Below are 72089 nucleotides of genomic sequence, written 5' to 3'. Positions count from 1 at the left end.
GCAAAACTGAATACGTGCGCAGCAGAGTTTGAAAGACATTAATTGGTACATTTTTGTTGGTTTATAGTGATTTGGGACTTCTTGGAGAAATTGTGGTGCATGAAAAATTCATATTTATAATTGCATCATGAGTTGGACACTGAAGGAAACAATCGTTTAATTCATCATATACGTACACATAATCCATAGTTTCTTGCGTCGTTTATGTTCCAGCTATTTTATATGTTCATGATCATGAAGTCATCATATGGATTTTTTTTTTTAAATTGAAAAGCGATTTACTTTTGGACATGCTTCATTTGCTCTGCTCTTTTTTTTTTTTTTTTTTGGGACACATTGAAGATGACGCTAGAACCTTGTTCAGATATCTTTTATTCGTATCGACCCATATTTGGATGCTTGAGTAGAATTTAGAGCATCCAAAAGCTTGGAGATCCAACTATAACAAGAAAGGTAGTTTGATATGACATTGTTTTGTTTCTTTGCGACCTTGTTTTCTTTTTTGTGATTGGAATTTGCCATAAGGAATGGAAAATATCTTAATTTGAGTTGCTATCTGTTTTTTTTTTCCAACTCTTTTTCCTTCTTTTTCTATATACCCTCTTGTCACGTCTTCTTCTAGTTCAGTGTCTTATATAACTCTTGGTCACGCTGTTTAATTTTCCTATCTTTTTTACTTCAATCCATGTTTTTTACAAGGCCAAAGTTGGAAAAAAAATTTTAATTTTAAATCATATTTAATAAGTTAACTATTTTTTCTTAATCTCGATGAAATAATTGAAAGTGACTTATAATAAGAATTTGAGAGACTATACAGGACAAAGAATATACTCTTTTAGTTCTATTTTTAAGTTACTTCCAACATGTTTTATACAGAATAAAAAAACCTTAAATTTTATTTACTCTGACTCAAAATTTAATAATTTTTCAATTATATATATAAAAACAAAGTTAACATAATAATAAATAAAGATTAAAATTTGCATTCATATAAAAATTTCTCTCTTTGTCCTATAAATAAGACTACAAAAATAATTCTTTTTACCAGTTTATCCTATAAATAAAACCAAAAAAAATATTTGACGTCTATGGCCACTTGGACTTTTTGTTTATTTTCTCACACAAGGCCGTGCCGTTGAATACAAGATCGATGTTGAATTTGATGGACAAATTAAACTATTCAAATTTTTGGAATCTAGGAATCATGTGGGAAGAAATAGTAACCTAATTAATGTCACAGTTACATGAACCACAAACTTAGACGCATGAGCAAATTAAATATTGACGAAAACAAAATATGATAGCCTGTTCTGATTGCTGCAGGATAATATATAGCTTGTTGACGAAATTTAAAATTGTCTTAACTGAAAGTATACGCACAATATATTAACAAATAAATGATACCATTTTTTTTAATAATAAAAGTTCATGACAATCAATGTGAGGGACAAAGTCAATGGTTTTAATATATTTCATCGCAATTTTGAAAAATTGTGGTGAAGTAAGATAACCTAATTAGAGTGTTTGAAAGTACACGCAACAATAATTAATGGGGTTAAGATGTAATTTTAATAATAAAATTTACACTAAAGGGCACTTGGCACCATAAAGTTTACTTTGGTACAAAAATATACATGAAGTTGTCAAAATAGGCATTTGGCACCAATCATGAACGTTCGTTAGTTTATCATTAGAGAGGCTGCGAACACTAAGAAAAAAGGTTTTCACGGCGGTTTTTGAAGGCGAAGTTGATAAAGGCGACGTTGAAAGGTAAAGAAAACACGGTGGTTTGAAACCGCCGTGAAAAGTTGATTTCCACGGCGGTTTTCTATTTAACCGCCGTGGAAACTCCATTTTCCATGCGGTTTTATATTGACCGCCGTGGAAAATCCATTTTCCACGGCGGTTTTTTTATAAACCGCCGTGGAATATACTTTTAACGGCGGTTATATATATAACCGCGTTAAAAAAAAATACATTTTTTTTAAAAATTCTGCTTGATTTTCATTTTTACCACCCTGCAGTTTACAGTTCCAAATAAATGTAGGCAGTGCAGATCACGCAGAACAAGATCAATTAGCTAGTTAATATATATACAGCATTGAAATTTCTTTTACACAATTCGAAATAGGAAACCGGCCAATATAATAGAACTAAGTGGTTAATTAAGACCAAGGAACACGTATTGGCTAGGTCCAACAATTCTGAAATAGAAGTAACTACTTCTCTGTACAATGGAAATCATGAACATGTACATATAAGAGGGAACCGAGAGAAAACATCTAACAATGAATTTTTGAGAAATAACCTATCTATTTGAAAGCTAAATTTCAATAGTTTCTACCAATGTTGTTGACAAAGTGTCCCTCATCAAGTTGATGTCATCCATGAGATATGGCGCAGTATTTTGAAATATCTGTTAATAAAAATAACATAGTAAACTTAGTCAAAAATGTGAAATGAATTGAAGAACGTCATGCAACGTAACTCATCTTTACCTCGTCTAATTTCTCAGTCGTTCCTGTCTCAATTATGTCATTCATGTAGCGGATGACATAATATCCACACTCAACATGTCCTTGTTGACAACGGTACTAAAAAAATAAGATATAAAATTGAATATTAGACATTATTGATTATAAACATTAACTTTAATTCATCCAAAAATGTTTAAAAGTTAGTTCAAAACAACATATACCTTTGGAAGAATCCATGTTGGTGCTTGTCTATTTTGTTTAATCGCCACAACATTAAAAGTATGAAAAGCCCTATCAACATTATAAGAGAAAATGATATTAGAGCATGCTTGTATAAACTTCACAAGTAATAAATATATAAATAAAAACTAACGTGTCGATGACATCTTTGGTTTCTTCGGATGGACTTCCACAGAGTGAATCGAACCAGTAAACTTTGTTGTCAAAAGGGGCACAAACAATTAGAGTCCAATGATAACTGCAAAAGGCAAACCATGTTAATTATAACCCGACACATACAACTTGTATATCTCAAATACAATAATACACTTACCCTTCCACGTAAGGTGCAAAATATATTAGCTTTCTGGTCTGAGTCATTGTGGTCATAATGTAGATTGACCTTGCTTCCACAGTATTAAATTCTTTCTGCACCCTTTGAGGACACATAAAGCCATATGTTCCTTCAAGTCCTCCGTTTCGACAGATTTGATTAAAGTGCCTGTTGTTCAAGTAAAAAAATTAGGACATGCATGAAGTATAATATGTAATAAGAAAATGATATATTAACTTACAAAATAGCGAGCTGCATGAAGGCTATATCAAGCTCCTCAAAGTTGAGGAAAATGAACGAGGTCCCTCTTGTCAATGGTGAAGTCGTATGTTATATCTGAACCCACAACCCCCAACGGCATCTTGAAAGTCACAGGCTTATCCATGTTTGGCACCATGGAATGAAGAACCTCCAAACTGGATACATAAGCGCAACATCACCAGGAAGAGGCAAGAGTACAGGATCAGATGATGCGCTCGTTGTGGCCTTCTTGGCTGCCGCCTTCTTCACCATTGGCTTTGCAATAAGTCTCTTTGGCCACAAAATGAAATGTCCTTTAGCTTGGGCCAAGAGTCGAACCTCATCAGTAGGATTGGGCACTGGTGTACCCCCTGACCACGAACAATCCTCTCCACTGTCACCCTTGCTTGATTGCTCGGAATTTTGTTGCCGTGAATCGTTGTGCCCATGAATGCTCGACCACTAGCAACATGAACAGGTGAATTTTCATAATCCACATAGAGAGAACACGGCATCCCATTGTCTTCGACAGGGTCAGGCTAGGGTCAGGGTCAGACACTGTCAGTGGCTGTGTCTGATTATTACTGCCCTTTCCGCTTTTTATCACAGGTGAACCCTGAAACATAATATGAAATTAGTTAAGAAACATTAAATAAGTTTAAATGGATCAAATGAATCTTTAGAAGATTTAAAAAGATGTGTGATTATTACCTGGGAAGGTTCAGATACTCGGGGCATCTGGAATCCGCTCGTACCCATCATCATCAGAGTCTGTTGAAACTTGGCATCGAATTCGTCACGTATCTTTTGCATCTCTGCCATGTGTTGTTGACTTAGTTCAGCTCGAACTCTCTCTGTTTCTTCCTGTAGTCGTTGGTTGAGCTCCTCTTTAGATACCATGTTAGCGGAGGATGATCTAGTGCTTCTTCGTGAAGCAGAGCCAAAAAATTCTTTAATACCAATCCCTTTAGGGGTCCCTCGGACTCTTCCGGGATGGTCAGCCTTTCCAATAGCAGTGGCCAAGATATCCATCCGTCCTTGAGGGATGAATGTACCTTGAGATAATTGCTCCTCAAGTGTATCCTATATCATTAAAGCAACAAATTCAATTTAAGATAATTGAAAAAAACAATTAATGAAGCATAATTCTTAAATATTACTTACAATCTCTCAGCAACAGCAGCAGACTGTGGAGTAATGTATTGACCCTTTTTAATCCTCGCCGCCTTCCATTTTTCTTGGCGAGAAGGACGCTCAATAGGTGGCATGTAGCCAGTAGGATCTGAAGCAGCAGCCATCTGTGCATTCTTCAGCGTTCCTCCATCATACTTCTTTCCAACCCACCATACCCTGCACGAGACATGGTATGTGGGTATACATTCTGCTCAGATATTTGTTTGTTCTTCTAACTCAATGCCTATGACAATGAAACCAAATCGACAAAATTAGTTTAGTTAATAAAATATGACCTGATTAAAAATTAAGTTTGAAGAAACCAAACCTGGAATGCAGGGTCTTCACGTTGCTTCACAAAACTCTCTCATGCCTCTTCACTAATAAATGAATATCATTCCTTAGGATGCTCACCCTTTCTTTTTACACGAATATAATGTTTTGTAAGCGTGGCCTTAAAATCCCTCCACTGTTCATCAAGTTGCTTCAACAGATGGTCTCTCATTTGCTTAGTGGCAGGAATATCAAATGTCAGCTGTAATACAATAATAGCATAGAGTTATAAAGTAAATAAGCAACTATAATTGAAACAAGTAGAGAAAACAATGCACAATATACCAATATATCCTCCCAAAGGTTTTTCTTCAAATCTTTGTCCACCTTCTTCCAGCTAGGAATGTCAATGCTAATCTTATTGCGTGCGAGATAACCCACGTAACTAGTAAATTGAGCCCTAGCCTTTCCTATAGGCTTCAGATCATCATCAAACTCCACTGTAATCCTCATAGGCTGTGTGCTCTCATCACGTAAAGCTAAATGCCTCATATGGGTTGGCCCTCTACCCTTTCTCCGGCTAGTAAAAGAGCTGTCGTCACCAGAACCCTGTTGACCGGATCTGTCCATTTCCTGTTTAAAGAACAACAAATTAATAAATCTAAGAATAAGAAATATCAAGTTAATATAAAACATTATATTATTAAGTATATTTAGCAAAAAAAAAATCAAATAATTCATTTAAGGCTTACAATGATTATCCTCCCAAATTCCTTCACAATGATCATCTCTAACAGCATAGTCATCATCTACCAAATCTAATTCAACTGCTTTAGGTCGAGTAGCTGTGAAAGGCGGGGTTTCATCAAGATTAAGCTCTAAGTCACCATTATCTCCACCAACTCCTTGCCTTTTACCTTGAAGCACGATAGACAATTTCTTTTTTGCTAGATCGGAACGAAGAACACTTGTTTTGCTTGACTTGCCAAAATAAATGGCTCGTCTCCATATCCAAACCTCTCAAGATAGACCGAAACAAATCCAAATTCTTCATCCACTTGCACAGCATTACTATTAACCCACTTACATTTGAAGACGGGAACTTTAAACTTGGTATAACTAACCTCCCATATCTCTTCTATTATTCCATAATAGGACATTGCCGCCAACATTGGGTTTCTGTCTTTAGAACTAGCAAAATGCATGGCTTCCGCTACTACATCATCACCCACTATTCTGCATAGTACTCTTATCGTCTTGGGTTTTTGTGTAAAAAGAATAACCATTTATATCATATCCATCCCAACACAAAACCTCAAAAGAAGGCCCTGCAGCTAGCCTCTGTATTGTCTCAGAAGGATTGCCTTCTTTTAACACTTCTCGCTTGAACCACTCTGCAAATGACTTATTATGTTCATTAGCTAGTTGCATATCACTCTTTCTTGGATTCAAGTTCCTCAGCATATTCTTGTGAGCATTTAAGTAAGGTAAAACTTCATCCGTGTTGTTTAAAATGTATAGATGTGCCTGCATTACAACTTCTCTTGACATAGACCTCATTATGACACCCCGTGTTCCCTTGCTTCTTCTCCCCTGATCATGTCGAGATTGAGGAAGACCAACTGCCTTTACCCTATCAAGATATGCGTTACAAAACTCAACTGCCTCCTCAGCTACATATCTCTCAACAATTGATGCCTCAGGCCAATAAGGATTCTTAGAGTACCCTTTTAGGATTTTCATGTATCACTCAAAAGGGTACATCCATCTTAAACACACAGGGCCACAAAGTCTTATCTTTCGCACAAGATGAGCTATCAAGTGGACCATAATATCAAAAAATGATGGAGGAAAATGCATTTCCAATTGAGAGAGGATCACATAACCTTCATTTTCTAATTCATCCAACTCAGCAGGATCAATGACTTTGCTGCAAATGGCACTAAAAAACATACAAAGTCTTGTAATAGTATTTCTCACATCGGTTTTCATAGTGCCTCGAATAACAAGTGGAAGTAATTGTTGCATCAACACATGACAATCATGAGACTTCATTCCCGTTATCTTTAAATCTTGCATTGAAACTAGTTTGCTTAAATTAGAAGAATAACCTTATGGCACCTTAATACTATTGACAAAACCACAGAAACTTCTTTTCTCTTCTTTTGATAATGTGTGCGCAGCTAGATGTAAATAAACCCTCTTACCATCTCTTTCTTGTGGGTGAAGGACATTTCTTATTCCAATTTTGACTAAGTCTCGTCTTGTATTGATTCCATCTTTAGTCTTTTCACTTATATGCAAAAGTGTACCAACAAGGCTCTCACATACATTCTTCTCCACATGCATCACATCTAGACTATGCCTCACATCAAGACTTTGCCAATATGGAAGATAAAAAAAGACAGATCTTTTTGTTCATATATTTCTCTCACTGGCAGTCTTCTTCTTCTTTTTCTTACCGAAGACCACATTAATTCCCTCCACCCGCTGATAAAGTTCTTCTCCAGTTAATGGTCTTGGAGCCATTTCATATTCTTGTGAGCCATTAAATGCCTTTTTCAATCTACGGTAAGGGTGATACCGACTAAGAAACCTTCTGTGACCAAGGTATACTGTCTTCCTGCCATGTTTAAGTTGCATATAGTGGGTGCCTTCTTCGCATATCGGGCATGCTTTATGCCCCTTAACATTGTATTCTGACAAATTTCCATATGCTGGAAAGTCATTTATCGTGGTGAAGATCATGACACGTAAATTGAAGGTCTCTTGTTTATATGCATCAAACACATCAACACCTTCCTCCCATAATTTCTTCAGATCCTCAATCAAAGGTGCCAAATACACATCGATATCGTTTCCCGGTTGTTTTGGCCCCGAGATCATCAAAGATAGCATGATATACTTTCTTTTCATACATAATCAAGGAGGCAAGTTGTAAATTACGAGGAGCACTGGCCAAGCACTGTGTGTGCTACTAAGATTACCATATGGGTTAATTCCATCCGTACAAAGCCCTAGCCGAAGGTTTCTTGGCTCGCCACCAAATTGAGGAAATTTTTGATCTATTGTTTTCCATTGAGGAGAATCTACTGGGTGATGAAGCTTTCAATCACATATTTTCTCATCGAAATGCCATCTCAAGTTCTTTGCATCTGTGGCATTAACAAATAGACGCTTAAATCGTGGTATTATTAGAAGATACCACAGAACCTTTAAGGAGAACCTTTGGTCATCTCATTATAATCACCATCATCTTTCTTCATTTTGTATCTTGAAGTCCTACATTTAGGGCACTTATTCAACCCTTCATAATCATTTCTGAATAATATGCAGTCATTAGGACACGCATGTATCTTCTCATATTCCAAACCCATCGGACACAATCTTTTTTGCCTCATACATTCGTTTCGAAAGTGAATTCCCTTTGGGAAGAATATCACTCAGCAATTTAAGCAATTCCGTAAAACTAGCATCGGTCCAACCATTTCTTGCCTTCAAATTCATCAGTTTCAATACGGTTGTCAATCTTGTGTAATCATCTTTGCACCTCGGGTATAAAGGTGTCTCTGCATCACTACATAAAGTTTCAAAGGTGGAAGAGAACTGTGTAGAGGATTCAGACCTTATATCACGAAACATATCCGAAATTCTATCACCAAAGTCTTCATTCACAACCTTCTCATTTGCAGACAGTGTAGTCTTTCTAATTTCTCCATGCCATATCCAATTTGTATATCTCAAATATATCCCATCACAAATAAGATGCTCTTTTATCTCAGAAATACTCCGTCGACTATTGTTTAAACATTTGACACAAGGATAATAGTACAATCCATCTCTTTTACTAGGGGCATTTCTCTGAGCAAACACAAGAAACTTTTCAACCCCATCCTCATATTCCTTGCTAATTCTCTTAGCTTTCATCCAACTACGATTCATTATTCTACAGACTATTTAAACAACACTTTACTATCAATCAAAATTCATAACGAAGAAAAAAAACACAAAATAACAAACAGATTATTTATTACTAAATTCTTATATTTATTACAAAAAATTACCAAAAATTCGAAATAAATATAAAAAAATTTAAAAACTTTACAACTAATCAACTCCAAACATTTAAACATGTTTCTAATACAGTATATAAGAAGGAATTAAGGTTTTCTCACATCCAATGCCCACCAATCAACGGTTCAACCACATAAAAAATGCAAAATGAACAATACAAGCCAACCACAATGTAAAACTAACAAACTCATTTCATATATAACAGATTTTCATGGCCAAAACATTCAACAAACCAAGAAAAATTGAAAAGAATGAAAGAAGAGGATACTCACAGAGCAGAGAAGCTTCAAACGCGAAGTGAGGACGGCGGCGGACGGCGGCGGCAATGCACCACAAGCTCAATGCAGGAGTTTCAACGGTGGGATAGTGGGGGGTATGACCGGTTTTCAGTGGTGGGATAGAGGGGACCGTGGCTGAGCAAGAACGACGCGAAATGAGAGGCGTTCGAACCATGGCGGACGGCGGCAAGGCACCACAAGCTCAATGGAGGAGTTTAAACGGTGGGATAGTGGCGGGAATGGCTGGTAATGGTAGTTTTTTGGTGGTGGGGTAGAGGGGGACCACGGCGCACTGAAGAAATAAGAAAGAAAGTGACCAAAGTTGAAGCGGAGAAAGGTAAAGAGAACACACTTTCCACGGCGGTTTTTAAGAAAATCGCCGTGGAAAATGTAGGCCCTCTTCAACTTATTTACAAAAATGCTACCGTGTTTTTTTCCACGTCGTTTTTCTTCTTAACTGCCGTTATTTTGCGACGTTAAAAGTCTTTTTTCTAGTAGTGGAAGTCAGTTTTTGTGTATTTTTAACAACAAAGTTTACATCAAAGGATACTAGGTGCCATGAAGTTTACTTTGATGCAAAAGTATACACAAGCTTTTTGAAAGAAAAAATAACAAAATTATTCAAAATATAGCATATACCATATGATCTCTTTAAAATATCTATATGCATAATTAGATTATATATTAGTTTATAAGCCAAGGAAATTAATTTGGAGAAAAAAGGATAAATATAATACTATAAAGTAAGTTATTTAATTCCTTTAATCTCCTTAAATTAGTGTTGTCACATCCTGAATTTTGGGCCTAGAAGTACTGAAATTAGCCTGAATTAGGCAGGCTACCAGACTTTTTTTGGCAGAGGTCCCAGAGATTCCCTAAAAGGACAGAGGGATTCCTAGGGACTAAATCGCAAAGATAAAGTTTTCTAAACTGAGAAAAGAGGAAATTAGAGACTTAGAGGAAGTCTCGGGGCCAGGAATAAGAAATAGAGATAATGTAGGCCAAAGGTTATGTTGGAGGCCTCAAGGAGATGAATTTTGAGGTTAAGCCAAACCAGAGGCAAAATCATAATTTTGTAAAGTTTTGGGCTAGTAGAGGTAAAAATAGAAATTATGCCTGAAAATTCCAAAAAAATCCCAGAAAATGGGAAATGGTATGTTAAGGCCTGAACACTTTATAAAAATTTAGAAAAATGGGAATAAGGTTCAGAAGCCTGTATGAGGCTTAAAATGATGAAAATGCCCTTAGAAGGAATTTCTGAATTCCTGGAGTTTTGACTGATTTTGAATATTATTAAAAATAAATTATTTAAAATATAAGGAGGCCTCAAATAATTGGAAGAAAATGGGAGAAAATACTTGAGGAATTATCACAAGTTTTAAAAATAATTCCGTCCCCAGAAAGCAAAGAGGTTGGTTTTAATGGAATTTAAAGCCTATTTATATAATATCCAGAAAAATTCAAAGTCAAAGGTCTAGAGGTTGACTTTGGACTTAAGAAAAATTAAAGGAATTTCCCGTGATGAATAAATAGTATTGGTACCCAGAGATAGATTCTCAGAGTTATTGACCGGTAGAAAGAATTCGGTCAAGTTTACTCCAAAATAAATATTATTATTAATTATTTTAATGGAAGAACAAGGGAAGAGCATCACTCTCTCTTTGGGCATGTTATATAATGTCATGTGAATTTATTTGAGGAGAGAAAATAGTGCCATAACATGTCCTAGTGGTCCCGGGTAAATCAAGACCTGAAAAAGTACCCTATACAATGCAAAATAGCAAGATAGGTGGAGGAATACCTAAGGGTTATATTTTGCACGAATTTTATATTAATTTCCTCCCTATTTTAATTTCTTAATTATGAAGGAATATGGAGGAGACAAGTGTATGGTTAGATGGAAAAAGAAGGTATTACATGTATGGCTGGATGCAAGACGCGTGTACGATTGGATTAAAAGCATGTGGATTGATGATGTAAGCATGATGTTATGGGACACTTGTCACCACCAAATTAAAAGAGAAAATAGACGGTCCAGATCAAGCCACACATTTTTAATATCAGCGGCTCAGATTTAGTCTTGTTTTCTATAAATACCCCATTCCCACCCCTCATTTTCGTGCAAGCCATGAACCTATGGGGAAACTCTTGCAAAATGGTTTCTAGAGAGAGAAATAAGAGGGAGAAAGAAAGGCTAAGTGGTCCCATGCAAGATCAAACTCTAAAATAAGGTATGTTCATGGTTTTTGATGTAGTTTTCACTACCCTTGTTGTTGTTGAGTTTGGTTATGGATTTTAATGATTTTTGGGAGCTTGAAACCCTAAGGGGCATGCTGCATGAAATTGTTAAGTATAGGGAAAGATGAAATTGATGTTAGAATAATGTTCAAAGGTTTGAAAAGAACACGAATCAAGTAATTTTATGCTGAAATTGGTTGGATTTCATGATTGTATAACTTGAGGAAATTTTCGGCCAGACTTGGTTCTTATGCCTAGTTTGTGATTTTGATGATTTTTATGCTTCTAATATATTTAAAATGAAAAATTGTGTAGGGATAAGATGAAAGAATGAAGTTGGAAGCATTGGAATCAAAACTAAAAATTAAGTGGCAGATTTTGATTTTGGCCTAAAACCAGGGGAAGAAATTGGATTTTGATGAATCTAAGCTCATATTTGGATTTTCTGGGAAAATTGTATAGGATTGGCCTAAGGAAATAATTTTTACAAAGCTAGAACACTACATTATAAATTAAGAAAAAAGGGATTAAGTTTAAGGACACAAGTCTTCCATATTGTGTAATTCTTGGTCCTAATGAGTAATGTGACTCTTGTGGCTGTGATTAGGACCTTGAGGCATCCAAGAGAAGGTTTAGATGTTGTTGAGTAGGCAACGTTAATGGTTGGAAGCAAAAAGGAGTAAGAAGAAAGCTTAAGGACACAAGATAGCAAACTTTACCCTACTCTTATGTGCTTGGTATTTGCTTGCATGTATGACATGTTCTGTGTTTATATGGTTTTATGAACTCATGCATTGTGATTGTGGATATGTTTAAAATCTTTCATAGGCCTATGTGTTTTATGGTTAATGCATGATGATTTCTAAACATGTCACTATGTTATAGAAATGTTAAGTTGCAAGCATGTTATGAATGCTAAGCTTGTCATGTATGTTTGGGTGGTTATTGTTTGTTAATGAGATTTTCCCGAATCTCACCCTCCCTTAACCAACCATAGTAGGTCAAATGATAAAAAAAAAGGCATACATGAAGAAGGGCAAGAAGACGGAAGCAAAAAAAAGTAGAGAATTTACATGCGATTCAATACAATAATTAACATTGCTAATTATGTAATTAATTGTGGATATGTCAAGCATGAAATGTGATGTAATGTTTGATGTATAATGTAATAGCATGCAACTCAAAGTATATGAATGAATAAGAATTCATAAAGCTATTTGTTGCATGTTCGAATGAAGGGAGAATTAGAGTAAGAATTGTTTGATGGATAAAACGTAAGTCCTAGAACAGTCAATTTATAACTTCAGTTTGACCTATCAAATGAATGAGTTAGGACATGAAATTTGACATGATTAAAGTACACATTATAACCTTTAAAACAAGTAGTGGATCACTTAAAACGGATGTGTGTGCTAAGAGTTATCCCCTCCCAAAGTGAAACCTGTATTCTAGAAAATACTCAGTGAACAGTACCCGAAAGCTCTCTATGACCTTAGGTCGCAACCTGGGAAGTTGAGCTCACGACCTAGGCTGAAAGTTTGGAGAAAAGCTTCAATTTTGCCACAAATTTTCAATCTACAGGCTTGTTTTGTGAATCGCTTGAACCATAATGTTTCTAAACGTGTACTTTAAGGAGTTAAAAGTAGGATAGTTCAAGTCTATTGCGTCCTATATTAAGGACCAGAAGTAGTATTTAGGTACAAGCAATGAACATCATATTCTAGAAGAAAAAGACATCGTTTTGCATAAATACATATAAAAAGTTTGGAGGTTGAGAAAATGACATGACAGAGAGAGTTTGCATGTTGACTATGATGAGAGTAAATAAAAAATATATGGATTGCACTATATCTCATGCCTTTCTTTCTTTAGAAATGTAATGTGCAGAAAATTGCAACATAATACTTTAAAAATATGGGGAAATAAGTAAAATGGGAGAACGTGAATTTCTTTTTAAATTTTACCCCTCAAAGCCTCCTCTTCTCGCTTTTACTAACGCTTTACTTTCACCTAGCATTTTTTCTTTCTTTCTCTGGCTCTTTAAGGCTTCATAATCTCCCTTCGTCTTCTCATTTCTCCTCATGAACATTTGAAGCTGCTTGAAATCTGGAAGTTGTGCGTTGCGATGTGGTTCAACCATGGAAGCAGTCGAAGCTTTCTTCTTTTCCATATACTTTTTATTGCTCTGTTATTTTTTCTATTGGTGAAAAGCTCTGTTATTTTAACTTGCCGAGTTATTCGATTTTGACTCGAGTCATACTATTACGGTATACGAAGTAAATATATGGAGGAGTTTTATCTCGATTTGCGAAAAATGCTTTTTAAAAGTACTTTTCAAGGAAGCCAAACACCCCCTAGATCACATTAGGTCATACTGAATTAGTTTTGCAATGGCTTATAATCTCAATCGGACCAACCAAGTGGCTGGATCGCAATTTTCCAAGCTAACCTATTTTGTCCAATCTGAGTTTAAGAACATTGTTTATTATTAACATATGCAACGGATAGTCGGATACTCAAGTTTATTAATAAATCTAAGATATTAACTTATAAATTTAAGAAAAAATGACAGTAAAAGAAGCCTGCATATGTATTCTCCCAATTTAAGAATCTAAGGGTTGCAAATGATAGAGAGGGAAGTAAACCTAAATTAAACTTTTAAACTTTAAGTGAAATGACAAAAATACGTTTTTATTTTTTTTATTTTAAAAACTTAAGCCCCTCACCAGAGGCCACCATCATCTGCTGGCCCCCACTATGGTGGCTGCCACTAGGATTTTTTTCCCCCCTTGCAGCAACTTTTTTCTTGTCATGGGAAATTATTTTAAAAAGGTGATAAGGGTGGAATTTGATCCCACCACCTCATGGTCATTTGGTCCAAGCAAAGCATAGGTGACCATTGGGCTACTAATGACAATTTAGAATTACAAGGCCAAAAAAATAAGTTAACTCCTTTATTTTGGCTCCAACAACAATTTATTTGGAAATGACAAGTCTTAACTTAAGATTGACAAGGCGTTTTTTCCTAATACATAACATGAAATAACATCTGAATTAATTAAAAATGATAATAATTTATTTAGGAATGACAAATCTTGATTTGGAAATGACAAGCCTAAACTTGGAATTAACAATATCATTTTAACTGATTCATATATTATTTCCTGTTATGTATCAAGAAAAAAACACACGTCTTGTTAATATCAAATTTAAATTTGTCATTTTCAAATCAAGACTTGTCATTTCTAAATAAATTATTGTCATTTTTAAGTAATTCATATGTTATTTTACGTTATGTATCAGGAAAAAATATCTTCTCAATCTCAAGTTAAAACTTGTCATTTCTAGATAAATTGTTGTCATGAGTTAGAGTTAGAGTAAAAGAGTTAACTTATTTTTTTTTTTAACCTCATAATGTTAGGATGTCATTGGTGGCCTAATGGTTACTTATCTTTTGGTTGGTCCAAATGACTATGGGTGGTGGGATCAAATCCCACTCCACATTTTTTTAAAATAAATTTCCCATGACAAAAAAAAAAAACCTGCTGGCAATCATCACGCTGGGGTGGTGTTGGCGGTCGCCGACGATAACCTCCAACGAGGGGTTGAAGTTTTTAAAATAAAATAAAAAGTATTTTTGTTATTTCACTTAAATTTCAAAATTTTAATTTAGATTTACTTCCCTCTCTGTTATATGCAAATCTTAGGTTCCTGAATTGGGAATATACATATCCATGCTTTTTTTGTTATCATTATCCATAAATTTAAAAGTTTGACTTATAACTACAAGAGTAATATTTTAAAGGGAATTGATAGAAATTATTTTCCTCGTCGTTGGTCAATCAATCGTAGGTCAACGCTGGTCAGCGACGAATCAACAGTCATGGGCTGCTACTCAACATTGGCTTCAATATTTGATACAAGAAATTGGATGCGGTGGAGGAAACTAAATATAAGAAATTGCATATCAATTTTATATATAAAATTATAAATATACACACGTCTATGAATATCATGTTCTTTAATTCTCCTCCTAATTTGGAAATGGAAAGTAGCGGAGGGAATCAAAGTCTTTTTATGGCTTATTATGGAGCATAGACAGAATCCTCTCCCACAAGAGGCCATGCAAATAATGGGATAACTCTGATTCTCGGTGCCCCATGGATTTGCATGAGGAATGGGGCCCAAAGCCCGGATAAATTTGGTAAACGGAGAATTTCACTTAAGTCCCATTGATGGGACTCTACTAAAAATAAACCTCAAAACATTTCGAAATATTTTTCTAATCCTATTTATAAGATAGAAAGAGAAGAATTTTTTTCTCATATTTACAAGTCACTTCATTAAATTTTCAATATAAATGTACTATTTTGTCCTTCATATATTATAGTATAGGTAGTTATCTCCTTTGAAAAGTATATATATTAAATATGGGTAAAGTTGAGAAATTGTTATATCAACCTATAATAATAAATCAAAGTCAATGATGAGCCAGCTCATTTTCAGTTCCATATCGGCTCCTCACTGAAAATACTGTTCTATGAATAGTAACAGCTTATGGACAGTGCCGGCTCGCATATGGCTCCGTCATTATTTTTTTTTCTTAGGAGATTATTCTCACCTGTCATATTTTTCACCTGCTACACCTACTCCCCGTTCAAATTCAAAATTGAAGCTCTATTAATTGTTTCCTTTTCCCCTCATTTCTATCTTCTCTTCACCAATGCTGGTGAGGGACGGGGGGAGAAAATCTTCCAGAAGCTTGATTCAGTTCCTCCTTTGCTCAAGTCGTTGCTCCTCTTGTGAAGGGAGAATTTTTCTTTTTCATATATGATGCTCTGCTCTCACCCTTTGTATTCATAATCTCTCCTTGTCTCATCTATTTTTCTCTTTCTTTTTCATTTCTTCTTCTTCACAGGCTTCTTCGTTGGCCGAGAGATCAACCAGAGGTGCCTTCAACTTCATCTCCATTTTGGCAGATTGATTTCTGACTACAACTTCACTACTTTGGCTTTAAAGGTGCGATTTCTCCATGGTCTTTTCTTATCACGAGCATTTCTTCCCTCCCATTTCTTTCGTGCTTATTCTACTTCATTCTTCTTCATCCTATATTTCCCACCATTTTATCTATTTATGCTTCATGATTCTCATCGGGTATGATTTTTGGAACCCTCAAGCCATTGATTTTAACAAAAAAATTTTAAGGAAGGAAAAGAAAAAAGCAACAATACTTAAATGATTCTTTAAAATGCTTTGTGCGATGCACATATTGTGTGAAGGAAGTTTGAAAAGTGTAAGTAAATAAATTGGAATGACAAGCAATTATTTGCATTAACTGTTGCAAATTTTTCATTTTATTCATCATTCTCCATAACTGCCACTCATAAAATAATGTTCATAGAACAGTATTTTGGGTGAGGAGCCAATGCGGATCTGAAAATGAGCTCCTGGTCAGGGATCTACATTAATTATGGTATTGAGTGTTGTTTTGTTGTTTTACCTCTCAAAATTTAAGTTTTAATTATATCAGAACCTTTCTTCATGTGGAATTAAACGTTGTCAACAAAATAGCAAAAAAGAGGACCATAATCGTGGAGGTACATTGGATTTGACAGCCATTTTCATTCACACGCATGGAGGTACATCATTCATTGGGGAATGAGAGTGGCTGAGCATTGCTAATAGGATGGTAGTTGAATTAGCCTTTTCTCCAAGAACTTTAGAGAGGGAGAATCTTTTATATGCTATTATGATAAGCTTTCTGGTCATTTCTCTTCATGTTTTGAGGGGACAGCTGTTTTGTTTCTTGATTATCTAATACATATATTTATGATATTATCCAGTTCCTTATTTCACGTTTATATATTTGCAGCAAGACTGGAGATTTACAATTGATATGCAGTTACATCAACGATCACTAAAATTTAATAGCAGAAGGATCCTCAATTTTGGGTGAGATCTTGGCTTGCCAACACATTCCAACCCTATCAAAGCTATAGTGGTCCATAAATTTAGAATTGTGATCGTTATGTTTCAAATGATGTGGAGGCATTAGTAGGTTTAGATATTAGTCCGTAAATTCAATAAAATGTGGTTAGCATTTTCCTTCTTTTTTTTTCCCTAATCGAATTTTCAGGGGTTTCATATGTATACTTTTTTTAATGTGTTTGTGAGACAGGTTTTGATCAATAGAAATGTGTAAAGAATTCTCTCATTCCAATTTATTTTGGTCAAGCAATTTTTGCTATCAAATGTGATAACCACATTTTATATATATTATACTTTGCGTCCCAGTGCATGATATTCTCTCTGCATTCTACATTTTCTCAATGACATGATTGTCATTGTTTCAATGTCTTGCTTAGTTTTTCAATAAACTTATCTAAGTTCAGTGAAAGGTGTCAAGTTAATTTTTTTTCTTGTTTCAAACTATGATTTCTTTGAACATGCACACAGATGTGGATGTAAAGTTGATAGGAAAGTAGTTTTTTGGTGTAAAGTTTATTTTAGTTGTGCCAATACGATACCATTAAATTTTTTGTGCTTAGACTAACCATTAAATTTTTTCAGCCATCCAATGGAAGTTTAAATCACAAAATAACTATTGTAATTATAACTTAGTTTCGAGAAGGTTGATGGACAACATATGGACCCTGCTCATTAAAATTTAGTACGCGTTTTTGGGATCATGAAGGTGTAGGAAGCGTGTGGGAAAGACATATGTCATAGCAGTCAGCAATCCTTATCTGAAGCATTATTTATTTAAGTCAGTATTCAGCCCCTTTTTTCACGTTATTGAAAGTGTCAAATTGTGTGTCAGAATTTTAGAAAATAAGTTGACCTTACTTGCTATGTGAAATGAAGGAAGGTAGGTTGCTTGTGTTCTTTATATTTGTTTAAGTTGCAGTAAAAGGTAGAAAAAGCTGATTGTGGTTGCAGGATAAGTTATGATTGTAGTTGCGGAATAAGTTATGTTTTAGAAGCACGAGTGTGAAGTTATTATAGCCATAAAAAATTAGATGTGAAACATGAGTGTCTGTCATAGGATTTGAAGCGCATTTTGTTGCCCACACGCATTTACCAAATTACTCTATATTTGAAGATATTATGTTTATTGAATTATAGATAATAGTAACCGACTGACTTTCTGAATGTTTAGCTTATGTTATATATAGATGTAATTGAAGCATAATTAGCCATATACTCTTTTGGTCTTTTTAATTAAATACAGTTATGAACAAATTATTCAGTGCTGTCCAACAGTAATCACAGATGTATTAGTTTAATTTATTCATATTGAAGTTGTTTTGTCATTATCTATATTTGCGTAGTACCATGGTAGTGATCACATCCACTACATTACCGTATGAGTATTTCATGATTTTTGGATCATGGAGCTTTGAAGTGATATATCACAGCAGAATATGAACACTATAGTTTTAATAAAATTAGGCGACTCAAGGTCTGATAAGATTATTTTATTAAATATTATATACCATAGCTGAATACATGGGATTATATTAAGGAAACCATTACTAACTTATATTTATTAATGTTACATCATTAATCTTATTAACTGCAGATATATTGTGTAGAATGTGGGATATAGACTTCATGCAATAACTGATTTATTTATCTTAATTTTATTTAATACCAGATTTAATGGTCATGAAAGTTGGTATGCAATAGTTGTTATATTCTTTTGTTGAAAAAGACATGCAAAGTATGGTTGTGCGGGTAAGGAACAAAGAAGGACTAACCACTGTAAATTACCAACAAACATAAAAGACTCTTGATGTTTTAGTAAACCCGTGTCTATGTGCCAGTCCTACTGATTTTATCATTGTACTGGGCAGTGTGAAGGCATGGTCATCATTATGGTTCATAGTCTGCGAACGGATGCGTGTTTTCAGGCAAGTTACCAGGTGTTGTGGAGCAATGATAAAAAACTTAGCTTAAAGATATCATTCCAGAGCTCAATGTTGCTTTCATCTGTGCATCTTGAGCCGTGTGAAGATGTGAGACCATACTGAAGTACCAGCAAAATGTTCAGCCTTTTCTTAGGTAGACTTAGGATTTAGTAGTTGGTGACTGTTCAAATCAATTGTATGGGTAGTAGGCTCGGTAGGAAGTTTGAGTAGTCACATTATAGTTCTAGAGATTTTGACACTTTTCATAATTGGCCGTCGTGTTAGCTATCAGAGATAGAAGATCTAGATCCACCAGAAAAATGATGGAATACACTAATACGTGGAGCATATCAGATCGAGATATGAAACCTCGAATTGATATGTTTAATTCTATGAAAATGTTATGTGAATTAAGCAGCAGCTGAGACATCAATTTGATAGTGTTACAGAAATTGTATGTAAGAATAAGTTAAGGTAGCTGGTGTGTGATATATACTTAGAGGCGGAGAAACTTGCTTAAGTTACTTAGTCACAACTTGATGTCTTCAAAATTTCACTGCATACATAAAAGTTGAGAATTTTTTTTAATTAATAATTGACTTGCATGCATCATGGAAAGTCGAGAAGAATATTAACCTTGCATGATATTCTTTTCGTCGACTTAATTTAGTCAGTTGGAATTATTGTTGATGCATCTCCGTAAACAAATAACATTCTGCAGAAGTTATATTTTTTATGCATTTTAGGACTTATAGATACCAACGTCGTGGAAGTGGTATTGTTCAGTGTTTTCTTATAATTTCCTTCCTATGTTTTTTTTCCCTTTCCAAGTCAGGTGCGCTTTGAATTTTCAAATTGATTGTCTCCCACGTAAAGTTGGCTCATGTAAATTTTTTATTAACCCCAGCTTGGAAAGGAGGAGATTAGCATAGCTGATAACTCCCCTACTTTTGTTTTTTCCTTTCAATTTTCATTTTGATTTATTTTTTTTAAAGTTTATTAGTTAATTCCATAGGCTCAATTTTCGTTCTGATCTTAAATATCATCTGTTTGATTCTTTTTTTATTTCAAACTATAATTGTTATGCAATTCATGATCATATTATAATCATTGTGAAACTATAACAATATCCAATCAAACAAAATGCAAATTAAATATATTATGATACATTCTTTTTTTTTAATGTTTTGTGCTCATTGCAATGAGGTAAACCATCCAAATATTAAGATGTTTAAACTCCTCCTAAATGTCAATATCAAATTACTTGCATTACTTTTTGGCTAATTAAAGAGGTGTACAAATAAAAAGCTAAAATAATGGAATGACATTTTTCTAGGAAGATCTTGATATAGTGCGTGCAGTTTTCTGCAAGTAAATAGGCATGCTGTGATTGATAATTTTGTACTCGAACTGACTCCTATTTAGGCAATTGGTAATCATTTGATGGTTAGTGATGTCACGTTAATGTTTTCGTATACTATTTGGACATGAATTTGCAGTATTATATTTAAAGCATATGGGTTAATATATATCTCTTTGATGTGTTAGAGTGAGTTCATCTGCGCATCGCGTGGGTAGATTGCTAGTTTTAATAAAAAGTTAATGTATTTTAAGATTTTTTGTGTGTGTAAAATATACTGAAAATGTCTTATAAATAGGACTGGAGGAGTATCATTGGTTTCTTTTAGGTGTACAATGAAATTAAATTATAAAGCAAAAGGACCATGTTGCCCTTACAAGTGGGGTTACCAATTTTAATAACAAAGAATGGAAAAATAACAACTCAATGCATGAAAATTTACAACATAATTTATAAGTATTCAAGTAAGTTATATGTGGGTATGCAAATTTTAACAATAAAAACTAGAAAAGTAACAGCTCTACATATGAATATTTACAAATAAAAAAAATTACACATGAACATTTACAAAAAATAATAAAAACATAACAACCTAACTAATAAGCTTTTAGTTAAAATGGTAAGTGATCTCACTCTGTAAGTGAGAGAATACTAGTTCAAATCTTGAAAAGCATACTTATTGGGAAGGTTTTAACTTTAACACTCTTAACATGATAGAGATTAGTTTCAAGTCCAAAATAATTTAAAGATACTCTAAGTTTAAAAAAACAAAAGAACTGTAACAACTCAAACATGAAAATTTACAATAAAAAATAATAAAATAATAACTGCACATATAGGAATTTACACCTCCTCTCATAGAGAAGGCTGTGAGTTGTATACCTCAAGATAAAATGGAATGGGTGTGTGCGCGAGGGTGGGGTGTATAGCCTTCTCCCCTGCAGGGGGAGGGGGTTTAAATTAAAATAAATAGAAATGAACTAATTGATTTACTTATGAAATACTGAAAGCTCCTCATTTGAATATTTATTTGTAAAGTAGATAAATTTCAGCTAGGTCCATATGTTAGAGCTTATGTAGACCTGAATAAAAGTCCAAAAGGCAAGGAACGGGAAGGAAATTTTTCGTCACGAAAAGCCCAACATACCAAAACTCTCCTTAATATTCCATCAAATTTCCAAAAACGCCCTTCACATTTTGTATGGATTGCACGCGCATCTGGGGTCCCAAATAAGACGACATGCCAAAGCAGATTGCGTGGAGAGGATGTATTTCTCCTAACAACACGATTTATATTTATATTTTGTTACAAAAGTTATACTACCTCCTCTTCTTAATATAAGAGCTAGTTGACTAATTTGAATAAATTAATAAAATTTTTTAAGTTAGTTATTTGTAATAAATATATATTGTCTTTTCTAAAATACCATTGCTAATCATGTATCTATTACCTAGAACTATCATTTGATAAAATTTTTAATATGTATAACTACTATAAATACTATTTTAAAACAAATAAATAAATACGACAAATAAAGTGAATTGTGATTTTATATTTAGGACTAAATTAAAAATTAATCTAACTTTTATATCAAGAGAGCATGATTGAACACGGCATCTTACTCATATTCATATGTGAGTTTTCATACAATATCAGGCGAAAAATATGTGGAGGTGAGGGCTTTTGAAGGAGAGCACGATGTCTCTCTTGTTGTCGCCTGTTGTGGTTGTCATCCATCTTCGCCTCTCGTTTTCCATTTCCACTGCCTCATTTGTCCTTCATCTTTCCACAGTTTTCCCACCACCATGGCCTCGTTTTACCTGTTTTCACCGCCTTCCACCATCAATTTTCCTTCTCCACTGACTTCCTTCGCCTCTGACTTTCACCTTCGTTTCTCCACCGCCTTTAGTTCTTTGTTCTCCCTAGATCTCTCTCTCTCTCTCTCTCTCTCTCTCTGTGTTTCCATTGTCAGCTTTTTCTTTTCCAACTCCGACTTATTTTCTCGTTTCCACCGGGCAAATTCCCTCAAGAAAAGTAATATGAATACATGAAAATTAAATTCACCTACCTAACACTCGAAAATGACTAGGAAGAAAGTGAGGCATAAACTAGCATTTTGAAAATGTTATGACTTTACTCATACCATTTTGTGACATAAATGATATTAATAGAATTGAAAATGACAAATATTAAATTGACAATGACAAGTATTAAACTGAAAATGACAAATTTCATAATTTTTTTTAGTTTTCTGTTATTTTAATTAGTTAGTTGATTAACAAGTGTTAAACTACTAATAACAAGTGTTGAATTAGAAATGACCAGTTTCATATTGTTATATTTGTAATTTCACAACATGTTTAAAATGTCATGACAAGTGTTAAATTGGTAATGATAAGTATTGAGTTGGAAACGACAAGTTTCTTTTTTTTTGGGTAACGATAAGTATTGAACTGGAAATGACAAGTTTCGTAACTTTTTTTTTTAGTTTTATGTTATTTCAGTTAGTGAGTTGATTAACAAGTGTTAAACTAGCAATAATAAGTGTTGAATTGGAAATGACATGTTTTTTTTTTTTTGTCACCGAAAGGTATATGTGTAATTTCACAACATGTTTAAAATGTCAGTTTATACCTCACTTCTTTCCCTATCATTTTTAATGTTAGTTGCCTGAATTAAAATTTCATATATTCAGGCTTTTTTTTGGGGATTTTCCCTTTCCATTGTTCCTATGGCTCCTTTCCATTGTTCCTGTTTCCATTGATGATTGATATTTGTTCAACTCCATTCTTGTTCCTCTAGTTTGGAGTTTCTGGTTTTAGAGCGTTTGATTAGGAGTAAGAAGCCAACCTTCGCTTCCTATCCCATCTAAACCCTTTGCTTCTGTAATTTGATGGCTTTCTGGTTGATTTGAGCTTACTTTTTAATGCGTTTACTTTATTTTATATTTGTTTTCTCTCTAGTTTTGTTAACAAGTACTCTTTTAGATAGGGTTAATTTCTACAACCAACTCTGACTATGTCTTTGCTAATCATGTGAATGTTGCAAATTTCTTATTAATAGCATGCTTCTTGAAGTGCATCTCGAGGAAATTTTCAACATCCTATGTGGTATGGATATCTTGAGGCTCTAGTCTCATGGTGGTGTTAATTCAAGGTTTCAAGTTCTTATCTCTGTTGCTGACTTCTGTCTAGGCCAGTTGGTCGACTCATATTCCCTCATTTTGTTTGAAGCACCTTTGGCTTGAGCTGGTTCTTTGGTTTGCTTCACTCTGCAGCTTGCGGCTGCCTCTATCATCAGGATAATGACAGTTTCTACTTGACTCCTAAGGGAACTTGTTCTGAGAAGTTGGGTTCGGTTCATTGGTCGAGAGCGAGAAGTAAAGCAGCTTCTCATCCTTGCATGTTGAAGTTCATCTTGTTTGAGTCTGCGTTCAAGTGGGCATAACGATAAGCTTAAGCTTTGTGGTTCGTTTTTCTTGTTTTTACTGTTGTTTGGGCTAGTTTTTCTTTTTGCTTTTCTGTTTTTTCTAGTTCTAAGCTGGGCCTGTCAATTTGATGCATTTAGACTTTGCTCAAGTTGTCTAATTTTAACCGACCGACCTTGTTAATCGGGTACCCGTTTTGCTTTTTATATCAAAAATAAAAAGGCGTGTTTTCATGCCACTTCATGCCAGAGCCTTAGCAGGACCCACAATTGGGATGATTCAAATCAGCAATCTATTATCAATTTACAGGTAAAACATTTTGAACCAATTACTAAATGACACACACTAATTGATAAAACATTTTGAGCCAATTACTAAATGACACACACTATGGGCCCCACAAATAACAGATTCAGAAATACTCCCACGCGCCACCCACTACATAAATCCATAGAATCAAGAAAAGAACATCATGCAAACCTAGGTGGAAAAGTGTGCCCAGCCATAGTGCATAATCATTATGCCGGGTCTCAGGATGGTTTTGGAGCACCAACTTGCGTCTTATTCAATTGAAAAATAATGATTATTAGATACTAATATTTTTTTTTTTTGGACTCAAATTATTAGATACTAATATGAATATAATAATATGATTATTAGATACTAATATGAGAAGTACACTCCCTCTAATTCATAACAAAAGAGGTTGGTTAAATTTTCTCACAAACCAATAAATGACTAAGTTATTAAATGTATCCTAAAATAATAAAATTTTTCTATTTTATTCTTAAAGTTAATAAAGTATTGCTCAAATATATGTTTATTATCTCTCTCCTCTCTCTGACTCCTACATTTAAAACTCTCTCCTAATTAATGGAGACAAAAGTGAAAAATTGTCATTAATTATCCTAGCAACTTCTACTTGTAATCATAATTTTCTTCCAAAAGACTTCCTACATTATGAATTAGGAGTGTGTGTACTTCTCATAATGCAACCAAATTAGGGAGGCGAGAACGCCCAAGGACAAGGGCGGTATCCGGTAGGGGCGGCATTGTTGTGAAAAGTCATCACAAAAGATTTATATTTCTAAATACAAATTAATTAAAAATAGTATAAACATAACAAATATTATAAATCCTTTTCTGTCACAAAAACGAATTCCTTTCCTGAAGGCTGTAGTCTTCACCAAATTGATACCCAGTTTAATTACAAGTCCAATCTGACTATATCCCTGCATTGATTCACAACATACTACTACAAAAAGTACATTACATTCCCTTGTGTGTAAATATGCATGCAAATAACAAGCATAGCATAAAGATACGTGAAATATTCAGTAACGCATTTGACAGACAAAAACTCTAGTATGAGCAGATTGTTACATTTTGTTGGAGCCTCAAGATACCATAAGGTAAAAAGACCAAAGAGGTGCGTTCTTCTCAAGCCCCTTAAATGGGTTTGCTGCTTTGCAGACAATCCCAACTGACCCCTTCAGAAACGTTTAATCTTGAATCCATATCATCCATATTACTCTGCATGGTGTGATCCATAGCCGAAATTTGGGAAGAAAGTGCATGATTGCAAATCTTCCTAACCAAATTTAAAGCAAATAAAACTGGGAATAGAGATATTCACGGATTTTATAGTAGTCCTCACACAGTGGACCTTCAATAACAATTTGCTGAGTACCAGAAGCACCACCCTGGAGGGGTAAAAAGAAAAGGAGATGATCAGATTAGATCTTGACCGAAATAGAACAAATGTTCAAAATAGAACTTGTGTTCAGAACCACTTGCCTTCTGAGTTGCATCACCAACCTTGCGTAGAGTTACATATTCACCACATCGCAAAGCCCCACCAGCAAATTCCACCTGCAACGACATGTCATGATACATAGTTTTACTTCATTCAACTTTTTTATACAAACGAAACATAGCTTTGTAAAGTGGATATTCGGCCTTTCACTGTTATCAGAACCCTTGATAATAGCATTTTCATCTCCTTTAACACGCCAAACATGATTAGAGTCCATGAAAGCTACATCATCTATTTCTAAACCGAGTACGTTTGCTGATAGATAATTGTCATAGGAAATATTCCACAAGTCAAAGAGCAGCCTATACAAGAAAAAAATGGAAAACTTCAACTGCGGAATTACCTGAACACCCTTAGTGGAGAGGAACTGCTTGAAATCTGCCAATTTTAAATCACCAACAAGAACAGACTTATGTGGAGGAGCTGCAGCAGAAAGTGGTAGCAGTGATAGCATGTCATTTTCTGTCTTCCCAACTTCAGCATCAACCCAAGCTATTTCGTAATCTCCTAGCTGTAACCAAGTTCATAATGAATGCAATTAATGAAACGCAAGCAAATGAAATGGTATAGACAAATCCAATATTCACCTTTTTGAACAGTACGTTACTCATCAGCTTCTCAGATAGTTGAACCTATACCAGGAAAAACAGAACATGTTTAATATTTGACGTATTGGAAGATGGTTGAAAAATTGGTCCAAAATTTGACAACCTTACCTTGTAAGCACATAAATCAGATGTGACGTCAATCATCTCTTCAATTTGCGGTGCATATACGTGAGGGCAAACAAACTTCAGGCAGTGTTGCTTCAGATGCTCTGTGGCTTCAGCTGATCCATGCACCAAAACCTACATACAGAAAATAAATACACATAATAAATTAGAGTTATCCAAAATTTTGTTTGCTTACGAATGATCGATTCTAACTCTTATGTCTTCATGTATAAATATAAAATAAATAAATAAATAAAGCAAATGACAATAAAAAAAAAAATGTTGGGATCTTTTATTTCCATATTTGCTAAGTTCATCTTCCTTGCAAGTGCTAATAATTTCAGGTCAGAAGGAATCAAGGTTCAGACTTCAGACTAACCCTGGATCACATTGTAATATTTGTGAATTAATTATAGATTCTGGGACTGGCATTAGCAAGTCATAAAACTACGATGGTTAAATCTTTTAATAGAGATTGGTTTTGTTTATCCAAACTCTTGGACAAGACAGTTGGAAGCTACTTATTTCTCTCCTAAAGATTCTCACATATGGCTCATTCGTTTCAGGGCCTTGGCAAGACCATTATAAAGCTTTGGAAATTCTCTTGTAAAATTATATCTCATTTTTCCTTATGCCTGCCTTAAACCAAGACACTCAGTAATTGTTCTGATCTAGGAAGTTAAGGTCTGCGAAACTGCTCTGGAAATGTCTGATTATGGCTGGGGAACTGAAAGAAAAAGAAAGAAATGGTTGGAATTTCCTAGAACATGAAGCCAAATCTTTAATTCATGTCCTAATCAAGCGAAGGGAGAGTCCCCATATTGCTAAATAGAAATTCTTATATCATAATCAGTACAACACATATCACTACAATACATAAGCGTCATAAACATAACTGTGCATTACTGCTTAAGTGAACTCATCCAATCCTCAGCCACGTGAAGTATGAAGGGGCTGGGGGTGTGAGAGAGAGGGGGAATAGGCTAATGATGGGGGGAACATATGGTGCAGACGTGCAGTCCATACGAGTGAGAAGGATCATCATGCTGACGACATACCACATAGATCATCATGCTGACAACATACCACAGAAAGAACCAACACACTAAGAGCGTGTTTGGAGCAGCGTTTAAGCCTCTCAAACGTGCCTTGGAAAATGTACAACAAGCTTATTTTGTCATTTGCAAGTGAAGTAATGTTTGGATTCAAGATGAAAGTAAATGGAATTCTAGGAAAAAGCCACATTGAAGCACAAGTTAAAAATTAACGTAGAGAGAGAAAACAATGAAGATGGAAAAGAAAGATAAAGGTATTTAATTAGGTCCTATCTTGACCCAATAATTTCATGTTTTTTCCTAAAAAGAAAAAAAAATAACTAATAAAATTTAATTATTTTAATTCATTACTTTTTTAAAAAAATTTATCAAATTGCATACATGTGATATACTACCTTCACCCCTTAATATAAAACCTCAATAGGCTAATTTGAATAGAGTACGGAAGCTAAGTAAATTACTTAATTATACTATATGTTACATGATCTCTTTAAAATATTTATAAGTATCATTAGATTACATATTAGTTTACAAGTCATTTTCAAACTCATTCCATTTTCGGTCATTTTACATTTAAACTTACTTTTTCATTATCCATCCAAACAAGTTTCAATTTATCAAACTGATTTTTATAAAAGTCAATCCAAACATAAATCACATTATGACTGACATTTTCCTAACTTGTGTTTACAAAAGTCAGATGAAATGAAAGTCACTTTTCCCACCACCAATTCAAACACACCCTAAATGATTAAGCACACAAAATAATCAAGATTACCCTTTCTGTCCAACATCATCTTTCCAATTCTCTCCTCTTGAGTCTCTTCTCTCAGCAGTAAGAAAAGGTGGAGGATTAGTAGGGATTCTATCAGCATTACAACAGCCTTTATTTGCTCTCTGCAAGATTATCTCCAATTTCCTCAAACTAAGGCTACAAACCTCATTGAAGTTTATACCATCTTGAGAATTCCCTTCGTATAAAATTAATCCTAGAATTTATTGTAACAATTGATATTGATGCAATCTGTTTTTATTTGTTGACTCGGCCAATTAGGGATCGGATCAAGGGATTAACAATCCCTTAAAGCTTTCTGATTTGTCAAAATACATTTATTGCCTGAAGATAGTTTCTCTCGTTGTTGATATTTTCACGTGCACATTTCAATATATACACGAGATCTCACTAGCAAGGATTATATTATTTATTTGTTATTTCCTCACCATATACAATTACGGTGTTATCTACTTTTATAAGAATACTGTTCCTAGATTATAGGAGCTACTTAGGATCTAGTATGTCTAGAGATTGAATTTTATTGTATTTGAATGTTGAAAGAATCAGCCGGCTTCACACCAAAGTGGAGCCCAATTTCAGGGTCACAAACAGCTTCACTCTCTTTACATATAAATAAATACACCTGTATTCATTGTATTTGAACCATCAAAGAACATTCTGACATTTGCCACGCATATTCACAGATTATTTATTTATTGTACCCCAGCAAGAAAATCTTAATTCTTCTCTGCCACCTGAAATTCTTGCAGCTCTAGGGGGTCAAATTATCATCTACTTACATCTACAAAATGTGTATTATACCAATTAAGTTCCTCTGAAGATCACATACTTATCAAATGATGTCATGCTATGACTGGCCTAGATGGGCAGTTCCATTCAGTTAGATAATGACTTAGGATATAAACAAGTTGAAGATTAAGTGCTTTCCGTAAGTTATCTTTTAAAAAAAAAAAAAAAAGAGAGAGAGAGATCCATACTAGCTTCAGGGGAGCCACATGGGAGAGAATATTTTTAATAGATCGTCCATCTGAACGCCCCTCAAAGTCCATGTAAAGCAACGAACACCTAACTTGCACCTGTTCAAAAACAATGCCAACACCATTATACACGTATTAGGAAGAAAGATTAATGAAAATACATTATGATCTACTTTTCTTTGGACCAAAATGCTGATCTGCTTTTCAAATGGGACAAATCCTCAAAAAGTAACCATGCATTAAATATCAAAAAGAACTTTCCATGTTGCATAATAATGCTTACAATCTTTGTTTTGCAGCCAAAAAAGGGTTACAATTTAACATCTACAGGATAACATCTAGTCCCATGAACCCACAACCCTGTAACCAACTTACCTCTGCTATCACAATCCTGCTCCAAAGGAAAATTAATAATACAAAAACTTCGTATCTTTTTAACATATAACAAATACCAAAATGACCTAATATCATAAGGAACAAATGACAGATTTCAAGTAAAAAGTCAAATAAGTGATGTGACTGAAAAATCAACAAGTAAAACAGCATCTTTTGTAACATCTATAGATTCTTTATTTTGTAGAATAAGCATAAAGACTTTGTGATAGTCATTGATAAAACGACATTAAAGGGGTCAAAAGTGCAAGATATAACCAATATTCAATATTACCAATATAAGATATAAAATATATAGGAAGTTGCACTATTCACAATCCACGAATAATGTGACTCATTTCTTAGATTCTGTACAATGCACCAGAGTCCCAACTAGCCTCAAGAAATTCAACTTGATTTTACGTGCATTAAATCAATTTCCAAGTACAATGGCTAAACTTTGAAGAAATTTTCATACGAAATTACGGTTTTAATATTAGTAGAAATAGAAATGTCACAATACAAGGAAGAGATACTGCAGCTTACAGTTCTTTCATCAGATATGACTTTTGATGGTTTTGTATCAAACAGCAAACTTGCAGCAGCGTCATCTAGTTTTCCATCCATATCACCCCCTACCTGAAAAAAAACAATAGGATAAGTAATGAAATTCTTTCCAAAGAAGAAGAAGAATTAAAGGGAAGAAAGAAAGAATTAAAGAGAATAATAAAGAGTGAATAAAAATAATATAGTTATCCAATTCCTTCGCAACATGCCAATAAAACTCCCTTACAAAAGCTTTGTGTGGCCCAAGAAGGCCATAAAACAATATTGTCGGAAACCAAAGCAGCCTGAATATGAGAACTCACATGCATTGCTGTGTGATCCATGTCTTCATCATTAATTACATAATCATCCGGATTTATAACTTCACCAAAATCATCCCATTCTGTGGTATTTTCATAACAGGGGAACATTGGGGCAACATTGGTTGAAGGAGGAACAAATCCGTCAATGAACACATCCCGGTATCCACCACCCCGTGAACCTGCCAATACAAGTGCAGATCTATATACTCAATGCAGACTAGGATTTTATAAAAATACATAAGGTTTAAAATGAAGAATTCAGAATTCAGAGTTTCCAGGGAAAAAAATATTTTCAGCATAGTAGCACTTAACTTGGTGATTGATGAAGTCAATACGTAAGTAGCACATGGCCTCTATTTTAACAGTTAACTCCCCATGGTTAATTGTTTCTATATTACACACATATTTGTCAGAAATGTCAAAATTTTAACTCTCAAACTTTGTAAAACTCATTTAAAAATTTCCAAGTTACAATAAAGCACAAATTCATATCCCTTGATTTGTTCATACACATTAAATATTACCTGTGTTAAATGTAATAAGTATTATCAGAAAGTTCTTAAAGGAGCAATGGTTGTTGCAAAGAGATTGAATCTCACAATTAATTCTGTGTAACTTGCTGAAAATTTTCCAACAACCGGAAATGTCAAAGCTGAACGCTAATTTCTTAAGGAACTTAAGTTTTTGATAAAGCTCAATGCATATATGAATTAAACTCTCAAAATAAGGCTTCAAAATGCTTATTGGAAGCATCTCATACTTTCTTGTGAAACATGACTTTTGCCTGAATCAATGACCATTGGATCACTAGTATTATTATCATTCCCCTGAGATGCCTTCAACTCTTCTTCCTTGATAAGACTAGCTTTCAAAGCTTCTTCCTTCTTTATCCGATTTTGCTCTTCTTCATAGGCAATTAGCTCCTCCCCCACCAAAGGAACCCTCTTGGACACAACAACTTTGACAGCTTTTGGAGGCGGATCAGCCTGAAGCATACGAGCTAGCGTGGCAAACTGTGTTCAGTGAAGGACCATGGATGTATAAATTAGAACAAACACAAGAATAGTAAAAGATACAACCATCACTAATAATATTGTTACAAGAACAATGAGACTTTTCACATTGCCCAATTAAAAAAAATAATAGAAAGCATTATTGACATGAATATAATTTCTTATAACATAGTTTGAAATACCGATGTAATACTAAAAGGAGAAAGAACATGTTTATATGATATCCACAATAATTAAGTAGGCTATAGAAGTGCAGTTGGTGTTATCTAAGTGGTAGAGAAGTGTGAAAATCCCAATAATCATGGTATTCAAATAACAAGATTTTATTTGATATTGTCATATTATTTATTGTTTAATTCTTCCCATTGTAACATAGTCAGCTAGGTTCTTCATTATTTTTTATTACCCATTAATTCCTTTCCTTGGATAGATACAATATAACCCCTATAAATCCCTGTACATGTTCAACTTGCTCTGATATAAGAGAATATACAGTTTTTACTCACAAGAAGCTTGTTCTCTGGTGAATGTTACAACACATGCATAACTGAAGTGGTGTTATCTCCTTGACAGGGCAATAACGGCACCTTATTTTTGGCAAGTTTCTCCGCCTCTACTGCCTAATCCATTCTGGTACCTTTTCTTTTGGCCCCACTTGGCAAGATTTTAGGCATCTCAGACACTGACACCACCTCGACACACTATCAACAAATATACATATGGATATGGATTTGCCTATCAGCTTTATAGTGAGGAAGGAAAAAAAAAAAAGTAGCTATCAATGCAGCAGTCAATCCAGTTTAGCGTGGTAGAACCAAGCATGTTGAGGACTGGAGGGGGATAGACACTTGAAAAAATAGGTTGAAGAAGGAATAATTTGTTTGACATATGTCCCAACAAAAGAGCAACCAGTAGACATTCTCACTAAAGGTCTTTCAAGACAGAATTTTGAAGATTGCATTAACAAGTTGGACATGGTTAACATCTATGATACAACTTGAGGGAGAATGTAGAAAGATCTTTGCTATTTCACATTAGTAAACAGTGAAATATCACCTTGTATCTTTATTAGATTAGGATCTGCTACTTAGGCTGATTTAGTGAGACTATATTGTTGGTTCCATGGCTGGTTCTATGCTGTCTTATAGGCATATATTCACATCTTGTACAGTAGCCTTATCAATGAGATCTGATGATTCAAACCACAAAGATATACCCCACCTTCACACATACAGCCTATTGACACGTCTACTGACCCAACAGATGACTTAGATATTCTCATTACTGTTACAAACGACACTAGAGAACTGCCTTCTTATAAACTAGACCCCATATCCATCCTTCTATTACGTTTTCATTTTGCAACCAGAATGCACTTTTGCTACCATATAGAAAGGTTCAAGTGCGTTTTTCCATTGAATAAAGCTTTCTCAATTGAGACTCACTAGCCTCAAATGAAAATTGAAACACATTAACAGAGGGCAAATGTTCTAGAAAAGTACCTGGCCTCTTTCTGTAAAAAGCACGAGATTTTTTACATCATTTGCCCATTCAACAAATATATCATGAGAAAAGCCAGCTTCCAAACTTGCCATAGATGCTAGAACAACCTACAAATGATGCATAACACATGCTACACATTAAAGCCAATAAAAAATTTGGCGTCTATAAAAGCATACAAGATATCTCACCTTTGGCCCTTCGGGAGCATTTTCAAGATCACTCTTGTTAACTATGAGTTTGACGTACCTGCAGTACAAGCATGAAAACCTCGTAAATTGAGATATTATTAGCAAAGTGAAAAGTTTCTTTTTCAAAATGGGTGTGCATATCATATACAAGAGATTAATAACCTGTTGCAGTGTACATTTAGAAAACATGCTCTCTTCTTATTTGCGCTTTTTTTTAAAAAAAAAAAAACTAAAATATACATGTAAGAGATTCTTAAAGGAAGAGAAAGGATTAAAATGCATCCAGCATTGTGAAGTATTTTCTCAGATGCATCTAACAACCTAAAGTATTTTGCGATGCATTCAGTATCCTGAAATATCTTTCAGGTGCATCCAGCACCCTAAAGTGTTTTTTTTTTTAAAGCCTTGGTGCTGAATGCACCAAAAATATTCTTAGGTGCTAGACATACCTAAAAAAATACTTGAGGGTGCTGAAAGCACAAAAAAAATACTTCAAAGTGTTGGACGCACTTAAAAAATTATTTCAAAGTGCTGGACGCACCATAAAATACTTTAGGGTGTTGGATGTAGTCAGAAAAATATTTCAAAGTGCTCGATGCACCTTAACCCAAGAAGAAAATCCAGAGTTTTCGAGGACCCCTTGTTCATACAAATCTTCTTAGCAAAATATCACAAGAGACCTAACATGATCATAGGTTCAAATACATGTTATGCCATAATAGGTCCTAGAAATGAGATTTAAAAGCACAAACCATCCCAAAGAACAAAACCATTGATATTTGAATGCTCAAAGCTAAATTATAACAGATCCCACTTACTTCAAAAGAAAAATATTCTCACGAGTTTGTTCAAAGGACTTTGCTATGGAGTCACTCATCCACTCAAGGAAACTCTTCACATAATCAATTGTACTGGATGCAACATATGTAAGAAAATATACAGGGAAGCTCAAGCTTTCATCAGCCCAATACTGCAAATACCACAATCAAATATCAACTTGCATGATTAGGGAAATAATATTTCAGGAACTAGAGGAATAAGAGAGAAATAAGCCCCCTACTTACTGATTCTAACATCAAAATAAGTTCTAGAACTCGTCCTGCAGTGTCAACAGGAAGTAACACACTGCCACCCGCCCTTAAAGTCTTCTTCATGATATCTAAAAATTGAAAATAAAAATATAAATAATCAAAGCGTTTAAATCCTTCAGAATTTTATTCACATACATGGCCTAAATTTGTTGTGCATGCTTGTGGCATCCATACTTGTACTGGGCATATGAAACTATTTCAATTATCTTTTTATTTTAAAAACTGTATTTTAGAGAGATAAAATTTTAAAAAAAGAAGTTACAAAACAAATGCATTTAAATATTTGACAATGTAAAAACTTCAAAATTAGAATGCTATTTACCTCCAAATTCCTTGTCCTTTTGTCGTCTATAGGGCTGATTGTTTAGAGCATTGTAGGCATCAGTTATGAGAACAGCTGGCCGTACAAAAGAACCTAGAACAGTTCCGTTTAAATGCCTGAAAAATGCCCAAATTAATAAGTAGATTTCTTTTTCTTTTCTTTTTGGTATATCGCTGTAGAGACCATGTTAAATCAAGGCAATTCAAACAAACCTTTACCTTTCTTTTCTATGATTAAAATCAACAGCATATATAACATCCTCGCCATCCTTAGTAATCTTCCATATGGTACCTCCCAACAGATGTCCGGCAACATGAGGTGCAATCACAATTCCCTCTCCCTTGCCTGATTGTAGCCATAACACCAACAAAGGTAAATCACACAGAACCACCCTATGGGGAGATGATGTATATGGGTTGTGCATGAAATTATATTAGATATAAAACATGTACCATTAATCATTTCATAGAAGCATATCATTCAAAGTTATACAACATTAAGAATTTTTTTATCGTCAGTGAAATATTTAGATTCTTAGTTACATACAGGAAGGGGCTTACATAACTGCATAATTTAATATTCTAGCTTCAAACGTATTTGAAATAAAAGTATGATGACTGATTCTCACAAGGAATTGTCAATTAGCTCTGCCGATGAATTTTTCTTTTTCTTTTTTTGGTACGGAAGAAACTGAAGAAAATAGAAGAGAAGTGCAGTACCCAAAAAAAAAACTACTAAGAACGAGAAGTCCTTCCAAAACAACGAAAAGAAATTAAAGACTCGTTAGCACAAAAGAGATTTACAATCCCTTCAAAAATCCAGAAGACATATCCTACAAAAGAGAACCATTGGCTGAAAAATATTTTTATTATAACCACACCCATAACTATCTCATTTGAGATTTGACAGAGCTTTAGGTTGACAATTAAGGTTCTAACATAACCCCAGTTATCCATGTTTGATAAGGCTATATGACATAGACGGAGTTATCAAATAGGACCCATCTGTAAATGATAATTGTGGTTGTTGTCATTGCTTTACCTTCCCATATCCCAAATGAGAAATCCATCAATTTGGTTGTATTTTTTACCAATTGCTAAAGCTTTTGAAATCTAAGTTCAAGTTCAATGGTTTCAAATTTAACACGTGTGGTACATCTGTAGGAGGGTAACACTGCAAAACTAGCAGATAGATATGGGATGATTCATCTTCTTTAGAACAAAGAAATTTATTTGTATGGAAAGAATTATTAAAGAGTAAGCAGATAAACATCATCTTTAAATATCACCAAACAAAAGCAGCAGCAACAAACAACCTCATCCTAGTAGGTGGGGCCAGCTACATGGACCACACGACGCCATTGTATTCTATCAACAACCAAATCTTTAGATAGGTTGTTAACCAAAAGCCCCCATTCAATGGCAAAACAAAAGCAATGCCATAAAATTTATACAAGAAAGCTTTCCAATCCTTTTGCAAGTCCTTCTAAAGGAATTCTCTAAAAGAAATCATGCGCTAAACACTAAAGAGAACCATGATTGTTTCATGATTCTATTTTTGGTCTGAGGGACACAAAGAAAAGGGGATGGGAGAGAAAATTTTAATGAGTTCGATTTAAAAAATTAGAGAAGTGGATTTATCAAATTTTAATAAAAAGAAAATGTAAGATAAAAGAGTAAGACAATTAATTAAAAACTTCTCACTCTAGTTTTTCAATTTTTTAAGTTGAATTCATTAAAATTTTCCCACCCCTCCCTTCCCCTCCAATTCCCACCAAACAAAAAGGTTCAAGCATTTTGCTTTAGCTAAAGACAATAATAATATAAAATTTAAAAAAAAAAAAGACAAGGTTTTACAATCTTTAATTCCAACCGAAACCTTTAAAATAATCAAGAAAAATGGATGCTCACTCAAAATGGGAAACCTGACACCCCCTCCCCAAACAAAACAAGCACACCAAACAAAAAATGTAAAGCTTTGAATGTAGCAAACTGCTGGACAATCTAAATAAAAGGAGCTTAGAGGATTTCATTTAACATTGAAGTTTTAAAGTTCATATAGTCATTTTGCAAAGGGACATATCGGCAGAAAGAATTGGGGATCCTTGAAAAATAGCTTCATTTGAATTGATAAAATCAGGGTCCAAAGGGGGGAAAAACAGAAGCTATTTTACTTTTACTATAAGAGAAAGTGCAAGGACCTTAAACACTGAATTCTCTAACACAGGTATGCAGAGGCTGTTATGCTCATGGAATCTTATCATGAATCTTTGCAGAAGTCATACCAACATAAACTTACAGCTCAAAGAACAAGATAATAATAGGAAGGACAGAGAGTAGAATTAAACAAAATAACATGCTATAATCTAGAGAATACAACCAAGTCAGCTAGAAAGCCTCATTCCATGACAAAATTTATTGATCGAAAAATGTACAATTGTTCAAAATTTCCACCTGAGAGATGATGATTTTGAGAGTATGTTAGCCTGGTTATGCTTTGGAAAGCAGAATCAATATCATCTAGTGTGAACAGATCGAACTCTGATACTTGCTGCAAGAGGAGATTTTTCTCACCTTAAGTATTTGGCCCAAAGTAAACATAAATATTTGGCAATCAAACAGGCAATCCTCTGAGAAATCAGGAAGAAACTGCCTATGTTGGATATTAAAATATTATAATAATTTAATAAAACCATGAAAAAATTTAAGAGAATAAAACAATTACATTATACCCAATCTGGAAAAGACAAGTAAGTTTTAAATATTCCAAGACCGTATACTTGATTCAAAAATAGTAGAACCATCTATTTATTTATTTAGCCCAAAGAACCCAAAAAGAAGATAAACGTCTATTTATTTAGGGTAAAGCACAGTGAAGAAAGAGTAAACCAAGTATGAAATCTTCACCTTTCTTGAAAAATACTGATCGTACATGGTGAGAAGGCCTAATCTGTACACTGGTTCTGTGGAATAAATGGGAGCAGAGAGTCCAAGCTGCTTCATGGCATACGGGAGAGCACCCAGGTGAAGTGTATCCGCATGTGAAAGCAGGACCGCATCTATGGTTGGTGCCACCCTACAAGCCACACCACATTTTAAGAAATGAAGAGAAACAAACACAAGTACGGTTCAAGATCAATTTGATGAGGAACTTATATGCCTTTTCTTTACACTTGAAACCAGAAAAAGGGACTAAAGCAAAATCCATCTTCTCTATTTTTGAACAAGGTCAAAACAAATAATTCCAGCAAGGCGCTAAATTGAAGTTTGAATCTTCACTTTCTAGTTCTGCCAGGCAGGGCGCTAAAAATTGCGATGAGAAAAAAGAAGCAACGATATGAAAGAAACAGAAATGAGAAAAGCTACTACATTCGAAAAAGGCAAGGCTAAGAGAGACCTAGAAAGGGGTTGGAGGAGGGAGGGGTCGAAGTGGTCATTCCAGCCACAGTCGACGAGGAATTTGAAGCCATCAATGGAGACCAAGTATGACAGAGGATTCTCATTGTACACTCCACAGAGTGGCGTCACCTGCACCGAAGTTCCCATGATTCCGTCTCAACTCTCAGCTGTGCATATGGAAAATGTAAAGAGGAGGCGGGGCAGAGAGCCAGAGACGAAGAAGAAGAAGAACGATGTCGTTTGAATATGCCTCTCCTTTCTTTTGATTTTCCTCCGAGTACTTTGGCCCCAAAAAAACGAAAAATACTTTAGTTGGCTGATATATTAATTAATCTTTTATTAGATAGAATATTAAAAAATTTACGTGTAGAAAAAATTTTCATGAAGAGAAAAACTTTATGAATTTGGTGCTTGGATTAATTTACAATTATCCAAGACTTTTTTACCCATATGCTATAAGTAGTTAAAAAAAAAACCTAAAATGCTACAATGTCAAATGTCAAATGTCAAATGTCAAAGAGTTCATCACGTAAATGATTTTACTTTCTTTTTTTTTTTAAATCCAAAAGTGAACTTTATCTACAATATTCCCCATGTGAGAATTCATTTACTTTCTTTATTTTTTTAATCAAAAGATTATTTTTCTACAGGGACTAGAATGTTCAGATCTAATACACCGTGTTTGGTTCAATACAGGAGAGGGGAGGGATTTTAATAGAGGAAAAAGAAATGAAGGAGAGGGGAGGGATTTTAATCTTGTTTGGATTAATTCGATGGGAGGGGAGGGGAGGAATTTTAATTTTACCTTGTTTGGTTTAGAAAGGGAGGGGAGGCAAAATATTTTTGTATGGACAACTTTACTCATATATTATTTAAGTTGATTGTTACAAACTTTATAGAGTAATTAATAAAATATAATTATAAATAACATTTAATATATGAGATCAACTTTTTATAATTCGCAAAATTAAATAAATAAATCATAATGCATAATTAATAACTATAATTGTTTTTATATCCAAAATTATACTGAATGCTATGAATAATTATAAATATTATTCTAATCCTGAATAAAGTAATTAGGATCTATCTATTTTAATGTTTGAAAGAATTCAGACAATTGTGATTAGCTTTGGATATGATGGTAGATCAAATGATCAATGTCGCTAGAACGGGGGGAAAAACTATTGCAGCACGAGTCTCACCATTGTAGTCACAGGAGTCTCACCATTGTAGTGATAATCAACAACAACCCCAAATATAATATTAGCAGAAGGATCCGTCAAACTTGTCACAACTTGCAAATTACCAGTGTTCAAGATAGAGCTTGAAGAAAGAAGACGTAGATAGGAAGCAAATGATCAGGGATAATAGCACGAGGAAACCATCAATCAAAAGCAAACAAAATAGTAGAATCCTAGAGATTAAATTAGGTCCTTTTGAGAAAGAACTGATGATCCTCAGACGCATGAAAGTAGAAACTACATTGCTTTTCTAATGAAATCCCGGGTTGCTCATCAAAGGCTCAAAGCTCTAGTATTGAGGCAAGTCACATATTATTGGGTCTGTTTGCCATGCAATTAAATATAAAAAAAAAAGACAAATTTTGAAGATATAAAATGTTCCTGGCATCATTACTTTAAAAATAATAATAAGATAAAAAATTGTAGAGTAATTATTAAAAGGACATAATAGTTATTGCAAAACCAATCCATCGAAAAGAAGAACAAGCAAATCAAAAATTCAAACCTTGTAGAACTCAAATTGGACTCATATAAAACCAAAAACCATTATCCAGCATGATTCTAGGAGTAATTTCTGTACTAATATGGTACATTTCCAATTCAGAAGGTCAAAGAGGTAAATAACAGAATGTTTATTTGACAAGTATCGATATAATATCATAAGGCATGGCATAAAATTTCAGCATCTATCATCATATGGTCTTACAAAATATCAACAGGCTTGGCATAAAATGTCATGAAACGCCATCATATGGCCTTATAAAATATCACTAGGCATGGTATGAAATGCTATCAAATGCCATCATATTGACAAACAAAAAAAATTTCAAAAGAGAGGTTATGCCAAAATAAGTGTTTACGAAATGTCTATGACAAAAGAGTGTTTTCCTTCCAATCAATGACACACTAAGAACCAAAAACCGTCTCCATAATCACTTGCTTGCGCAGCAAAGGTGGACATTGAATTAATGCCCTTAACTTAGCCACATCATTCATGAGGAAGCAATAAATTTTAGAGATATTGTCTTCCTTACATCCAGCATCAACAATCATCTTCAAAGTTTCTTCCTCTAAAATTTGTGGGACATATCTATATTTAAATATTTTGTTTCCTTTACTCAGAGCATTTGTAATGAATTCTATCTTTCCTACAATTAGAGGTATTTGGGAAGGATCTCTATCTTTAGATGTACCACTTTTTTTTGTCCTCTTACTAGTCTCACTAGTTGCTTCTGGAGAGTGGTCATCAAGTGGGAGAGTTTCCATATTGATTGAGAAATTCTCCAAAGTCACTTCATTTTGAGAGGTAAGTTGATCAACCTCATTAATAGAATCAACAAATTTATGAGGATTTAGATGTTGTTATTTCTTCATATTTGAAGGAGTATCCCCATCATCTCCATTAGCTATATCATTTCCAAAAGAATTAACATCTTTTCATAATTAGGAAGAGGCGTATTTTTCCAAAGGACTGCTTTTGGTTTGACCTGAAAAATAAATGACACCATGAATATCCAAATGATAGATTCATTGGAAAGTGAACATGTAAAGTCATATGAATATCAAAATGATGGATGTACTATCCTCACCTCAATCAATTGATCCCAGACTTGGTCCTCAACTTCCTATCTATTAGTAGATGAGTTCCATGAAAAGCCACTCATACCCCCTTTAAAGATGTCATAAATTTCAGAAAAATACTTCTTTAGTCTTCTAACGATTTTTTACCTTCTCCTTATCAACTTTAAATCCAAACAGGGTACTCATATATTGTGTTATGTTATCATAAGCAGTAGCTGTAAATGTCCCATTAACTTTGCTCCTAATATCAAGTTCATGCATGAATACATCAATCAAGGCATCATCCATCTTAGAGGTCCAAACCAAGTTCTTATCAATGGTTGTTGGGGCAATACTAATAGAAGTTAAACCAAATAAAAACATCATATAAGTAAACAATATACTGAAAAGGATTCATTAAATAAGCAATAATAATATCAAACAAATATAATAAAGTTCCATATCAAACAAGTACATCAACTATTACAACAACTGTTTATATTCAAGAAATACAATAAACTACTAACCATACAACAAATGAACATGTAAAGTCTAGTTCCTAGCATTATTCCTTGGATTATTTTCATAATCAATCCACATTTGATGAGCTATTGCATCCCTTATTATCTCACCCTGAGCCACCTCAGTTCTGTCACCTCTTGGAGTATGGTTATCATTGTTAGATCCATCTTGAGTTGTAAGTTCATCATCCCCTTCACAGATAAGCTCTTCATTAGGTTCTACATTCATCAACTAATTATGAAGAAGGCAATATGCAGCAATAATCAACTTTTGAGCTTTGACACCATAAGTAGGCTTTGCAGCACTTAATAAAATTACAAATCTTTTTTTCAATACCCCAAAAGCCTATTCAATTGCATTATGCAATGATGCATGTCAAAGATTGAAAAGTTCTCTATGATTTTGGGATAGATTTCTATCCGAATATTCTTTCAAATGGTAGCAAAATCTTCTATAAGGTGTTATAAGACCACTTGTTAACATGAATCTAGCATCGACCAAGTAATATTTCCCTATTATCAAATAAAATAGTCACTTTATTGGTTTTAAATTTGTAAGGTTATTTAATTATGTCACTTTTTACTAATTAGTGAAATAGTTACCTTGAGGAATATTAAGGCTATCTTCTCATCTTAATGCATCTTTTATAATCCTTGAGTCAGATGTAGTGCCTTTCCATCCAACAGGCACATAAGTGAACTTTAAATCAAATATGCAAGCTGCTAACACATGTTGTGTAAGGAATTCCTTCCTACCGTGATAACAAGGAGCATCTACCACAGGTACTTTGGCATGTATATGTATTCCATCTATAGTCCCAACACAATTCTTAAAATATGGATAAAATTTGTTACTAACCTGAATTTTAGGAGGGACTCTAGAGCCATCTGGTTGTATAGGGAATTTATCTTCTAATTCAATGATAGCACCTAACATACTATGGAAATGACGGCTAACCATCTCATCAGAATGCCTAAACCAAAACTTAACCACGCAGTTTTTTGTTTTGTGTGATAAGATGTAAAGGGTTTTAGCAACTTGTTCTTCCACACTTGAGTATCTTGTAGGCTTCAGGCCACCATCTCTTTCTAACATGTCACACAATCCTAAGAAGGCTTCAGGACTCATTCTAACAATATCTCAGCCATTAGAAGTACAAATTATCTTATACATCACTTCTTCACATACCCTTTCTCTTGTGGAACTCATATTATAAATTATTTTCTTCTTATGATTATACATTTGAGCCACACAATACTGAACAACAAGACAAATAAAGCAGGCTACAAGTCTCCAACACATTTCCCACCATTGCATCAAAAATTCCTCTTCAGAATCCTTCTATCAAATAAAGAAAAAATTACCTCAAATTAATGACCAAAACAAGTTGACTCCTCTAACAAATTCATATCTTCTTATTTTAACTGTGAAAGACTAATACATCTTTTCATAATTACACTAGGAAATCAATAATAATGTAATACTAGGATAAATATATCTACAAAATTTATACTCTTGAGTTAAACATCATCATAGGATATAAAAATAATTTAGTGAACCAGGATTCTTTTGCAGAAACATGTATGAATGCTAAAGCAATGGATTCAAGATCTTTTTAACAATTTTGAAGGGAAACATGATGATTCAAAGGAAAATGAAACCATTTTCTCATCCAGATCAGAAACTGAACATTCTGAAAAACCTAGACGAGTAATTCAATCTGAGAATATTATGCCAAATATGAAAAATGGTGAACTTTCTCACATAGACGAGCCTCATAAGATGTAGCATTATAGAAGTGGCTATTTAACCACATAATTCTTGAAGTCACAAATTATCAGGTTTGAATTCTTGAAGAAAATTATTGTCTCATCATTTCATTATTTTGAATTCTTGAAAAAAATTATTGTCTCATCATTTCATTACTAAGACAGTGAAAAATCATTGGGATATAAATTGTCAAAATCATCAAGAAGAAATCTATATTGATCTCTCATATAATACTCCTTTCTTTTGTAGGGCACACTAAGTCAGTTTTCTCTAATAATTCTTATAGATAGATCAAAAAAGATATTTAAGGTAATTTTACAGATCAACCAAAAAATAAAGTTGATAATTTGATCAAAACCCACAGCTAAAGCAAAAAACATAAATTCTTCAAAAATAACACGTATATTAAGCTCTATAACATTTAGATATTGGAAAAACCAAACACAAATGCAATAAATATTAAAAACAAAAGCAACAGAAAAAGAACGGTGAAAAGAATCAAATACGCCCATGCCTTTATGATAAGATATCCATGAATTCTTATTCTTGTTATCTTATTATCATAGTTATCAGCAAATCATGCACATCCACTCCATTTCTAAGAAACCCCAATTTCATAGCATTGAAGTTTAGCCAATACAGCAACATATCAGTGTACAGATCTTCTTGCCTATGATAATTTGAACTTCTTACAAGGCTACTAAGTACAAATATGGCAGAGTGAAATAAGAGTGAAGCCATTAAACATGGATCGAATGAAATCGACCCGAATCAGTAGAAGACAGCGACTATAGGAAGCGACATAAGAAAGAAAACATGCATTAATCATACCAATAAATCCATGGGAAGCGACTCAAGCCTTGAATCTGGTTGACAATTTTCAATTTAAGGAGTCTTTGGTGTAGCAGACAAATAATTTTGTTTGGCCAAATTGACAGGTGATAACATCAAAGGGATTTTATCATGTACTTTGTTTGGCCAAATTATTTTTATATCTAAAATTTACAAACCTTTTCTTCTATAGATCAAGTCCTCCCACATCGTAGAATGTTTTGGGGCTTTGTTTTTTAGAAGTTATAGTATAAAAAAATTCTAAATGATAAAGTTTTACTAAATCTACAAATGCAAGGTAGCTATGGAGGAGAATCAATCAACAGCCAGCACTAGGAGAAGAAAACAGAAAATCTATGCAGAATTTTTCAAAGAGCAGAGAACAAAGGTTCGGATGAGCTTACAAGAGAGTAGAGAGCAGAGTTAGAACTTGCGCACTTGCTTACAAGCTCTTCAGTTCGGAGGAGCTGAGTTCCAAATAGCAGAGATGAGGCTGTGGCTGAAGAGATGAGCCTATGGCTGAAGAGTTTATGATTTCATCGTGGTAAGGGTAGAAGGGTAAGATGGGAATATTAAAAAGTAATATGGACATATTAGTTAATATAAGGTAAAATATTACTCTTTCCCTCCAAATCCCCCCAATTTTGGAGGGAAGGCTTATAAGAGGATGGGAAGGAAAATATAAAAAAAATTTCCCTCCCTTCCTAAAATTTTTATCTTGCCAAACAAGGGAAAATTATCAAAATCCTTCCCCCTCCCTCCCCTCCCCTCCAAATCCTTCATACCAAACGCACAGTTAGGGAAAAGTTAGGTATTGTTGATTATTTAGCTAAGTCACTCATATTATGGAGGGTAATTTTTGTATTATTGATCAATCTCCTCCTCTTATGCAGCAAGAGTAGAGTCAGTAATATGGTGGCTTAATTCGCCAAGAAGTAGGGGGTTGGGTTGATGAAAATCACACTCATTTTAAAATAGATTTTTTGAGCCCATAACTAACAAGACCGAACCTGCAGTAAGCAAACCGCAAGGTTTACGGGTCGGCCCATTTTATTCTATTCTATTTTATTTTAAATTTTTTCCCTCCCTTCAAATATAATTATATTTACTCCTCTGGTCTTTTATCTCATTCTCATTATTTAAAATTACCATAATGTAATACATCTTTCACTTTATATTATGAATTTTATTTGTGGCAAAGTTAGTTGAGCAAGAAGAAGGTAGTTCTATTTAGGTGTGAGCAATGAGCAGGTTAGGTAGCCTGGCCCATAACCCATAACCCGCCTGTTAATGGTTACACGAGTACGGGCTAGCTCATACCCATACTCAGCCCATTTAAGCCCGTTCTTAAATGGCTGGGTTAAACGGGCGGGTTTATGCAAGCTACAGGCAACTTGTTTAACAAAAAAAAGCAACATGAAGTCCTGGACAGTTTAAACTTAAAAGATATTAATAATCTAACCATAATTAATCAAAGTCCATATTCCATAGTGCATAATTAATCAAAGTCCATACTCCATAGTCCATACATTACAATCACAATCCATCATGCTAAATTTTGAATGTTCAAGCTTCAAGCAAAACAACCACAAGTATAGAAATCTAAAGACTAAAAGGTTAATCATCACTCATCATTATCATCATGATCTTCTTTTTTTGCTTCAGGGTTACTTAAAGAGGTGGTTGCATTTGGAACTGCTAACTCTTGCTCTACAAAACAAATTAAAAAAAATTCATCAATTCATTAATATTTAATAAGAAGAGAAAATAATATAAATTGAAAATATGATTGAAATTTGAAATACCAGTAACAATATTTGTACTCTCAGTAAAATTATCAAGTTCAAGATTATTGAGCTTTGGGGTATTATAGGACAACCAATTTTGGGCACATATAAGTGCCTCAACCATCTTTGTAGATAAAAAACTTCTGAAATTATCTAGTACTCGATCCCCAGTACTAAAAACTGATTCAGAAGATACTGTAGAAATAGGTGCAGGTAACAAGTCATGTGCTATCACACTAAGAACTCTATACTTGGAAGCATTCACTTTCTACTATGCCAAGACATCAAATTTTGGATCACAAAAACCACATAAATGTGCTTGAAGATATTCATCCACCTCAGAAATCTTCTCTGCACTAACAACATTGTCCGCAGTGGCCAGGAACTTTTGAAATATAGAATCAATATCATCATGAAATAGCATATCAATGTCATCCCCTGCTCTAACACTATCATGTAGTTCTTGTTGCTCCACTATTGATTGAGATTTAGATGCTTCACCATGATCACCCTCAACAACACTAGAATAGTGATCATATAATCGATACAAGACATCAATAGTCTTTTTAAAGATGGCTTCATGCTTTGTAGGTTCAAGAAAAATGTCTTCAAAAGCAATCTTAACATATGTCATCTTGAACCTAGGATCAAGGATCACCACTATGATCAATAGTGGATTCATTTTTTCTGCTCTTCCCCAGTAATTATCATACTTTGTCTACATCCTTCTTGCCATGTCACTCAAGAGAGAGTAGTCACTAGCTACACTTTGATGAATATGAGTCTGAATTGCAACTATATACTAAAAGCATGTGCTTGTTGTCACAAAATTTGATCTAGAAAATTTGAGGGTCTTAGCATAGAACAACCTCAAAAACCCAAGAAACTCTTTGGCGACACTCCAATCATATGCACTAGGTGGTTCGACTATACTCCTCATCAATGTTGTATCGATAATAACATTATCATAATTTGGGTCATCATCATGTTGGCTTGAACTTAGCTTAACTTTTTTCTTAAAATAATCCTTGTAATCTTGATCTTCTTCTTCCATCCTATCAAAAATTTTGATGAATTTAACAGCATTCTCCAATATAAGATAAGTTGAATTCCACCTAATGCCATGACAAGAAATAAACAATTAGGAACTATCAACTGAAATTGACATAAAGTTAAAATAATACAAGTATAATATGAACAATACCACTAGGGCAATCCAAGGTTAGCAAACTCTTTGAATAAATTTTTTCTTTTTCAACAAGCTCCTTGAACTTCTGTAGCCTAGCTGGAGACGATCTAACAAATTCACTTGCATGTCAAATGAGTTCAATAGACTTATTCATTTCCTTCAAACCTTCACCAATAATCAGATTTAAAATGTGAGTTGCATACCGCATTTGCATAAACTCTCCATCACATATTAAACCATTCTAACTCTTCAACCGTTTCTTCAAATATGCGATTGCAATGTCATTAGAAGAAGCATTGTCAACTGTAATTGTGAATACTCTTTCAATGCTCTGATTGAATAGGCAATCCTCAGTTTGCTTGCTAATTGTATCCCCTTTATGATTTTCAATGATACAGAAATTCAAAATCCTTTTTTGCAAAGTCCAATCCTCAATAATCTAAAGTGCAGTCAAATACATGTAGTTGGAGTTTTGTATTGAGGTCCAACAATCAGTGGTGAGGGACACACGACATTTAGATCGCTTGAAATATTTTTTCAAACATTTTTCTTTATCCAAATACAATTGGTAACAATCCCTACCATGATGGCATCTAAAACCTAGGTTCGGACTCTTGCAAAAGTTCTTTTAAACCCTCTCCTTTCACAACTTGAAAAGGCAATTCATCCTTTATAATGAACCTTGCAAGAGCCTTTCTACATTGCTCCTGATTGAACAAGCGATAAGATTAAGATGATTGAGAAGAAAAGTAGCAGACAAACTTTGTGACTTGCTCACTTTGTTTGGGTTTTTAGGACACTTTTCAAAATGTCACCACAACTGTTTTGTCCCAGTTTTGTTTGGATGACTTGCATAATCTATGCCACAATAATTGTACTTTGCCCTATGTTTCTTTTTGGTTTGGGTTAATGGCATTCTTGTAAAATGATTCTAAATATCAGATGTTAGCCGCCTTTTTCTCTTCACTAGTGGTGCTACTTCTTCAGCATCTTGTCTCTCATTAGTATTTCTACCATGTTGAATAATAGTACTTGGGTCTTCGGTTGGAATTGCCACAGTTTCCTCTATAATAGTCTTACATTTGACATTTTCTTGCAAACTTTGTGCCATTCCTTAATTTCCTTCTCAATCCAAATCAAATTTAACACAAATAATAATAGCAGAAACAAAAACAATCATAATTTTCCAATTTTTCTCAAACAAAACCAATTTTTACTTAAACATAATTAAAAAAAACAAGTAGCATAAGTCGAAGATAATTCAACATTCAGCAAGAGCAATAGAAGCAATAAAGCTATTTGATCATGATATCATCAGAAGGTCAATTAATGTGTTGCTGTTTGATCACATAGGATTCCAACTTTCACATGATTTAAGGGTCGGCAACAATGAACAGAGCCATGTATATATATTAATTAGGTGTCAAAAATATATGTATATATTTGGAATTGGGTTTTCATTTCAATTAGACAATTGCAAAATCAAGTTGAAGACTTGAAGCTTACCTGATTGAGAGACCGAGTTGGAATCGGCAGCGACCCTACATAGCTGCGTGAGACACTTAGACTCTGAGAGACTGGAGAGTGGAGAGCTGTGACTCTATGAGCACTAAGCAGTGGTGAGAGTGGAGACCAGAGAGTGGAGGCTGATACACCAAGAGGCGAGTAATAGAGTGAGACCGCAAGAGAGTAGAGGACTAGAGGGCGACACACTAAGCAGTGGCGCCGACGAGAGCGAGAGCGAGAACGTAAGAGTGGAGTGACGGTCGACGAGAGTTTGTGGAGAGTCAAGAGCGGACTATGGTCTGTAGAGACAGAGACAATGAGACGAGAGGCGACTGGTGACTGGCAAGACTCGAGAGACAAAGAGAGTAGAGGGCGATGGCGCGAGGTAGAGGCACTGAGATCTGACTCCTTGACTGAATGGGAAATGGGACTTGGACTGGGCTTTGGTTTGGCTTAAGCCCATAACAAGGCAGATCTCTCTTGTTTTTTTTTTTAAAAAAAAATGAGCGGGTACGGGAAGCCCATGCTTGTACCCGTTGCCAGCCCATTTAAGTTGTAAACCCCCCTGTTTAAGCCTTCTCGTTTATTTTCTTTTTTGGGCGGCTCAGACGGGCCCAATTTATGTTGGTTGTAGGCGAGCCACCGGGTTTTGGGTTGCATGCTCAGCCTTAGTTCTATTTATCAAGCTTAACCAAATAATTTCACATCTTCATATTATTCTTCGAACTATATCAACATTAAATGGTAACTCATGGTAGAGCACTTGATAGTGACTTGTAGAGTCGGTACCTACCTGCCAAGAAGTGGCGGGTTAGGTTGATGAAAATCAAACTCATTTTAAAACGGGTCTTTTGAGCCCACAACTACCAAGAGCGAATTGCAATGGGCTCACCCGCAGGGTTGGCGAGTTAGCCCATTTTATTTTATTTTATTTTAAATTTTTTCTCCTATCAAATATAATTATATTTACTCTTTTGGTCCTTTATCTCATTCTCATTATTTAAAATTATCATAATGTAATAGATTTTTCACTTTGTATTATGAATTTTATTTATGGTCAAGTTAGTTGAGAAAAAAGAAGATGGATCTACTTATCAAGCTCAACCAAATAATTTTATATTTTCATATCATTCTTTGAACTATATCAACATTGAGTATTGGCTAATGGTTGAGCACTTGATAATGAATTGTAATATTGTGTTTGTATTATTGTTGATTTAAATTTGTTATGTTTTAATTTGGAATGTATGTTTAATCATTTAGGATGATGTATCATGTATGCTTAATAGTCGTATTTTGGAATGTTTGGAACTTTGGATTTCATATTTTATTTATGATAATTTCTATATGTATATTTTATTTTAGATGTTTAAGAATTGAAATAGATTTTATTAAAAGAAAACAAAAGGCACAAAAAAAATTTTAAAAAAAAGTGGCGGGTTGGCAGGCCTAACCCACCAATCTACCCTAACAGGTTGGGCTAGTAAAATATTAGCCTGCCAAAAGTCGATCTTTTTATGACTGGCCCGTCAGTCCTTAAGCCCATCATAGGCCAACCCATAATCGGCGGGTTGGCTCGTATTATCGGTTCTAATGATTTGTAATATTGTGCTTGTATTATTGTTGATTTAGATTTGTTATGTTTTAATTTGGAATGTATATTTAATCATTTAGGATGATGTACTATGTATGCTTAATAGTAGTATTTTGGAATGTTTGAAACTTTGAATTTCCTATTTTATTTATGATAATTTTTATATGTATATTTTGTTTTACATGTTTAAGAATTGGAATAGATTTTATTAAAAGAAAACAAACAACACAAAAAAATTTAAAAAAAAAAGTAGCGGGTTGGCTTAACCCACCCTAGCGGGCAAGGTTGGTAAAATATCAGCCTGCCAGAAGTCAGTTCTTTTAGAACCAACGGCCACAGGCTAACCCATGACCAGTGGGTTGTCTTATATTATCACTTCTAAGCAAGAAGAGGAGTTTGATTATGATAATTAGGCTTGCCCCTTCTTGTTTTATACTGACTTGTTTGATGAATACAGTTTCATTAAAAAAAAAATCATCTACTTTTTCCTTTTCAACACTACAAATATTACTTGCCATGTCAATCCTCTCTCTCCCGAGCACACCCATGAAGCCACGGTGATTACCTGCTCCTTCCATATACTCCTTTGGGTCTTATTTAGAAATATATTTTTATTTCTACATATGCCTAATAAAAAAAATGAAAGAGAATATGTAGAGAATATATTAGAATTTGTGGGGAATTTAAAATAATGCCACCACTCACATTTTCTACATCGTTTATACAACCATCTGCATAAAAAGGCCGATGCAAAAATAATATTTTGAACTAGTGTGATTACACAAATTATACTTTATAACACAAAAAGGGTTCCAACTTCCATATCATTCATAATAATCCAAATACATATGTTTGTAATTATAAATAATGTCAATAATCATAGTTTCACATAATATAGTTTTAGCTTAGATAAATCATCATAAACATCCTATTAATTAGTCTGCTGTGCTCAATAAATATTAAAATGGTCAAAGATTTGCCGATATAAAGCAGTGATCATATAAACACGCTGGAGAGAGGAATAGTAATATCGACACATTATAGCTAAGCCTCCGATGCTTCCCACTTTGTTCAACTTGAACCCTCGAGTTAAGTGAATTCAATATGGAATAATACTGAAAAATCTCAGCAACCAATGAATAGTTCACCTAGATGCATGCATATTAAGATTAACTAGCAAATGCTCCCTCGAGCATTGCACGGCAAGAATACACTGTCAAGTTCTAGCATAAATAGATATAAAATCAAACACAATATTATGATGAAGTAACAAATTCTACATTGACAACACTTTCTTAACAAACAAATTAAAAAGTAATCTTACCCAGCCGTTACACTTGTGACACATTCCTAAAAATTTCTTTGTAAACAACATATCTTGTCTTTGTATTCGTACAACTTCCACTCTCATTGATAACAATTTTCAAACCTTCAATGGATCTAATTCTTGACAATGCAACATACAATTGACCATGAGTAAAAACTGGCTTTGTTAGAAATAAACCGACATAATTAAGTGATTGTCCCTGACTCTTGTTTATTGTCATTGCAAATGACAAGGTAATGGGAAATTGTCTTCTCTGCATGCGAAATGGCCATCTACTTTCTAAAGGATTCATATCCATTCTATGCAACAGGACCTTCTCATTTGGTTTAGATCCATTCAAGGTGATAGCTTCTATCACTGTCTTTCCCAATTGTGATATACGGAGTCTTGTACCATTGCATAGCCCAAACGCTTGATCAATGTTTCTCAAAAGCATAATAGGTGCTCCAACTTTTAGAGAAAGCTTATGGGGTGGAAGACCTGAGCAATTTATGCTGTTCAGGAACTCAGTAGTGTACAAATTATCAAAGGAGTCACTATCTTCTGATGATCTACAAACTGTGTCACAACTTAAGTACCCAATAGATTCACCAGGCAGTAGAGAACACATATATTCATTTATTTCATTCATGTACTCAATTGTTGGGGCCAATATGGCCCTATCAGTGAAGTAACCATTCTTGGAGAAATTATTACGGAGATCAGAATAAGTGGACGACACAATTGCTTCAAATGGGTTAGTGTAATTTGTGAGTAAGAATTCATGTGGTATCTCGATCTCTGCTACTCCATCATGGGGAAGTCCTAAATTTCTATCTCCAACATCAAGCAACCATTTTGAGAACTTCTCCAACGAATACGTTCCTTGATTAATTGAGGAGGAGTTCAATCGCATGTTCCTTGTTAATCCGAAAACAGTGCAATGATTCCATAACAACGAAGAAGTAATACATGCATCAACAATAGTTGCCCTACTACCTTTAGGAATGACTGGCAAGATCTATCTAAAATCACCACCCATAACTATGCATTTCCCATCAAACGGTTCTTGACAGTGCATGATATCCTTAAATGTACGGTCCACCGCTTCAACACAATAACGTTTAACCATTGGTGCTTCATCCCAAATAATTAACTTTATGCACTTAATTAAGTGACCTAAAGGAGAATTTTACTTGATAGAACAAATTGAAGAATCATTAATTTGAATTGGGATTGTAAACCTTGAATGTGTAGTTCTTCCAGAAGGTATTAATGTTGCTACTATTCCACTTGATGCGACAGTTAATACAATATTGCCTTTGGCACGTAACGCATATGTTAATGCGTTCCACAAAAATGTCTTCCCTGTTCCTTCATAGCCATAGACAAAGAAGAATCTACCCTTGCAATCATCAACAATCAACGAAGACATCACCCTATCAAATATTTCTTTTTGCTCACTATTTAATGACCTAATTAACTCTTCAGCCTCTAAATGTAAGGATTCCCTATCATAATTCAATTCTTGTAGAATGAGCTGATTCGAAACATCAATAGTTGGAACATCAACAGGTAAAGGAAGAGAAGGAAAGTCATTAAGACTCCTTCCATTTGCTTTCAACAACTTATCAATTTCATTAAGTGCAACATGTTGCTTATCCAATAATGGAATGTGATGACCTAAAAATGCAATATAACAGTGGATAAGTAATGGAAAGAGAAAGTGGAGGCATTGTTAAGTTGAGAATAAAAGAAAGGATGAAGAAAGGAAATGATTAAGAAAAAGAAGTCAAGGATGGGGTGACTACAACACCACACAACATCCTCTTATATAGGAAATAGAATGGAGCCAAATCAGTTAACGCATCCTTCTATGTGGGCTTGGTAATATTTTGATGAGATGGCCCACATCATAATATTTCTTCATTTATTCATTGTTTCATTGATCCTAAGAAACTCCATACAGTATGATATGTCACTATTACCTTTCCCTCACCACTACCAAGTGAACCTGAAATGAATTTTTGAATGGATGAGTACAGTTTATTCTGAAATAATTATTATGACATAACAAATGAATATCCTTCAAGGAGATCACTAAAAGGATTAGTGTTCCCAATAATTTAAAATAACCATTGTTATTAACAGAATGTTAATGTTAATGTTAATAGAATAATATATGATACATTGTGCAGTACCGTAAACTATTTCCTACATGTTGACAGAAATATGAATCTACTTAAATGTGCAAAGCATTTCACTCTATATAGTCTTGCTTGACGGGCTAAAGACACCAATAATCGGCCTAGTAAATATGATTTTAACATATACCATCACACCATAAGACATGAATCGTGGTTTAAAACAGGATGGGCTACACAAGTTCTAAAGCCGACATATAGTCATGCTTTTTTAAACCATGATGACGCCAAATAGTCCAAGTGAATCCAAGTAAATACATACAATAAACAATAAACATAATTTCCATTTTCATTGTTACTAAACATGATACAGCGCAGACCTATTATAATAATAGCAACATCTACAATTATCATAATTTAGGAAAAACCAAATGGAACCAAACACTAACAATAAATTCAGACATGATATACAAGCGAAAACAAACAGAATACCTTATACCCTACCATCAATGATGCCCAAAAAAAGAAGGATTAAAACCTATTCCATCACACCTATAATGAACCTACAACAACTATTAACTATTAAGTATCAATTTAAAATATACATGCAACTTATCAGTACCATCCCATGTTGGTACACATCTGATGAGACAGCAAACCGAATCTCATTCAATGCATATGAAAACTACTGACCATGCATTTTAAAATATGTTTCCATCTCAACATGTTGCTAATATCAAAGCATATTTGAGGAGGCTAGCATCTAAATCTCATTAAATGCTGTGACAAACATACCTTCTTTTTTACCACAATGATACCAAATAGTGGAAGTGAATGCAGGTGAATATAAACAATAAACACAATTGCCATTGTTACTAATTCATGATAGATGACAGGCCTATTATAATAATAGGAACACCTACAATTATGATCATTTAGGAAACACCAGATCGAACAAAGCACTGACTATAAATTCATAGATGACATATAAGCAACCAGAGACAAAATACCTTGTACTCTGTCATTAATACTGCAATAAAAAGTACAATCTGACCTTCCATCATAGCTATAATGAACATAGAAAAACTTTTTGCTGTCAATGCCTATTAAAAACATTGACTTGACATTTAAAAATATACCTGCAGGTTAACATGTCCTATAAAATATCAGTGCACATTTGTGTTGGCTCGCAACTGAATCTTGATCAACTCTTCCAAGGAATAGGGCAGAATGAGACAGGTCCATACATAAATAACAAAAAGCAGTCAACACAAATAGAAAGAGGCAGCTAACAAAATGACAACAGACCCAAATTAGAACATCATTTAAACATTTACAAGAGGAAAAGTACTGCCCACATATTCCATAAAACATCACCCATCGTTCTTATCAGGGTGGCCATAATAAATTCCACAGCTGATAAATAGTCCCTTTTTCTGAATTGTAATGATGTCAAATAATCCAAGTGAATACAATACTTAACACAATTGTCGTTGTTCCCATTTCATGATACAACATAGAGCCTTTATAATAATAGCAGCGGCTACAGTTATGATAATTTAGGAAACACCTATTGGAACTAAATACTGACCATAAGTTCAGAGCTAACATACAAGTGAACAAAGACAGAATACCTTATACTACACATTAATGATGCAACAAAAGTAACATTTGAAGGCTAACATGTTCCATCACATATCAATGCACATTGTCGCATGGTGGCATCTGAATCGCATTCAATGCCATGTCAGACAGTATCAAATACTGCACAAGAAAAAAAAAAGCAGAAGGATTAATGACTCATTGGACTATGAGTACATTTCAATACCTGCGTTGTCAGCCTCAGCCCTATAAAGCTAAGAAAGTATCTCACTGCAAACCATCTGCTAAATAGGAAAGTGAATTTATGAACAAACAACTAAAAGCTAACTTCACCCTAAATACATAAGATAGAAACGACATATACATGCCAGCATAAAGGTGCAATTGTTTGAAAAATGCAAACCCCCATGTACACAGACAACTGACATCAAAATTTCTTATTCAGTCCTTTTATTGAACCATTAAATGAAAAAATTGTCAGTAAATCTTATAGAGATGCTTCCTTTGCTTAAATTGACCAGCAGCAATAATATTGACAAAACTACATAACAATTAAAGGAATCAATATTAGATATAAGTAGAAAACTTAATAGATGATTTAATATAGCCTAACATTTAAAAACCTTACAGTCATCATAGGCTGTACTGGCCTACTGCCTACATTTATTAGCTCTGTAAACTTATGCCAAAAGGAAAACCTTGAATAAAAGTAAAGAAGGTAACAGAAATGCATTTCAATAAAGATGCCCAGAAAAAAGATTCCACCACTTTTGGACAATGTTGACTATTATGTTGCAACTGCTATAATTACTTTCCCTAATTGTGAAAACTTATAAAAGAACTGAAAAGGCAAAAAAAGGCACACCATGTGAAGATAAGACAACATATGTTCAGTCAAGTCACATCAACCATTAATGCAAAGTAGAAAAAATCTTTGATCTATATCATGACCTGGCCACCAAGCTCCATCGTACTTATATTCTACAACCTACAGATGATAAATTCATTTCATCATAGCAAATTAACCATCTTAGGAATGAATATCCTTTACCCATTCAATGAGGGCCACCTATATTCTCAGCTGAGAAGATAGTGCAGGAAAGGCTTTATCTTCATCCGAATCACCTATGGACCACTTCAAGTGTCTACAGGGCCAAACCTCCTCAACTTAGGTATATCCTTACACATCACTCAAACAGGGTAGACTTGCAAAAGTTTAGTAACATGGTTTGGTCCACAATATGTTATGTTTCGGTGCATTTATGGGATCATGAGGAATGAAGGCTTCTATTGTCCCTCATGGGATATTAATGAACCAACATTGATCAGAAGAAACAGTAGGTACTTGACATGGATAAGAATGTACAACCAGTTTTGCTGGGCCGATTACCTTAATAATTCAAGGAAACCTCTCCTTGTATTTAACTTGTGGTCTGAAACCTACATGAAGATCACTCCTGTTTATAGAAGGCACAGAAGACTCTTGGTCACAACACTCTTATCTGCATATCTGAACATCCAAGAGAACACATCAGAAATCGAAGATAATTAGTCCCAACACAATGAGACTTCGACTTCAGTAGATCGAGCTACTATGGTTGATGCTCCAGTGGTGGACTACGAATGAATTCTCCCGTCATCTTTAGAAATTGGCATTAAGCTCGAATTTGTCGAGTGTGATTAAGAACCCCAACAGTAATTAGATCTAGCAACTTCATCCTCTTAAGGTGAGTTCATGCTTTTTTTCCCACTCATGTACTGAATTTAGGTGACCAGCGTGTTATTTGTCTCAATGCATATTTGTGGATTTCATTTTTGTGGACTTTTTATGACATCCTAACTACATGACCAATGTAAACACAAAACACAAACCAAATCATATGCATGTAAAAAATAGAGTTCCTCTGTCACCGAATTCAGTTTTAAATTTATAATTATTGAGTTCAAGCTTCTTCACATCAGATTCTCCATACGTTAAACACAACATATTATTTAAGGGAATTAAGGTTAATATTTACCAAGAACAACTTACCAAAAAAATCATTTCACACCTGTGAATGTATTTCTTTAAACGAAATTTTAATATATGCATCTTAAGTTAAATATCCTTTACCTAATATCATTCATAGATTAAACTGTTGTGAGTTGTTTATTCTATCAATAATTTCCATCACACGAATCACACCAAAATTATAAGCAAGATCAACTTGGAAAAGTATTTCTGTGAATAAATGTAGATGTTTATTCAAGACGAACACAACCTTCTAGTGGTACTAAGATTAATTGCATCGGTGCAGAAAAATGTTTCCAAACAAATATTGATAGTTTACTGTGACGAAAATACCTCTTATATAACTCATAATATCACATTTCTAGGTAAAGTGTCACAAACATTACTTGTACGCATATATGGCCTTCTAATACAAAGAACAAAGCAGGTTATTGTCCAATAGCCTTCTTCGGATTGTAAGAAAAATCTATAACTGAAGGCAAAAACTATTCAATTGCCTATGTAAAAAATTCAGAAAAACCAAAACAAACAGATATAAATATAACTGTCATGATAAAACACCAATTTGGGAATAGAACTATAACTGTAGTCAAAATAATAAAATATCACACTATGAATAGCCGAATGATGAGTATTAAACCACTAAGATGCATTAGCAGGTAACAAAATATTAACCCAAACTTGAAGTACTATCAACCACAACAAACTAAATTCGTAATAATTATAACATAGTATTTTGCAAGAGCCATAAGTTGCAGCCATCAAAAAAATATTAAGTTATATACAACACCTGGCTGCATTTAACAAAAAGACAAAGATTCAGCAAAAAAGCTCCATCCTCGCTTCCTGAGTCTCTGGCCAGCTCTCATCCATGAAAACCCTTGTGGCATTGAAGTATGAGTGCAACATGGGACCACCTGCTTAGTAAAATCATATTATCCTAGGGATGTAAAAATATAAGGATAACCATAAACAAAAAGTCTCACATACTGAGATTCTGCATACCTTGAGAGTCATGACCCATTGCAACAACATACTGAACCACAATAAAAAGATTTTCATTATCCATGTGTCCCTCAAACTTGGCTAGTGCAGTCTCCACCAAACCACCGTGCAACATCATAGTCACCTCATTATTACTGCAGAGAGAAATGAAAGAGATAGCATTACAACTGGAAAAAAAGCATGAAAAAAAATTGAACCAAACAAAGATCGAATGATATGTGGGAATAGCCGATATGTTAGACACTCAACTGAGAATCCCTCAGCACGAAGATCGCAGCGTTAGAGTTAAGACCTTCCCATTTGGATAACCCTGTCTCAGAAATGAACTTGAATATCCCGCAGACATCTAGATATATGAAATGGAAAAAAAATAGTTGTTGAATATACCACCATATTTGTTGAATATAACTTAAACATAACATAGGAATCGATTACAAAAAAATAATGCATCAAATCCAAACCTATCAAACCCCAGTCTGCAGGGATACCCCACAGAATATCAGATATACGCATGAAAGAAAAACAATGGGCTGGAAAGATGTCAGTGCCTTTAGTGATCAACATCCTCGTCATAGCAACCAAATGAAATGAGTGATGAACACCCTCGCCCCCTGACTTCACAAGAAACCCAGCAACCTTGTAACAACAACCATTCAACAGTCTCCATGCATTCCTATCAATGACTTCATTGCTCAATAGCCTTAAAAGGATCCTGGTATTATGTACATGTATTCCGACAAGGTGGCATTAGACAGTGGTATGAAGGAAAAGAGAAAAGAAGGAAAAAAATGATGTGAACTTACAAGTCCGTCGAATAAAACCAGATCCATCGACTCCAGAACTTTGACAGGCCTCTTGTGATAATAAGACTTGACCACCACCTCCTGATTTATTATCCTGTCCAACTTCACACTGAGGACTCTATCTTCTGTTCCTTCAGTCAACTGAGAAATCGTGACAGCAGGACCAAACGCCATCTCAACAACCTCAACAAGAGAAGAATATAGACAGTAAATGTGACCAGAGTTAAGGTGTCAACAACACATACATGTATATGTAGAGAGGAGAACGTTCTTTAGATAGAAAGGAGAAACGACCAAAAGGAGGAGATGAATCTGTGAAAAGCTTCAGTAACTCGGTCTATATATTTTTAACACATTAAATGGAGAACTATAAATGCTCACCAAACATACCTGTTCAAATCAAAATCGAATCGAAACAACTCTGAAGTATGAGATGGATCAGTTAACAGGTAGATAAGCCGTACCCTATTAAAATGTGTATCAGTGAACGGACACGATGCGAAGCAGTTCAATATCTCGGTGAAGGAATTATTATGACATTTATAGTACTCCATTAATGATCACCAAACATACCTGTTGAAATCCCTTTGAAATTTGAGGCGCATCAGTTCACAGGCGAAAAAGACGTCCTCCATTAAACTAAAATGTATAAACTGAATATAAGAACAGAAAGGGTCGTTAGCGGACGAATCAAGTGCAAGTTCCTTCGACAAAAGATCAGAAGAACAAATGAAAGGGGCAAATAGAATGAAGCACACTATCACAGCAAACACATCATGAGGAGCAGCAACCGAGAATATCAGCGCACACGCATTACGAAGATAGAGAAACTGCCCAATCGGAGAAACAGTGACTAACTATGAGCCAGTATTGGCACGCAACCCAACATTGGAGAGAACATCGTCATCAGCTAACACAGAGCCATATATAGATAATGTCACTTTCAATGAGCCGAAAACCATCTTGTGAGCAGTGAAACGGGTGAGGAGCCGATACTAAGCGATGTTAGCGCACGGCTTCATGGGGAATAGATTTATAGTAAACATTGATACGTTCATAGGGTGGGAATACAAGACATCAATAAGGCTTTAACTCTTCCTAACGCGAAATATACATGATCAACAAACACTTCTACTATAATATTTAAAACTGCTTAATATGAGCATTTTTACGTAAGTCGATATAAAATTTTTTTTACATAATTATCTTGTATTTTGTAAATAATAATTGAAATTTTGTTTTTAAAAGCTCTAATTGTGGTTATTTTGACTAAATATCACATGTCTTGCCATTATATAGGTCAAAAGAAAAATGGCTCGAGCCTATCTACACTACTAAAAAAACAGTTTTTCACGCCACATTATCTATGTTGATTTTAGTGCCAACAATGTAACAAATGAGGTGGTGACATTTTTTAAATAACAATTGCAATCTTCAACGTAACAAATGAGGTGGTGACATTTTTTAAATAACAATTGCAATCTTCACACCAGTTATGAGCACGACCGATGTAGTCCTTACTATTTACAACAAGTATTAACCCAACTAATGTAACTTCTTCAAAACATCAGTTATTATAAATAATCAGTGTTTGAACTGAATAGGCGAGCTTCTTTTGTTTTTTTTTTCTGAAATAATGTGTTTGATTTGAAATGTCATCATATCTTGTCATCTGTCTATTTAAGTTTAAAATCCAACTCTTCTTCCCCTACTATTGTCATCAAATTCAACCGTTGATAGCCCCACAATCATGAAGCAGCAAGACACTCTCCTAGTGTGTCCTCCTTCCTAACCCCCCCACTTCCTGCTCCACCTCTTCCACATCAATCGTTTGACCAGCTATTGACAAAAATAGTTGAGATTGAGTGTGGCCTTCGTTGTGTGGTCTCTTACTTCTATGCTCTTAACAACAAAGTAAACCTCCTACCCAATAACTGACTTTCAATATTATAATTCTAATCGATGTAAAAGACTTTTTTTCCCCCTAATAGCGACATAACCACCAACTTGTTGTAGTGATACCATACTATGTGATACCATGCATAATCTCCACGTAATTCCACAAATATAAATATGCTCGAAGTTGCAACTTGGTCACTCCTCTATTAAAATCTTTATTCATGCATCTTTCTTCTCATTTTCATTTCTCTTTACTTCTTCATAGTTTTAATGTTATTTGAAATTATGGTTTTCTTTGTTATCTAAACTAATTTAATATAAAGTTAAAATAATATGAATTTGACTAAAAAATGCATTGAAAAATTTTATCTGACTTGGTTATATTATTATGGCTAAAAGTTATCTAAATATGTTGTTTTTTGCATATATTTTTAGAATATATTAGTTTAAAAATGACTCAATCGACTTAATATTTGGTTATTAAGACTAAATATATACTACATCTGATCTTTAATATAAGAGTTATTTGACTAATTTAAGTAGATTAAAAAAATTAATTAAATTAGTTATTTGTTTAAATATATGTTTTTTTTTTAAAATATCTCTACCAATCATATGTATTAGTTAGAACTATTATTTAATAAAAATTTTAATATTTGTATTAAAATAATGGCCACTTTAAAAAATAAAAATAAACATAAGGCATAAAATATATTGTGATTTTATATTCAGAACTAAATAAAACCAGCTAAATATAAGAATCAGTTTTAAAAGACATACGCTTATCTTTGTGTTTACTTATGGTAAAAGCTAAAAACAAGTGAATCCACAGTTACACCTCCGTGGTGGATTGATCAATATCCTCCTTTGTTGGCCAAAAAGATCAATATCCTCCTTAATATCATTGTAAAGAAAAACGTTTTCGAAATTCTCTTACTTCACGAGGATGCATTGGGTTCTTCATCGCCTTTTTTGAGTGCGTGCAAGCCCCGAGTTCTAACGCAAAATCAAACTGGAAAACACATGTTGTCATCCAAGAGATAGCGCAGAGAGGGGGAATCCGAGCATACAGTATATACCTATCTATATAATTATGCCTTGATGTAATCTCCATATCTTCACCTTAATACTTTATCTGTCTAATTTTCTTCCTGCACCATTTTCCATCTTCTCTGCCAAACGCAGGCCCTCTCTTTCTCTGCTCATTTCTTGCATTCATCTCCCGCGAAGGTTCAATCTTTCATGGCTTCGATCACGGCTACGTGGTCTCCGAGCTCTCTCCAGCTCCGATTAGCTTTAAAATATGGGAATCGAAGGAAATACCCGGCGACTTTACAGTCACGAGTGGGCAACTGGGACCGTCGGTTTCGCCTGCTGTGTGTTGCTCAAGACGGAGGAGGGAATGGGAATGGGAATGGATTGGAGAGGACTCCTATAGAGGGTTCGTGGGTCGGGGTGGATTCGAAGATTGACGGCTTTTCTGGGTGGTCCAATTCAGAGCGTGAAGAACAGTCTGCCAATTCTCACAAGAAGTCACCATACGGAGGTGAGGGTAGCTCTGGAACTATTTGATCTCTCTATACTTCTTTATGGCTGTTGAAAACATTGGAAAATGTTTGGACTAGTTCATAGGGTGCATTGTCTATGTTATTGGCCACTGGCTTAAGATCGAGATTTGAAGGAAAACTTATTGAATGTCTTCCAATATCGAAGGGAATGTACTGAGCGGAGTTCTTTTGTGACTTGTTGCTGAATCTCCATCATCTCTGCGTGTTACACACACACACACACACACACACACATTATCTTACTGATGGTTTTTCATCATCTTTTTCGGAAGAACTGGCCATTGACGAGATTTTGTAAATCATATGTTCTTTATGAAATGCATGGTTACTATACTGCCCTTGCTGGGATCGCTTTGTTACTATCGGAAAGAACTGAATATTTCTGTGTATTATTCCACTGATTGCTATATTACATAAATAGGGATCAGATTTCTTACAAAGGGCATGAAATCTGATCATATTAAATGGAAATAATAATGGGTAATCAATCTATAGTTAATACCCATGATTCTAGGTCTACAAATAAGGAAAGAGCATATAATTAGTGATAAGATTCTAACGGCTAGGAAATCTGTTGCAATCAATTCTTCGATTTTAACACTCCCCCTCAAGCTGGAGAGTAAATGTCTAGCATCCCCAGCTTGCTTCGAAGATTTTCAAACTGGACTCTAGCTAGGGGTTTTGTCATTATATCAGCAATTTGGCTTGATGACTTGATGTAAGACAAATTTATGATGCCCTCTTCTACTTTCTCTTTAATGAAGTGTCTGTCAATTTCCACATGTTTGGTTCTATCATGATAGACGGGATTCTTGGTCATTTCTATACTCGCCTTGTTGTCACACCATAAGTGTAATGGTCCTTCATAGGTGATTTTCAGTTCCTTTAAGAGTCTAGTGATCCATATCCCTTCACATACACCAAGGGCTACAGCTCTCAACTCTGACTCGGCACTGCTTCTTGACACCACATGCTGTTTCTTGCTTCTCCATGTTACCAAGTTCCCCACACATAGGTACAATATCCTGTAGTGGACCTCCTATTCTCTAGGGATCTTCCATGGTCAGCATCTGTGTAAACTTCTATGTTTCTCTTCCTGTTCTTTTCAAAGAAGATACCCTTTCCTGGATTGAGTTTTAGGTAGCTTAGAATTCTGAGAACTGCATCCATGTGTTCTTCTTGGGGTTGGTGCATGAATTGACTAACTACTCCTACTGCATAACTTATGTCCGGACGTGTATGGGTCAAGTAGATTAGTTTCCCTACTAGTCTCCTGTATTTCTCAGAGTCAACTGGAGTAGCATTTAACTTGACTTCTAAATTGCACGAGGTTTCCATCGGGGTGTCGCTTGGTGCAGCTCCAAGCATTCCTGTTTCGTAGAGAAGGTCCAGTGTATATTTCCGTTGGGATACATTAATTCCTTTCTTAGTTCTAGCCACTTCCATGCCTAGGAAGTATCTCATTTGCCCAAGGTCTTTTACTTGGAATTCATTTGCAAGAGCCTTCTTTAGGGATCCTATTGACTCTTCATCGTTCCCTGTGATCACAATGTCATCCACGTAGACAATAAGGATGGTGACCCCTTTATTTCTGTGTCTTACAAATAGGGTGTGATCAGCTTGGCCTTGTGAGTATCCAATCCTTCTCAACGCCTTTGCAAATCTGTCAAACCAAGCCCTTGGGGATTGTTTTAGCCCATATAGAGTTTTTCTGAGTTTGCACACTTTAGTGGCATTTTCAGGTCTTTGTACCCCTTCTGGTATCTCCATAAACACTTCCTCCTCCAAGTCTCCATTTAGGAAGGCATTCTTCACGTCTAGTTGATGTAGAGGCCAGTCCAGATTGGCAGCCACCGAGAGTAGGATTTTGATAGAGTTGAATTTGGCTACTGGAGCAAAGGTTTCTTGATAGTCTATTCCATAGGTCTGGGTGTACCCTTTTGCTACTAGCCTGGCCTTATATTTGTTTAGGCTTCCGTCAGGGTTGTACTTTGGAGTGAACACCCACTTGCATCCCACTACCTTCTTTCCTGGTGGTAATGTGGTGATATCCCACGTCCGGTTTTCATTAAGGGCTCTTAGTTCTTCTTCCACAGCTTTTCTCCATCCCTGGCTAGCCATAGCTTGCTGGAAAGTTTCTGGTATCTTTACCTGCGCACTGTTAGCAATAAAGTTTTGCATTCTGGTTGACAAATTACCATAAGAAACAAACCTTTGGATGGGATGTTGGGTGCAGGATCTGACTCCCTTTCTTAGGGCGATTGGCCATCCCATTTCTTCAAGATCTAACCTTGGATTGGAGTCATGGTCATGCCTTGTAGTGGGAGTGTTTTCTTCTAATTCTCCATTAGAGTAATTGCTGTTATTTAATTCTTGATTCTCAAGAGTATGTTCATCTTCGTTATGGTTGTGGTTTGAGTTTTGTGAAGTTTCATTACTGTCTTGAGATGCTTCTACTGTATCAGATATTGTTTCAATTCTGTTTGGTATTTCCAGGTTGTTTCAAGTCTTGTTGTCGGTATTTCAGGTCTGTTTGTTGTCTCTTCAGGTCTGTTTGGTGTCGCTGTATTGTTTCAGGTCTGTTTGGTGTCTCTTCAGGTCTGTTTGGTGTCACTGATATTGTTTCAGGTCTGTTTGTGTCTCTTCAGGTCTGTTGGTGTCGCTGATATTGTTTCAGGTCTGTTTGGTGTCTCTTCAGGTCTGTTGGGTGTGCTGGTTCTTGGATTAGCCATTCTGCAGCTCCATAGTTCTCCCCCTGAATGGGTAATTTAGGGTAATAAGCATCATCTTCATAAAACACAACATTCTTTGTGATGTGGACCGTTTTGGTAGAGGGAGAGTAGCATTTATATCCCTTTTGGGTTGGAGAGTAGCCTAGGAAAATGCATTTTTCGGCCCTAGAGTTGAGTTTGCCTTCATTTCTGTACACAAACACAACACACCCAAAAATTTTAGGAGGTAACTGATTTATTAGAGGAGAATTTGGGTGATGTTCAAGTAACTTTTGTACTGGTGTTTTAAAGTCTATGACTTTGGAGGGTACTCTATTTATGAGATAAGCTGATGTTAATACTGCATCTCCCCAAAACAGATTGGGGACATTTTTTTCTAACATAATAGCACGGGTTACCTCTAAGATATGCCTATTTTTTCTTTCAGCCACTCCATTTTGCTGTGGGGTATAAACACATGATGTTTGGTGATGTATTCCTTGTTGTTCGAGAAACTCTTTGAAGGCCTTGCTTAAATATTCTTTTGCATTATCACTTCTAAGAACTTTGATTGTGGTTTGAAATTGATTTTTCACAAACATAAAATTTTTTTGAATGTTTCGAAAACCTCAGATTTTTCCTTTAATAAAAAGATCCAAGTCATTCGTGTGTGATCATCAATAAAAGTAACAAACCAGCGAGCATTAGAGAGGGTCCTTGTCTTAGCTGGACCCCATATGTCACTATGAATAAGTGTGAAGGGGGCAGTGGGTCTGTATGGTTGTTTTGAGTAGGTGGTTCTAGTTTGCTTGGCAAATTGACAAGTATCAGAGGTAAGAGAAATAGAGCTTTCTTTATTAAAGAGATGTGGAAACAAGTGCTTCATATAATCAAAGCTAGGGTGGCCTAACCTATGATGCCACAGTAAAATATCTCTATTTTGTGTGTTGTGGCTAACCATAGCTTGGTGTGTTTCCTTATTGTTCTTGTGGAAGTAGTAAAGTCCATCCCACTCTTTAGCCTTGCCAATCATCCTCCCTGAGGCTAAATCCTGAAAAATACAGCCACTGTCATCAAATAGGACATGACAAATCTGACCTTTGGTCAGTTTGCTTACAGAAATGAGATTGCAAGTGAGCTCTGGCACATATAACACGTTATGTATGGTCAAGTAGTCAGTTAATTCAACAGTTCCTAATCCACACACTTTAGCACTAATTCCATTTGCTACTTTTACTTTCAAGTTTTCATGACAGAGTTTAATATTGCTAAACAGAGATTTGTTACCAGTCATGTGATCTGAGGCCCCAGAATCAACAATCCATACATCATCACTAGTCACCATAGCATTTAGGGCAATTATAGAGTTACCTGATTTTACTAGGTTAACATTTGGAGTACTGGTCTGTTTTTCCAGAATTCGCCTCAATAGCTGAACCTCTTCTGGACTTAATTTCTCTTCCTTTTCCTCCTTCTTCTCTGTATGGTAGCTTTTTCTTTCATTTCTTTGTCTGTTGTTCAGATTGGAAGGTTTCCCATGCAGCTTCTAGCAAATCTCCTTGGTGTGACCTCTTTTGTTGCAGTGTTCACACCATTTGTCACTTTTTTGTTTCTGGTCTGTGGTGTTTCCACTTTTGACAGCCATTGCAGAAGCTTCATTTTGGGTCACTGGAGTTTGAGTGAGTTGTTTTCTGCTTTCCTCACATTTCACCATATTAAAGGCTTCGAAAAGTGAGGGTATGGGCTTAAGACCCATGATTCTGCCCCTTACTTCTTCAAATGTGTCATTGAGTCCTAACAAGAACTCATAGGTTCTCTCTGTTTCAACTAGCTTTCTGTAATACTGAGTATCATCTAAACATTTCCATGAGTGAACTTCAAACAAATCTAATTGTTGCCATATTCTCATAAGAGAGCTATAGTATTGGGTTACCGTTGAAGTACCTTGCCTGAGTTCTCTAAGTTGTTTCTTTAGTTGAAACAGTGCTGCAGTGTTGTCCATAGAAGAATAGGTTCGTTTGGCTGCATTCCATATTTCCTGGGCTGTCTACGCTAATAGGTAGCCTTCACTGATTTCCAGTGTCATGGAATTGCACAGCCAGGTCATCACTTGATTGTTCTCGGCGAACCAAGTATCAAATTTTGGATCATCCGAGGCTGGTTGTGGTGCCTGACCATTGATATACTTCTCTCTGCGTCTTGGGGAGGTACATCAGGACGCTTTGTGACCACTGGAGGTAGTTACTTTCGTTGAGCTTGTGCGCTATCACGGTTTGTTGATTTTCATTTGCAGCGGTGAGTTCTAGGGCCATGGTTGCTCTCTGGAGGGTCGTGTTCATCTCAGAGGACGACGTCGACTCACTGGTTGGAGATGATCCGGCCATTAGGGCGGTCGAATTTGGCCCTTTCTGTACCTGGCTCGGTCGACGTCCAGAGAGGAGTGGTGGGAACTCATCATTGTTCATTTTCTCTTTTCGAAAGCTCTGATACCATATCGGAAAGAACTGAATATTTCTGTGTATTATTCCACTGATTGCTATATTACATAAATAGGGATCAAATTTCTTACAAAGGGCATGAAATCTGATCATATTAAATGGAAATAATAATGGGTAATAATGGGTCATCAATCTATAGTTAATACCCATGATTCTAGGTCTACAAATAAGGAAAGAGCATATAATTAGTGATAAGATTCTAACGGTTAGGAAATCTGTTGCAATCAATTCTTCGATTCTAACAGTTACTAGACTAATTTGCATGTAGTTCATTCTGAATTGGAAGACTCTGGCTTGTCGGAATAAATTTTAATTCGAAAAAAGGTGAAAGATGTATGCATGTAGTTATGGGTCCGAAATTGTATGTACAAGACAAGATTTACTAAACCAATGACATTTTGCTACACATAGCTATTCCACAGTTCCATTTGTAATCTATTTCAATAGACTACTTATCACTTTTGAAGTAGCTTGCTTTCAGGAGTTGTGGGAGCAGGAGTTGCCGGAGTTCTCCTTCTTACAGGGCTGACCTTTGCAGCCTTTTCTCTCAGTAAGCGAAATATTTCCAGTAAGTAGTCTTTATTTGCTTTTTAAATATGAACAACTTGCGTCATATAGGCTTGTAAGTTGACATTGGCTTTTAGAATTGTTGGAATTCATAATGATGTAATTTTTAGTTATTTCTATTTTAATTATTTCATTGTTACCTTATGTCCCTAATTATAATGACCTTAGAATCTGTTGAGCCTAAGTATATGTACGTGAGAAAGAAAGCCCAAATGTAGCCCAGTTTATAAGGGTGTGTGCGTGAGTGGCGTGAGCCCGGTTTATAAGGGTGTGTGTGAATTGCGTGAGAAGGGTAATTGTGGTTTTTAGTAAACAGACGGTTAGGCAGTGGAACGGATATAAGTATCTGTTAGTTGCATGTAAGGGGCACGGAAATAGTGAGTGAACAGTGAGGAGAGTGGTGTTCTCGAATGCACCGGTCTATCCGATTTCCCCTTGGCTGTATTCTTCCACTGGGTTATGCTGGTGGGTCGTTTCTGGTTATATCTAATAATACAGTAATTCTGGAGTAGTTTTCATCAAAGGTATCAGAGCACTGCGCATCCTGGTATGGTAAACACGCGAAGGGATAATATGATGGAGGACGTCACTTCCCATGTAACTTCCAATGAGCAAAGGGTGGAGCAGCTGTGTGATGAAGTCTCTATCCTTAAAACAATGATGGCCGAAGTCTTAATCGAGCTACGTTCAGGCAAACGACCGGAGGGACAGCGTACTCACCCTGAGGATTCCGGTGATCAAGGGGGCTCTGCTGTTCCGAAGGATGATGATTCGGGGCATAAGGTCAAAGTCGTCGACGTTGAGGATCGTGGGGGTAACGAAGACACCGACCATTCTGCTTATAGGAAGCTCGACATGCCTCTGTTTTCTGGAGATGAACCGATGGGTTGGATTTTTAAAATCGAGCGTTATTTCAAGGTGAACAAAGTGAAGGAGTGTGATAAATTGGATGTCGCCGTGTTGTGTTTTGAAGGCCGAGCCCTGAATTGGTTCCGGTGGAAGGAGATTCGGTCCCCCGTGGCCGATTGGAAAGAACTTAAACGTGACTTGATACTCCGCTTTCACCCCTCTCAATATGGGAGCTCATACGAAATGTTGATGGCCCTTCGTCAAACTCGTTCTGTTGCAGACTATATTGAGCGGTTTGAGCTAATCTCCGGCACACTCGAGAATTGCGACGATGAAGTATTGATCGCAGCCTTCTACAACGGGTTGAAAATGGATATTAAGGCAGATCTTCGGTTGATGAAGCTCGGTTCCCTCGACGAACTCATGGATATGGCCATCAGGCTGGAGGAGAGGAATTGGGTGTTCTCCCAGTCAGTGCCTATACGTGGATCCGGACCACAACGGACATGGACCGAAGATAAATGGGTCGGAACTCGGGCCCATTACACCCGTAACGCTTCTTCAGTCGATACGGGCAAGACAACGGCTGCACTTCCCTTGAGTACGGCTAGCGAGTCAAAGAGCCCTGACAACTCCAAAGCGGTGTCCATTCCAGTCACTCAAGTCAGTCGGACGGTCCCAAAGAAATATACCGATGCCGAGATTGAGCGATGGTGCGAACTGGGTCTCTGTTTCAAGTGTGATGAAAAATACCGCCCAGGTCATCGTTGTAAAAAGAAGCAACTCCAAGTACTCATTGTATCAGAGGAGGTCGACGGTGAAGATGAACTTCCGCAAAACCCACCGCTGCCATTTGACCAGGACGCCTTCCGTGAGGACGAGGTATCCACGCCAAGCCAGCTCATGTCCTTGTCGCTAAACTCATTGGCTGGATTTACAGGAGGGAAGACCATTAAGTTAATGGGTTCGGTATGTGGTAAGGATGTCTTGAATTCTCTGAACTTAAGATGACCGCCTTAGCTATCTCTCCCATCAGTACCGATGTTCAAAGCTTATTAGGGGAGTTCCCTGTAGTTCAACAACCAGTGCAAGGCCTACCCCCTACTCGGGATACCGATCACACTATCGATCTACAACCAGGAGCAAAACCTCCCAACGTTCGGCCCTATCGTTATCCACATCATCAGAAAACAGAACTGGAACGCCTGGTTTGTGAAATGATGGCTTCTGGAATCATACGACCAAGTAAAAGCCCGTTCTCTAGCCCAGCTCTTCTAGTTAAAAAGAAAGATGGAAGCTGGCGTTTCTGTGTGGATTACCGTGCTCTGAACAAGTTGACCATCCAAGACAAGTTTCCTATACCAGCTATTGAGGAGTTGCTCGATGAACTTGGTGGGGCTCAAATTTTTTCCAAATTGGATCTGAAATCCGGTTATCATCAGATCCGCATGAAACAAGGGGAGGAACCAAAGACAGCTTTTCGCACTCATGAGGGACATTACGAATTTTTGGTCATGCCCTTCGGTCTGAAAAATGCTCCTTCAACCTTCCAGTCCCTCATGAACGAAATTTTTCGGCAGCATTTACGCAAGTTCATTCTTGTATTCTTTGACGACATTCTAGTTTACAGTGGTGATCGAGTGTCTCACTTACAACATCTCCGAGTTGCCTTGCAGATATTACAGCAACACTCTCTGGTTATAAATGCTAAAAAGTGTGTGTTCGCCCAGCCCTAGTTAGAGTACCTTGGTCACATCATCTCTTCCGACGATGTCCATGCTGATCTGGCCAAGATTGCTAGCATGAGTTCTTGGCCGACGCCCACCACACTAGAAAGTCTCCGGGGATTTCTTGGTCTCATTGGGTATTAACGGCGTTTTGTCAGACATTATGGTCTTATTGCAGCACCTCTGACCAGCTTATTGAAAAAGAATGCCTTCTGTTAGAGCTCTGAGGCCCAAGACGCCTTTGACAGACTGAAACAAGCCATGACAACTACACCAGTGCTGGCATTACCGGATTTCTCCCAACCCTTCATAGTGGAAACTGATGCTACTAGCAGTGGTTTAGGCGCCGTCCTCATGCAATCTAGCCGTCCAATTACTTATTACAGCCACTCCCTCTCCTCACGACGACGCCAGTGCTCGGTTTATGAACGAGAATTGATGGCCATTGTGTTTGCTGTTCGGAAATGGCGTTATTACTTATTGGGACGTCAGTTTATTATTCGTACTGATCAGAAGGCTCTTAAATTTCTGTTAGAACAACGCGTCTTGGAAAATGAGCAAACGTGGGTATCCAAATTATTAGGTTTTGACTTTCAGATTCACTATAAACCGGGTACTGCAAACTCAGTCGCTGACGCGTTATCTCGTAAAGAGGAATCGTTGACTTTGCAGGCCATTTCTGTCGTCCAGCCCACTGATATTGATGATGTGGATAAAGAGGTACAGCAAGACGCAAAGCTCTCTGCCCTTGTCCAAGCTCTGGCATTAGGGAAGCCCGTTACAACTGGTTATACATTGAAGGGAGGGCATTTACTCTTTAATGGGCGATTAGTTCTACCTAAATCGTCCTCTCGCATTCCCATTCTGTTGCGGGAATTCCATGACTCCCCTGTTGGTGGCCACTCGGGTTACCTCTACACTTACAAACGCATCGCCAACTTATTTCATTGGGATGGGATACGACGGGATGTCCAACGCTATGTGGCTAATTGTGATATCTGTCAATGCAATAAGCACCTCTCTCTAAGTCCTGCCGGCTTGCTCCAACCGCTGCCAATTCCAGACCGTGTATGGATGGATATATCCATGGATTTTATCTCTGGTCTACCCAAGTCTCACCATTATGATACTATCTTGGTGGTTGTCGATCGCTTCACAAAATATGCTCATTTCTTGACCCTCAGTCATCCCTACACTGCTGCAAGTGTTGCTGAGTTGTTTGTTAAGGAAATAGTCCGCCTTCATGGGTTCCCACGCTCCATTGTATGTGACCGTGACC

General features: G+C 35.4%; 2 protein-coding genes across 5 annotated transcripts in view; one reads left to right on the top strand and one right to left on the bottom strand.

Annotated features, from left to right (window-relative positions):
* Positions 1-25106: 25106 nt before the first annotated feature.
* LOC114761027 (cleavage and polyadenylation specificity factor subunit 2-like) lies at positions 25107-38303 on the bottom strand. Its single transcript, XM_028950336.1, has 18 exons — positions 38116-38303; positions 37626-37794; positions 37173-37269; positions 34938-35064; positions 34720-34835; positions 34371-34465; positions 34125-34276; positions 33307-33364; positions 33118-33225; positions 31363-31615; positions 30603-30781; positions 30280-30372; positions 29362-29460; positions 26537-26668; positions 26408-26452; positions 26164-26331; positions 25802-25876; positions 25107-25707 (listed from the first exon to the last, which is right to left on the bottom strand). Exons 1-18 carry the CDS (start codon positions 38262-38264, stop codon positions 25606-25608), a joined length of 2217 nt encoding a protein of 738 aa, XP_028806169.1. The 5' UTR covers positions 38265-38303; the 3' UTR covers positions 25107-25605.
* Positions 38304-61881: 23578 nt separating this feature from the next.
* LOC114761052 (uncharacterized) overlaps positions 61882-72089 on the top strand; it is an 18151-nt gene continuing 7943 nt past the window's right edge. The window contains exons 1-3 of one of the 4 annotated variants that reach the window (XM_028950360.1): positions 61882-61961; positions 62076-62436; positions 68149-68235. In XM_028950360.1, the coding sequence (XP_028806193.1) occupies positions 62133-62436; positions 68149-68235 (391 nt within the window). In that variant the 5' untranslated portion in view covers positions 61882-61961; positions 62076-62132. Of the gene's footprint in view, positions 62437-68137; positions 68236-72089 lie in introns of all 4 variants that reach the window. The other 3 variants (XM_028950361.1, XM_028950359.1, XM_028950362.1) reach the window with 3 other exon arrangements.

The sequence above is a fragment of the Neltuma alba genome, unplaced genomic scaffold (genome assembly GCF_004799145.2).
Source record: "Neltuma alba isolate B1F8T4 unplaced genomic scaffold, ASM479914v2 tig00011067_pilon, whole genome shotgun sequence".
NCBI classification, from domain to species: domain Eukaryota; kingdom Viridiplantae; phylum Streptophyta; class Magnoliopsida; order Fabales; family Fabaceae; genus Neltuma; species Neltuma alba.
This window is presented reverse-complemented; position numbering and strand designations above follow the sequence as displayed.

What these genes read in the sequence shown, in the direction of transcription:
- LOC114761027 (XM_028950336.1), bottom strand. Translation starts at nt 38,264, where the DNA reads ATGGGAACTTCGGTGCAGGTGACGCCACTCTGTGGAGTGTACAATGAG. An exon ending in CTCCTCCAACCCCTTTCTAG is followed by an intron (nt 37,795 to 38,115) that starts GTCTCTCTTAGC and finishes TGTGGCTTGTAG; the next exon opens with GGTGGCACCAACCATAGATG. An exon ending in TCATATCTGATGAAAGAACT is followed by an intron (nt 29,461 to 30,279) that starts GTAAGCTGCAGT and finishes GTTTTTGAACAG; the next exon opens with GTGCAAGTTAGGTGTTCGTT.